This window comes from Cibotium barometz, chromosome 29 (assembly GCF_041138505.1).
Source record: "Cibotium barometz isolate CiBa-2024 chromosome 29, ASM4113850v1, whole genome shotgun sequence".
Classification (NCBI taxonomy): domain Eukaryota; kingdom Viridiplantae; phylum Streptophyta; class Polypodiopsida; order Cyatheales; family Cibotiaceae; genus Cibotium; species Cibotium barometz.
Window position 1 is genome coordinate 40,408,323 of NC_141074.1, and position 72,089 is coordinate 40,480,411.

Sequence of the window (72,089 nt, forward strand, 5' to 3'; positions counted from 1 at the left end):
CAATCTCGATGGTTTAACACATTGTGGCTTGAGATCAAAGTCAATTTCAGAACTTTGAAGGTAGCTTTCATCTACGAGTTCTTGAGACAAGGTCACTAGTGATATGCACCATGTGAACTTTACTCAATTGAGCGCAAAACGGATGAAACCATATGAGATTTCATTCTCTAGATAAAAACCACTAGATTCATGGTGTGAACCATGGGAAAATTTGAATGACACTCAATTGAAATTATGTTTTATGATGGGGCTAATGAAAAATGGCTTGCATAGCTTGGTCCTTGTATCAAATCCTGAGACCTTCAAGACCAATGTTGCAAAAAGGCTATCCGATTGGATAACAACATGTTAAATGATGACCTAGAAGTGGAGAATCTATCAACCAAAACAAAGGGTTATAAAAAAAATTCCTTTTCGGGCTCACCGCTCTTAATAGCTTTACACCGCTTTAATGGAGAGAGAAACATGGGATGGAAAAGGAGCTAAACATCAACAAAATGTGAAACCTCTTCCACTTAAGCCAATGAATTTATATTACAATCATTTCAAACAAGGCCATGAAACCACACTTTGTCCTAAAGATTGTGTAATCAAACCAAATCAATCACAAAAACAAGTTGTACACCAAAACCTTGGTAGAACCGTGCTGCACATTCAACTTAATGAAATACAAATGCTTCAATGCAAGATGCAAAACCCTTAGACCTTACAAATCCAAGAACTCACATTACAAAGTCTAGTGCCCTTAGCCTAGAATGAGATGAAAAAAGGGGTACAAATTATTAAGAATGTGATAAGGTCGTCACTCCACTTCTTTTATTGTCATGGACCACATAAGATAGTAGATTTTCCAGTCTAGAACATCCCATCTAGAACATGTTCTCAGCTGCTAACATTTTGAAACCCCTATGTGAGCAATGTGCATAAGATAGTAGATTGCTCGGTCTGGAACATCCCATCTTCAGCCTGCTCTGCCAACACTTTGAACCCCCTATGTGAGCAATGTGCATTATACCACTTATTCAAAGAGACTGTCTCGTCGAGACTAAACATAGAAAAACAAAACATAATAGAATCAACATCACTCAACATTGTTAATGTGCATAACAAGTGGTTAACCACCATATACCATTGAATGTGCTAACACGGTTTCAAGCTAAGGTATGAACCAAAACAAAATCTACCAACCAATGTTGAAACTTCAAAATGGGTCAAGGAAAATGTTGTAACACATCAGACCAGTGAGGATCCAAAGTTGAAGGATGAATCCCAAAGATCAAAACGAAAACAAAATGGAGAAAAACAAGCCTCAAACCAACCAAAATATCAACTATAAAAAAGGGATGTGGACCCTCAAAAACCTAATAAAACCAAGAATAAGCATAAGGTGGAGGTTGAAATAAGCTCAAATGAGGATAGGAAAATCAAAACAGTCTCACCAAAAGGGACTCAAGTCAACTCAGAATGTAGGAACGTCCCACTATCCAAGAAACATCAAAACTTGCATGCAAAACTACTGATGTTAATAGCACAAAACAATTTTTTCTAGTAGACAAAGAGACTAGGATGCAAGTGCCACATGGAAAAAAACCCCAAAACAAAACTTTGTTGTATGTCACCTAGATGGAAAAATAAGGGATTAGAAGCACATGCACCCTCCTAACCAAATGAAGAAGAATTAACTCCAACTGATAATTCCAAGTATGAAACATGGGAGATGAGACTAGTTGAATGGTGGATCAAGTCACCCATTCTGACTCTTTCAAGTATGAAACATGGGAGAGCATGGTAAGAATATTTGAATGGTGGATTGAGTCACCCATTGTTGTGACTCTTTCCCATGGACTTCCCAAATTTTCACGTCAAAGAAATGTGACCAATCGAATGATTATCAATTTCCCTTTCAAAATGAGCCAGATTTGCCAAATGAAACTTAACCTTTCAGACAAGGTGACTAGAGAGAAATCAATGTGATGTATGAAGGAAAAATGATTCATTAACTTATGACAACGATAAGCTAAAAGTAAATGAAACCAAAAGTGTCCATGCAAAGGAGTCACAAATGTGAATGCAACCAATGGGAAGGGGTAAATAACTAACTGCATCTTTGTGCACAATTAGTGTTGTGGACCCTAGTAATGGCTCTCAAACCCTTGATCAACCCTTGGATGCATAAATATAGACCTAAAAGTTCTCTACAAGAATATGAATTGAGGGTTGAAGATCAAATTAATGAATCTGGAAGTGAATGGGCAGCATTCATCACTGAAACATCTATGTTACCTCTTGAGGATCCAATCAACATTCATTTAGATTTGCTAGAGGGTAAAAATATTTAACAAAAACAAGTAGTGATTAGCCTCAATGCTACTCACAGTATTGTTTCAAGAAGAATTTAAGAATCTTTAGGCCTAGGGTTATTTCTCACACATTACTCAAGATGATAGCGAGTCACCCCTGAGGAGTCAAATATGAATTTCAAATCACCTTGAGAAGTTAGAGGAGATTATCCTTGGTGGTGATTTGGTACTCCATTGATGAAAGCAAGTAAACTATCCTCTTAGAGATCCCTAAAACATTCTTCACATTGCTCTTATGATTAGATGAACCCTTGCCTAAGTGAGACTGTAGAGTCTGAGCACCTCTTGCCAAAGTCCAAACGACTAAAAGCTCAAAAACCTGAAGCTTTAAAACCTAAGACTCTAGAACCTAAACCATCCCAATGGATTTCTAGAATAGAAATTGGCTTTGAAATGAGCTTGGGAGTCCAAGCCATTCAATCTCAAATCTATCCTTACAGGTAACACAATCTCATGACATATGAACTATGGTGTTATATAGGTGAGTCAAGCTTCCAAGCTCATAAATGGATTACATGGACTGACACTCAGGCATGCCATGTCTAGGATTTTTGAATAATAGTTTACATGGAGTCTAACCCCCTAAAATGTAAGATTTGTGTGTTAGATTATGTGCTAGAAGTGAATTTTATCCTAGGAAGGGATTGGGCTACCTTGGTACAAGCTATACCAGACTTCATTAGCTGAATGTGTGCCATGAAGATTTCTAACAAAGGTGTGGTGGTGCCATTCTGTGACAAGGATAAAATAACACTCAACACTCTTTATGACCTTGTCCAAAAGAGACAATTGGCTTCTACATCAGGAGCCACTCCTTCTAAACACCCACCCTCTCCATCAAAGATCCTTTGTGATGAACTCTCTAAATCATCCATATCTCCAAAAAAGGATCCAATGCCAAATATATATATGAAGAGCCCTCAAAATGTAGATCTCCATGAAGGTAACCATTCTGTTTCTTCAAAACTCAGAGGGCCACATCTTTTAAGGAAATGTCACCTAGAATGTAGCCACTGTCTAAATAACCTCTTCTACATGCGTCACCAAAACAAAGCAACAAGATCTAAAGCACCAGACCTTGTCTAAAATAATAGAAACTCGTAAAAATAATTCCCAATCACCAACAGCAGTGGCATCAATGGTGGTTAACCATGTCTAACAAAGAACCCAAGGATAAAAATTCTACTACAAGAAAAAATCCTCGATCAACATCACCAACAAAAGAAAAGCCTCACACCAACGGAACTTCACATCAATAGCCCCTCTATTTCCACCTCAATGACCCTTGACCATAGAAACCAAGCTATCATGGTGACCTTGTCAATGACAACCCCTCTTGATAAAGTCCCTATATTAAGTCTACAATCACAAAAGTGATCGGATCCATAATTGGATTTGGTAAAATCCATGACATAGCCTCAACATTGATATCCCCTCCTTTATTGAAGACCCTAGCCTCGTCATTAATGTTGCCACAACCCATAACTAAAGCCTCGCCAACTCATATAAAAATAAAATCTTTAATTCTAGTAAGAAAGTTTGTTCTTTGCTAACAAGAAGACCCTCAAGATATTTTCAAAGCATCAAAATGTGGGTGGAAAAGCAACTGTTGCATTAAGCACAAGGATTACCATGCTAGTGCAACCCAAGTTTGGATCCCTCCAAAAGGGAAAAACATGCTCCCAATGAAGAAGGGGTATGATCCCAAGAAGAACTCTACACCAAAATGGAGAACCCAACAACCAAGGTACCATGCTCGATACCCAAGAAGAAAATAAGGCAATCTCAACCATGGCATCCAAAGAAAACACACAAGAGAATGTAGGTAAAGGAAATATGGATTCCAATAGTATTATTGCAAACCCAAGGCTACCATGTCAATGAAACCCAAGTTTAGATCCCAAAAGGGAAAACTATGCTCCCAAAGAATAAGGGGTATGATCCCAAGAAGAAGTCTCCACCAAAATAGAGAACCCAACAACCAAGGTACCATGCTCTAATACCCAATAATTCTCAACGATGGGTACCCACAAACCTACTTCAAGTTCCAAGGATACTATGAGGGCAATACCATCATATGGGTGCCCAAAGTTAAGATTAATCAATTTTTATCATCACCTTCAACTCAAGGAGCATGTAAAATAATTCTATGGTGTGGAGACCAAAGCAAAAACAACCTAACCACATGGAAAACTCTACATGCCTACTTTAGGATGACTTGCCCATCACTTTGTCTAATAAATAGATGCAATTGGATATGTCCCCACCATGGGCGATCTACATAAACCTACTCTCTATACCAGTAGGATAAAGTTGTAAGATCTCAATGGGGTAGACACAAGAACCTACTATTGGGCAGATAAACCAACACACTAATAGCAGATTCAACAATAAAAATTATGGAAAAGTTAAACAATGAACATTTTGTTTATACATACTACAGCATAGCAAGCAAATGCAACATTGCACAGAACAATGCAAAAAACAAAAAGTAGACTCAAAGCTCTTCTTCTTCTTGATTATCCATCCATACACTCAAGCATGATTACAACAAGCACTTGTAAGAAGCTATATAGCTATCAACTTTGAGAATTAGAATGCCACTTGTGACTATTGGAATCCTATTCCTAAGCTACCCCTATGCTAAGGTTATAAAGTTATTGTGGTGGGGGTTATTTCCTAAGCTAACACCTGGCACACCATGTGGGTAGTTCGCCCCACAAAATTTAAACCCACTTAATGACTAGGATTAGTTAGATAAGTAAAAATAAATTTGGATTTTGTAACTTCTTAATTATATAGAGTATCTTAAAACCTAATCCCGATCTATCTGATGGTTATCTAAAATCTATGCATATAACATGAGCTAAGGGATGAACTTTCCTATAAGAATGTAATATAGAATGTAAATAATTTGAAAACTTTGTTTTCTATTCTGTGTATCCTAAGTTAACATTTTTTGCACTCTGTTCAGCATTTTCTGGATGGTTATTCTAACCATATAGTCAAGTAATGACACCTCTTCTTAGTAATAAACTTGGAGCTAAAGGAGATCCTTGGTTGACTATGGAAGGTCTTGACTTTGGAGCACATTTTGGATGTTGTTGATGACCTTTCAAAGCACTTGAAGACAGTTGCTGAGTAAGTGGTAGAACTTCCTTATTGAAGTGGGCCACTACGTGTTGCACAACATAGATATCTTCATGTTTAAGCTCATGGGGATAAATCGATCAAGTAATTGATTATTGGAGAAGCGCTCATGTAGAGGACAGCAAGAGTTCAAATTCTTCAGATGACTAATAAAATCTCTCACTAACTCATCTTCTTCTCTCTTAGCTTTGTGCAACTATGAAGCCACACTCCACAAAGCTCCCTCATACACAAACTAATAACCTTCAAAGCTGAGTAAAGATTAGACCTTCTTCTCAGGGTCTGATACTAATCACCAACCTTGCCATCTAGTGTAAAGCTAAAGGCATTGGCCTTTGCAAGCTCATTCCTCTCACCTAAGGCCTCACCAACTTGATTAAAGACCTTGAGATGTCTTTTAGAATCACCCTCTCCATTGAACTTGTGCATAAGATTCGTGATTTGTTCAGCCTTTCCAAAGCTACTCCACCTGTTATCTCTCATGATTGGTCCTATACTTTCAACCACTACTCTCCCAATGCTTGTGCAAAGGCTATAGGATCACTTGTGGTGGGAGGTCATACAGGAATTCCCATAGGTACCGATGACATATGAGCCAAGGGTGCCATTGGTCTAGTCATTTATGAGGATGTCCCCCTTACTCTAGTTTGCATTGGCAAAGTAGAGGAAAATGCAAGGAATCAAGGATGTTGGGTGAAGGTTCCTCCTCCTTATATGGCCCTAGTAAATGATATTAATATGTTAACTAGTCATGGAGACATTGTTGTAGGGACTGCTGTAATCATAATTCCCATAGTTATTATGACCGAGGCCATGAAATTAATGGGCAATGTTATGTGGCTGGTCATAGGTGGTGCCATTATGAGTGATGTAGTATCCAATACCATAGAGTCTAGGATTGTGCTAAAATAATAGTATCTTGAGTGGGTACCTCTCTACAATCTTGGGATGCTAAGCCCATGCTAGGAGACTCTTGGAGTCCTATGTAACCTTGAGGAACAATAGCAACAGTCAAGGCATCACCACATATGTGGGATCAATAGGACTTATTGATGGTGTCTCCATCTCACTCAAGGTAGGGCCTCATGCATTTCTTGTCCCAACATGTGCCACATTCCCTATCTAAGCCTCTCTTTATCTACAAAAGCCTGAATACATTCCACCACCATTTGAAGTCTCTCTTCCTCATCCATGGAAGTAGAAACGGCTTGCTTGATTTCCTCCCAGCTATAATAGCATAAATGAGCCCATAGCCAGGTTTGTCAAGGTTTCCTGGGTGGCATTGAATTCCTAGCTCTCTCTTTGCAGTAATCTGTCTGAGAATCTGATACCTAGATCCACCTTAGATATGGTGCTCTCTAGGCTATCAGTCACCTGGGCAATCGATGAGACTTGGGTGCCTTGCCCAATTTATGCTACTTGGGCGGATAATCATTGTTGGGCTTGGCATAAGATCTCTTCCTCTTTCGCCCTAGAAACTTGGATTAGGGCTTCTACTTCTTTTATCTCCTCTTCAGTCTATTGAGATGTCTACAGCTCACGAGGTGCCTACATGACCATTCAACATTTACATCATTGGCAAGTTTGGTAGCTGGCACCGACACATCTTCACCAAAGATTCTACAGCTAGACTACACCGACTAGCCCACACCTACCCACTTCACTTAGCGTGTTCACATTATGGACCGCTTGTATATACTCTATTATGTGTGTTAGTCACTTTATCTTCTTTGTAGACCTCTTTTGTTATGTGAAGAAGAAGAAGAATTTTCAGCCTCTCACCTTGTGTGTTCTCTTCTAGGGTTTGTGTGTGTGTGTGCTTGCAAGATCTCAATCTCTCTTATCCCATGTATCTTTTCATGGTATCAGATCCTGGTTCATGCTAAGTTCTGAGCAGCAAGCAAGGGAAGCACAAGAAGTGGTACGAGGGTAAGAGCTTCATCTACTCTTCCCCCTTTGCTACACCCTTGTGGGGAGCGCTACGGGAGGCACCGACAAACAAACTCTGATTGAGAATCCTTCTTCACGAGTGCAGAGCTACAAGGCCATTGTACAAAAATTTCTGGGCTAAAAACGTGTTTCGAGCGCATCTAGACCTCCGTTTTTCAATTCACAGGTACGAGCACTTCGGGTAAGTTTCAATTCTCTATAGAACATTGTTTTTTGGAATTGCAAGAAGGGCGATTGGTTGTGCAGACACTCTGTGCACTGTAACAAAGAGGTATCAAAGTTACCATTGGGTGTATGTATGCAAATTGGGGCCACTAGTTGTGCTAGTTTGAGCTCCATCTACTCTTCCCCCTTTGTGTTGGCTACTACACCGACAAACGAACTCCGATTGAGAATCCTTCTTCACAACTATAGAGCTACAAGGTCACTGTACAAAAATTTCTGGGTTGAAAACATGTTTCGAGTGCGTCTAGACCTCCGGATTTCACTTCGCAGGTATTCACGGGCACTTCGGGTAAGTTTCAATTCTCTATAGAACACTGTTTTTTGGAACTGCAAGAAGGGCGATTGGTTGTGCAGACACTTTGTGTACTGCAACAAAGAGGTCTCAAAGTTGCCATTGGGTGTATGTATGCACATTGGGATCACTAGGTGTGATAGTTTGAGTGTAGTATAGTACCGCCTCTAAAGAGAATATAGCAGTTTGTGCAGGTCAAACAAGAGTGCTATTTTTGGAGAATTTGTGTTGCAGACAAGATGTCGAATGATGGAATAAACCAGATTGTTGCAGAGAAGCTTGACAAGAACAACTTCCATGCTTGGAGGTTTAGATTAACAAATTTCATTATGGAAAAAGGCTACTGGGACTACATGAAGGTGAACATGAGGAGGCACCAGAGATACCAGAGATTAATCCAACTATTGCAAATGTAAAGAATTCAAGGACTAGAATCAAGGAGCAAGGAAAGTCATGTATTAGCTTTCTATTAGCATATAGAACACTATGATTGGGCATATATAGGATGCCAAGTCACCTAAGGAGGCATGGGACACCTTGGTGAAGATGTATGAAACTAACACCAAGACACAAAAGATTCAGTTGAAGAATGAGCTTCATACTATGGAGAAGAAAAATATGTCTGTGAATGATTATGCCTTGAAGATCAAGGGCATTGTGGAATCCCTTGCATCACAATTGGTGTTTCTGTTGATGATGATGATAAGGTGGAAGTGTGTCTACGTGGTCTAGAGCCACAATACACGGTGTTTCAAATGTCTACTCAGACTCAGGAGTACATTCCCAACTTCACAGATTTAGTGTCAATGCCAATCATTGAAGAGAAGAATTTAGGTGAAGATCAACAATCCTCACAAAACAAAAACAATTTATAGCAGGAGGCCTTCTACACAAGTGCAGACAGAGGACGAGATAGAGGTCGTGGACAAGGTGGTGGCCGAATAGGTAATTAGAGTTATGTTCATCAAAGCAGCACAGTCCCAGGATTTGTAACAACAACATGGCCAGTTTAGAGGTAGGAGGAGTCAAAGAGGTCGTGGTAATTGGCCAAGGCAGCATAATGATACACAGGATATTTTTATTATGGTAAGCCTAGACATGTGCAGGCAGATTGCTATAAGAAACAGAGTGACATGCGAAATAGAAAAGTGCAGCAAAATAACTATACATCCTCTAGTAGAAATAATGAAGATAATGAGAGGTTGTTTGTTATATAACATGTCGTTAATACTGTGTCTGGAAATGATGTAGCAGAATGTAAGGATGATGTATAGTATGTTGATTCAGGTGCTTCAAACCACATGATAAGTCATGGTGAGTGGTTCAAGTAAATGAAGAGTCTTGAAAAACCAAGTTTTGTTGAAACAGGGGATGACACTGCTCATCCGAATGCCCATGTTGGAGATGTGCCATTGTCTATGTAGGATGGTAAGGTGAAGTACCTTGCAGATGTACTTCATGTTCCGAACATTACAAAGAATCTAGTTTTAGTTGGCCAGATGATTGAACAAGGTTTGAAGCTTTGGTTTAACCTTGATGGCTATTATGTAGAAGACTTTAAAGATAAGTGTAGGTTGGTTAGTTGTAAAAGGCAACAGAGTGGGCAGAATGTTTACATTAAAGGTAAATATGCCTGAAGTGAGTGTTGCAATGTTTGCAAATAGTTCAGGAGTTGTTGTAGATACAGACATTTGGCATAAGAGAATTGGGCATGTAAATGTGCAAAGAATGAAGTCTATGCAAACTAAAGAAATTGTGATAGGGCTACCTAAGTTTAAGGTTGAAGGTATGCAGAAAGTATGTGAAGCATGTCAATTTGGAAAGTAAACAAAGCATGTATTTCCACATGACAGAAATGTGAGCAGGAATGTACTAGATGTTGTACATTCAGATGTATGGGGTCCTGCAAAGACTATGTCTATGGGTAGCTATAGGTACTACGTAACATTCATTGATGACCACACAAGGAAAGTGTGGGCGTATTTCATGAAGGAGAAGAGTGAAGTGTTCACTCATTTTCAGAATTTGAGAGTGATGGCTAAAAAATAGACAAGAAAGCATGTGAAGTGCTTAAGGTCAGATGGAGGGGGAGAATACTTCTCCAATGAGTTCTCCGAATTTTTGCAAAAGAATGGCATACAGGAACAACTTACATGTAGATACACTCCGCAGAAAAATGGAGTTGCTGAGTGAAAAAATAGGCACATTGCAGAGATAACACGAGCATGGATGGTAGAGAAGAATATGCCGTGCATAGCTATAAGGCTGAGGTTGTTTCTACAGCAGTTTATATCATGAACATGACTCCTACTGCAGCCATACATGATGTAACACCAGAGGAGAAGTTTACTCGCAAGAAACTTGATTTGTCCCACTTGAAAGTTTTTGGATATATTGCATATGTGCATGTGCTAGATGAGTTGTGTACTAAGCTGGATCCAAAGGCTGAAAAATATATGTTTATTGGGTATTACCTTGAGAAAAATGGATATAGATGTTATAATCCTGCTACACATGAATTGAGGGTAAGTAGGAATGTTGTATTTGACAAGATGAGTAGCTGGTATGCTACTAAAAAAGATGTTGTTGGGGCTGATGTAAGTCGGAACATGGTTGCACAAAATGCAAGTCAGCAACAATCACAGTCATGAGTGGACCAAGAGAGTCCTCATCCAATGGTTCTATTGATAGACCATGGAGTGGCAGGCTGCGTCATAATACCAGTACTGAAAAGGTTGTTGGTACATCACATAAAGGCAAAGAGAAAGTGGTTGAGCCCCTTGGTATGCCTGATATTTTTGTAGGGCATTCTCTTGTTGATGGCGAGTCTAGTGGCTCGGATATGAGCCTTGATGAGGAGCTTGGGATTCCAGCAACAATGAGGACATCTTGTGTGAAGAAGGCTATGTAAGCCATGAATGCAAATCTACGAAGATCTGGGAGTGTCAAAAATCCTATGTAGAGATTGATTTATGATGGTTATATGGCACATCATTATGCTTATATGACAAAAGTTGTGAAATGGTAGAACTCACATGTTTTGATGAGGCTATTGGAAATGTGTGTTGGGAGAAAGCTATGGATTAGGAGATGGATGCATTGTATGGAAATGAGACTTGGGATTTGGTGCCATTGCCTAAAGGCAAGAAAGCTATTGGTTGTAAGTGGGTGTATAAGGTGAAACATAACAGCGATGGTAGCATAAGCAGGTACAAGGCTAGATTGGTAGCCAAAGGATATGTGCAGACACATGGGATTGATTATGAGGAGGCATTTTCCCGAGTTGCAAAGATGGCAATTATGAGAGTTGTGATTGCGGTGGCTGCAACTAAAGGCTGGTTTTTACATCAGATGGATGTAAAAAATATGTTCTTCCATGGTGACTTGCAAGAAGAAGTGTATATGGATTAGCCACCTGGTTTTGAGGATACAGGTCACCCGGAGTATGTATGTAAGCTTCGTAAGGCTTTGTATGGGCTGAAGCAAGCTCCACGAGCATGGCATGACAAGATTGTTAAGTATCTTGTCACTATTGGTTTTCATATGGTAGATGCAGATCACTCTTTGCATGTGTGCAAGAGTGATAAGGGTATTTCAATCATCACCATCTATGCAAATGATCTTATTGTTACGGGTGACAACCTAGATGAGATTGAGCATGTGAAAAGTCTTCTCAAAAGGAAGTTTGAGATGAAGGATTTGGGAGATCTACACTACTTTTTGGGAATTGAGGTCATTCGCACACCTGAGGGTATTTGGCTTTCACAGAGACAGTATGTATTGGACATGTTGTCCAAGTATGGGATGGATGATTGTGAGTCAATCTTGGTGCCATTAGATCAAAATGGCAAGCTTAGTGCAGATGCAGGTTATGTATTGGAGGATCCCACTATGTACAAGAAGATTGTGGGGAGTTTGATCTATGTCGTGATCAGCAAGCTAGATTTGAGTTACACTGTTGGCTTAGAGAGCCAGTTTATGCAGGTTCTTCGCAAACCACATGTTGACAGTGTGTGACGCACACTTCGGTATTTGTTGAGGGCCACTGTATATTATGCATTGTTTTATGCAAGTGTACCATTGGAGCTATATGGGTACACATGCAAATTGAGCAAGTAGCATCTCAGACAAGAGATCTACCAATGGATTTATGTTTTCATTTGGGGAGTGTTGTTGTGACATGGAGCAGCAAGAAGCATCCCACAGTTACCTTGTCAAGTATAGAGGCAAAGTACAGAGGAGTTGCGGTGGCAGTGTGTGAGGTAGCTTAGTTACGCAAGCTACTTGTTACTAATTTGGGGTTACATGTGGAGAGAAAGGTTGTCATATATTGTGACAATCTTAGCGGTATATAGTTGGCCAAGAAACTAGCTTTTCATACGCAGACGAAACACATTGAGGTACATTACCACCTTATCATGGAGAGAGTTTGGCAAGCAACATCGATGTGGCCTACATCAACACACAGGATCAGATCGTTGACATCTTCACACGAAGGCCTTGGGAGCTGAGAAGCTCTACAGATTTTGAGATATGCTTGGAGTTCATAAGCTAGAGTTAAGCTTGAGGGGGAGTGTTAAGATGTCAAGCTCAACATGACATCTTAACACTCACGAGGCGCCTCGTGAGCTGACACTCATGAGGCGCCTGCATGACCGTTTTACATTTACATCACTGGCAGGTTTGGTAGCTGGCACCGACATATCTTCGCTCTACAGCTGGACTACACCGACTAGTCCACATCTACCCACTCCACTTAGTGTGTTCACATTATGTACCGCTTGTATATACTCTATTATGTGTGTTAGTCACTTTATCTTCTTTGTAGACATCTTTTGTTGTGTGAAGAAGAAGAAGAATCTTCAGCATCTCATGTTGTGTGTTCTCTTCTAGGGTTTGTGTGAGTGTGTGTGTTCTTGCAAGAGCTCAAGCTCTCTTCTCCCCCTGTACCTTTTCACAGTCCTACCATCTGACAGTAAGTTTTGAACGAGGTTTTAGTCTACAGGCATTAGGTTTCCTGTCAGGATTGGTCCCATGTGGACATAGATTTCCACATGCATAGGACACGTGTGTGTGGTAACACTAAGTGTAGCCTTAGAGCTAACCTCCACTCCCTCATCCCTAAATTGATATGCCACTTGGTTAGGTGTAGAGGTTGCAGTCGAAGTCGAACCCCTGAAGTAATTAGTGATACAACCTATTAAGCTAGTGGGACTAGTCTAGCGTTTAATGTTTATGTGAGGATTTCTCCCCCATGGTCTAGTACCCCTTCCATTGATTCCAGGATCGGAGGAAGTGTCGCTACTGGTTGAGTCTCACGCCCTGTATCATATTGAATCTCGTTCTTGAAGAGGGTCTCGAGATAAAGGTGGATTGATAAGAGCCTACTTGGGTTGACAAGGTTTCCTCAAAATCCATCTCTAAAACGCACCCACATCACAATTGCATATCATTGTAGGCAGTTTTAGGGCTAGGGGGATGTTTCATACAGTTTTGGTTTTTTTTTTGTGTTAGAAAAACTTATCCAAAATAGGTAAGCAATTCTAAACACTTTGGGAAGGGTTGTGCATGCACTTTTTGGGGGCCGATTAGAGGGTTTCCTATAGTTAAGGTGGGTCTATGGGAAATTGTAAATTTTTTGGGTCTTATATCAAGTGCGCCAAATTGATCCAAATGGCCTAAAACATATAATAGGCAAACTTGTGCGTTCACTTTTCACAAAAAATACTCAACATGCTCCATTCTATTTCTTTTATATCCCTCTCCTTATGGTCTTCTTACTTGGTTTTGAAAATAACCAACATGGAAAGATTCAAGTTTTCAATCTGCTCGATCAATCTTTGAATTTCTTGATGAAGACCATCGTGCCCTCTATTTGGCTCTTCAACCACTGGAGCCTCCACATGAGGCTCCCTTTTCACATGCATGTCCTCAAAGGCTCCACCACATGTCCACATGATACATGGTCAATTCTAGCATGTATTCTTGCTTCCCTTTCCTTTCTTGCCAATTCTTATTTCCTCACCTTCTTCCTCCATTGCTATGCGGCCATCCTCACTGCCTCTACATAAGTATCTAGATCTTTAAGCTCCACTTTTTCTTTAATACTCCCATGCAACAATCCTATGAATTTATCTTTCTTTAAGAAGTCTAGTGGCACCTGATTCTCTTATAAAACCCATAGAATCCTTCTTCGAACTGCTTCAAATCTACTCACAAAAGCTTTTATTTAGATGTCTTTTACAAAAGCTTTTCATACAAAAGTCTTTCATGAAGAAATCCTTTCTTACAAAAAAATAATAATTTATAGAAATGGCATTCAAAACATTGTGTGTGTGTGTGTTTTTAGTCTTCTACATTAGCAGTCAGAGAAACTCCAAGAACCATATCCAACTTGACTAATAAAAACATTAAACATAATTATATAACAATAGATTTGTGTACATTAATCATATTGCAAGTACAAAGGAGCAAGTGACTCCATTAAGTGAAAAAAGAACTTGTTGTTGTAGAGCATAAACCACGAAAGTATTTTGAGAGAATAGATCCTGTTACCTACATCCATCCAAACAGACAAATAAAGAGTTAGCTCATGTGTGTCTTGCAGGTGTCATAGGACCTACCACGTGTTATAGATGTCACCCAAAATATCTTATGATTTACGTGGTAAAGGGATCTTGGACCCTTGATATGTAATAGGTTTGTCACCTTAGTATCATTCATAAGTAAAGGAATCAATCCCTGCCTTAATCTATAAGTATGAAGGACAGTTGGCCTTATAGTAATCCCAATAGCCAAGTGGATTTTCAATCTATCTCCTATCATGGAGTGTGATTTTTAGGGGAGCTTTTCTTAGTTGTCCTCTCTCTCTCTCTACTTGAACTATCTCTCTCTAACTATTGCCACCACCATCTCCGCCCGCCATCACCCAGCCTAGCCCACCCTCCCTCTCTCTCTCTCTCCTTCTCTCACACTCCCCCTCTCTCTCTCTCTCTCTATCCTTCTCTCACACCCCCTCTCTCTCCTCTCCCTCTCTCCCTTTCTCTCTCCCACCCTCCCTCTTCTCCCACCCTCTTCCCTCCCTTTCACTCTCCCACCCTCCCTCTCTCTCCTCTCCCTCTCTCCTCTCCCTCTCTCCCTTTCTCTCTCCCACCCTCCCTCTCTCTCCTTCTCCCACCCTCCCTCTCTCTCATCTCTCCCACCCTCCCTTCTCTCCTTCTCCCACCCTCTTCCCTCTCTCTCTCCTTGTCCCACCACCACCCCAGCCCACACTACCCTCTCTCTCCTTCTCCCACCCTCTTCCCTCACTTTCACTCTCCTACCCTCCCTCTCTCTCATCTCTCCCACCCTCCGTTCTCTCCTTCTCTCCTTCTTCCACCCTCTCTCTCTCCTTGTCCCACCACCACCCAGCCCACACTACCCTCTCTCTCCTTCTCCCACCCTCTTCCCTCACTTTCACTCTCCCACCCTCCCTCTCTCTTCTCTCCCTTTCTCTCTCCCACCCTCCCCCTCTCTCTCCTTCTTCCACCCTCCTTCTCTCTCATCTCTCCCACCCTCCCTCTCTCTTCTCTCTCTCTCTCTTGTCTCTCCCTCCCTCTCTCTCCTTCTCCCACCCTCCCTTTTGCTCTCCCATCCTCCCTTCTCTGCTTCTCCCACCCTCTTCCCTCTCTCTCTCCTTGTCCCACCACCACCCAACCCACACTACCCTCTCTCTCCTTCTCCCACCCTCTTCCCTCCCTTTCACTCTCCCACCCTCCCTCTCTCTCCTTCTCTTTCCCTCCCTCCCTCTCTCTCCTTGTCCCACCCTCCCTATATATAATCTTTTCATCCAGATGTTATTACATGTGGATGTTATTATATGTGCATGTGATTGCATGGTACTCCATGCCCTTTGCATGTGATTTCATAGCATTTAAAGCCTTTGCATGTGATGGCATATCTTTGCATGTGAGTACAACTAACAAGGTGAATAATTTCAAGATTTTTACATACAAGTTATCTACTATGCCTTGCATAAGAAGCAATGAAGAATGTAAATTTATTAAGGTCAATAATTTTTCAACTATGATTGAGATCATGGCCTAATTATTTGAGAGGAAGAGGGAGTGAGAGATCATGGCCTAATTATTTGAGAGGAAGAGGGAGTGAGAGAGAGAGAGAGAGTGTGTGTGTGTGTGTGAGAGAGAGAGATAAGAACATGACACTGCTATTCAAAACATACAACAAACCTAAAATTTGATATAATTAATCATAATAACAAACCCACAATTAATACAAAAGACATGGCAATCTATAGTTGAAACCACTTTATTCCAAACAATGTTATTACATGGAGGACTACTACAATCTAGTATTGTTTAAAATTGAAAACATACTATAACTACCTACGGATCCTACACCTATACACTTTTTTGGGCTACTTTATTCTTTAACTCCTCCCATAAGGACTCCTCCGTCTCTTGAGCAATATATCCGAAACTTCGCCAAGTACCGATGGCGCTTCAATCTTCATTTTCCACACGAACAAATCTCCAGAATCAATAGGCTCATCTGGTAACATCTGTGTCCAAAGATTGCAGGACTCTGCTGTGATTCTAAGATGTTATGTTGCATCTTCGCCCGTTTTGTTGCATAAATCTTTGCAAACCCTTTCCAGGGTTTCCTTTAGAGTATAGCTAGGGCCACTAGAAGAAGCCATTAGAGATGAGCAAAGGTAGTTGATGGTTGTGAGGGTTGTAAGGAAGATAACAATAGAGAGGGAGAGAAATACAATGAGAGGGCGAGGGAGGCAACAAGATTTGGAAGTGAGGATTAGAGTGAGAGGCAGGGGTCAAATTTATAGATACACAAAGCAAAAAGATACTTTGCATGGTTACCTACTAAATTTAGAAAAGTAGATTCTTAGCTTTTCCCTAAATTTAGAAAAGTACATGCATGGATTTTTCCTAAATTTAGAAAAGTAGATACATGTCTATCCACTTTTTTTTTTAGTAGATGAATGGAATGAGCATATTCAAGGCATTGACATATAACCATATCAATTGTCCTGCTAAAACATTAAAAAAAGCAAAAAGTAAATAGTCGTATTGCAACATAAAGGATCTTTTCAAAACTACAGTACAATGTCATTCAATAGTACTAGGTCCTTTTCACATTGTTCTCCTATTGTTGAAAATTCTCATTGGGTCCTTCTTTTTTAGAGTGGGTTGATGTATAAACATATTATGATTCACGTATAACCCAAAGATATGCAAATATACAAAGTAAAGGTGCTTACATGCACAATATGGTCGTCTAGCACCTACCCTAATTTGAAAATTAGGACATGTGCAATATGGATTCTTCCCATAGTCACCCGGTATTTTTCATTGTGCACTAGTGATTCCTCAGTCTCAATTGCAAAAACTTCCATCTCTCCAACTTTAATGGTCAAAGATCGTAGAAGCTATACTTGAAATTTTCGAATCTATAAGCATGGTTGCCCTATCTAATATGCCACTTTTGTACCTTGTTGACTGTTGGCCTACATCATTTTCTTCTTGACATTGTCCCTTTTGCAACACAAATCCACCAGCCTCCAATTCTCAAATCTCATCCACAGTCAGGTTTGCACCTCGTCCCACTGGCCAAACACCAGGGGTCTAGCAGATGACTGACAGATGGTGTTACATACTCTCCAAGTATGATCCACGTTGCTGTTAACCACATGAACTGACACATACTCTCCAAGTATGATCCATGTTGCTATTAACCACGCCTTTGCCCCCCAGACCATTCTCTCATACCATATAAAGAAGAAGCTGGAACACCTTGCTCGCAATTCTTGATGTTCTTTTTGCACTTGCCATCTTGGCCACCTAACCATCCTGGCAATCTACCTTGCTGTGTAGAGATGATCAACATATAGCCCACATTGAATCGTGTATGTCACTCTCCACAATTTCCTGCAACTCTGCTTCAGTTGTCTTTCCCTATGCATTTTTTTGACCACCTGGTTGAAGCAATAGTGGGTGGAAAGCTTAATCTCCTACCTTGTTTCTTGTAGTGGCTGGTTTTCTGTGACATACTCTAGACGATGTGATGAGTTATCTTTCTGGTTTTCGACGCCAGCGAATAGTAATGTTATCACCAAAAAAGTTTGGTTGCACGTGCATTGGTGTGCCACTCACTACTTCCCCCACCAATCTGCTAGTGCTTGACGGACTTAGAGCTTTTGATGTTTTGGCCTTCTCCATCAACTTTGTGATTGTAGGGCCTGCTCCATGATATTTGCCTTGCATGAATGCATGCTTCTTTGTGGATTGCAAGAGGGCATTAGCGAGGTATGAAATAGCCGCATCATATAAAGAGGTGGTTCCCCTGAAACCCTCTCCTGCTAACCAACTTGCATGCTTTGTTTCTACTAGATTAGTGGTCGGCATGTGTGGCACACAAGCGTCATCGACATCCTACAATAGGAAATTAAGTTAATTACATCATCCAACCACATTATATAACCAGATAGTTAAGTCGACAATTTAGATTCAAAATACAAGCTATTCTTTTCGAGAACTAAGAAAACAATACTTACCCCTACAAGATGTTTCCTCCAATGGGGATATCTATTATGCCACCAACTAAGCTAACAATCCATGGCTGGTAAGTTTGCATTAGCAAGACTTTACCATTCATCTACCACGATCTAATGTGTCTGTATTTTAAAAGTGCCTCTTCCTCACTCCATGCACAATGCCACTGAGACGACATAGTCGCTTGTGCTCTTCTTGAAATTTCCTAACTACATATTGTACTGTATGGATGTTCAAGCTTTGTTCCCACCAATGAAAAAGACACAAACGCTCATGACCTTCCAATATATTCTCTGGTCCATTATTATATACAATCCTAACTACCCTCCACTTGGCTCCAGCCTCATCAGCCACATGAAGCCAAAAAAATCTAGCTTGGAGAAGCCTTTTTGGACCACAACATTGTTAATCATCTCCCAAAAAAGAACTTGTGCCACTGTGTCCTCCTCTTTCATTTCACAAGTTGCAATTGTCTCATGAGCTCTTGCGGGCTGCATGCCATCATATGACAATTGAAAAAGCACTAAAAACAAGATCAATTTTTTTCAAGAACTTAACAAGACCAAACTCTACCTTGGATCATATACATGTGCAACCATTGTTGTCTATCCTTGCACACGCCTGACGTGATCAAAACAAACCCAAGCCTTCCTCAAATCCCCGTCTACTGTTTAGCACATACAGTTCACCAGATCTAAACTCGTCGATGTAGGCCCTGTGGTTGACATTTTAAACACATAACACCAGTCTAACTCATCTAAATCTTGCCCAGGAAAATGACTTTTTAAACACATAACACCAGTCTAACTCATCTAAATCTTGCTCCTTGCACTAAACTGTTGATCCTAGAAGCCCGCACCATCCTCCTGAATCTATAAGAAAATTGGACCAATTAACAAACTATGTAAACGTTCATTCACAAGAATTACCAAAATTAATATGGAAAGAACATTACCTTTGCATGTGTTCCAACAATAGTGACAACTCCATGTTGCTAATATTTGATTCATTCTTCGTATGTTTCCTGACAACTGCATCCAATACGAGTTGTTTGGTGATATCCATTTGTACCTTCCTTGAACCACTTGTAGCAACCTCTGAAACTACCTCTTGCACAAGTTCTCTTATCTTTTGCAATGCCTGCCTTGATGTGCCCCTTTGCACCTCATGAAAATGTTCCCCTTGATGTATCATCAATCTTGATATATGTGGATCACCAGGCATACACCGTAGTGCTACACATTCTTCTATATACAGGTTTGTTCTTGTAGTAGAAACAAGCTAATGATCCATATCCATCCGTTGTTAAGCCCAAAGAGGGAAGTTTCTGTGTGAGCTATCCTATTATGTGAAAAATTACAAAGTTTTAATAAATACTCTTATAAATCAAAGTTTACTGAAATTAAGCCAAGACAATAAGCTTACCAATCCATGATGTTGTATTCAGTGTGCCGTTCATAGTTCTACTTCCACACAAGACATACGTGCGCTCAAATAAGCCTCCACAAGAACTCTTTTGTACAATCCCAAGAAACTTCACATGACTCTTCACATGACTCTTTGCTGGTTTCGCCCAACAATGGCCATCATGTGCTTGCTCCATTCCTTGCATTAGAGAGGCTGAAGGATCATGTACATTTGGCAACTCAAAAGCCACATTGCCATTATAGATTTGAGGAATCTCTTCTACGTTCTCAATATTTGTGCTTGCTAATAACAATCTACGAAGAACACCAGCATGAGATTCCTCAGACAATAAGTATTTGGCCACACTCTTTTGAAGTGTTGTACTTGTGGGAGAATCTCCTATTGTAAGGTCAATAATAACTTCTTTTGGGGTGCTTGCTGTAGTGTTGCTTGACTCTCCTATTATTGGAATAACAAGGTATTATGTTGTTATATCTTTATCAAAGATATAACATGGTTCCTCTCTAGTGGATCTAGCTGACTGGATAGGTATAAAATGTTCTACACCATCATCTTGTGGTTTGATTACAAAAACTTTCAACCCATAGTGAGAACATAATATTCCATCAAAATCATTAGCTTTAGTAATATAATAACGACCCTGTACAGTTCTAACATAGGATCACTCTCCAAACCTCCCACAAATTTGTGAAAAGAAGTGCTCTCCATGGCAAGAAAAGCTCTCAGAAAACCAACTCAAAAACACATAAGCTCTCAAAAAAATATCTCACAAATATACAACAAACTAATGACAACAAATTCACAGTCTAAACACAAATTCTATACATATTAGAATTTTAAAAAATATATACTCATTTTATAAAAATTATCATTATAGATAATGTCATTAGTACACAAAATCTAAAATTCGTTTTCAATAATTATACTATACAATAAAACAACCAACTTATTCTTAGATCATGATTATTCCACAACTAACAAACATATAATGATTGCATAACTTTTATATTTCTTCCCCGTGATCCCAATTTAAGTTTTAACCTTTTTATCATCTCTTTTATGATTCCATCCATTTCTATTTCAAATAAAGAGTACATCCTTGTATTGCCCAAAAATGCATGAGAGAATTTGAAAAGAATCAAAATGCAACATCTAAGCATGTATATCATCATCATGGTCATTGTCATCATCATCATAATAAAGGTCTCTCCTTTAAGTTTAGCCACAATTACAAAGTTATGCTTACAAAGTCAACTCGTTAAAAGATAGCAAGTGGCAACTCCTCATCCTTAAGAATGATAAAAGAAAATAATGTACTGCCTAATCCCTTAAGTACATGTTAAGCAAGCAAACACAAGGAACGTGGACTACATTGAAAAGCAATTACATTGTACATCATGCAACGTGTGCCATATGTAGTGGATTCTAACATTATACTTTTAAGTAATGATGTACATCACTAAGCACATATGAGTGAGTTGTCCTTAGTGATGTACACCCACTAAAGGCTTGACCACTAAGGACGACGGTCGCCCTTAGTGGTCAAGCTTGCCCACTAAGAGCTTAGTGGGCAGGGCGCCTAATGGACCCGTCACCCTTAGTGGGGCACCCACCCCCAAACTCAAAACGCGCTCTCTCCCCCCCTCCCAAATAATGTGCTCCACGCTCTCTCTCTCTCTCTCTCTCTCTCTCTCTCTCCCCAAAATTCAAAACACGCTCCTCCCCTCCCCAAAAAAAAAAAACAAAGCAATCTCTCCTTCCCAAAAAAAAAACGCTATCCCCCCATCTCCCCCCCCCCCCAAGCAAAACACACTCTCTTTTCAAAACAACTTTCTTCTCCTTCCCAAAATAAAACGTTTTTTTTCTTTTCCCTCTCCTTAAAAACAAAACTCTTTCCCTTTCTTTAAAAACACTCTCACCACACCCTTGTCCTCTCTCTCTCTCTCAGAGATTTTCTACCTCTCTAAATCTTAAAAAGATAGCTTTCTCTCTTTCTCTCTCTCACCAACTCTTTCTTCACTCTCTTTTTTCCTCTCTCTCTCTCTCTCTCTCTACCTTTTTCTCTCCTCTTTTTTTCATTGTTTCTTCTCTTCTTCTTTGTTTGTTCCTTCTTTCTCTTCTTTCAAAACCCTAATTTTTTAATTTAATCTTTTTTTCTCTATTTTTATCTATCACTCTATTTATATCTATTGCTTTTTTGCTCTATTTTTATCTTTTGCTTTCTTATATCTTTTAGGACTCTTTCTTTCTTGTTCATTCTCCTCCCATGTTACTCCTCATGGTGTCTCCCCAATTCCAAAGAGGGACATAAGTATCCTTGATGTTCAGTGATACTACTAAGGTCATTTTCTCCATCTCCTCATCCCATAATCCTGTTAGAGAAGTGACTCAAAATGATGTTATTGCATGGGATGACATCTGGCACGATTGAAAAATGAGAAGTTCCAGAATATAAACAAAGGCACAGAGTGGGAATTCATGAGCATGCAACAGGATGTTGTATGTGTGGGATGGCAATCATCGAGTTGTGGCATGGATGGAGGAGATTAATAATGTGAGTCTACTTAAACTGCCTACTTTTTTGAATGCAGTGTTTTGTTTTATAAAATAGTTTTGAGACTAATTAGATTTGCACTATCTAACTATAGCATTCAAGAATGTCACATCAAGACATCCTTGTGTGTTGACGCTATCCTTATTGAATTCAATGAGGATAGTGAGGGGGAGGTTCTCACAGTGATCGCTCACTTAAACAAGTAAGAGAATATATGTTTTAAGACTCTTTGAATTAGGAATATTTGGCATACTATGTTTCAATATTTCATCATAACCTTAAATTTTGTTGCCATAGGATGAATGAAGTGGGCTATGTTTCTTCTTCCCTTGTGGACAAAGTGTGCCTCATTAGGGCACTTGGGCTGGTAAACAAAGAAACAATTATGAAGCACACTAGAGAGATGAATAAGGCATGGATGGACAAGCACACTTCGACACAGAAAAAAAGGGCCGCCCATCTTGGTATAACTGCGAGCTTTTGAAAATTTCCCAAATAGTATTCTAGGTAAACCTTCAATCTTTAGACACTTGCAATATATGATAAACATTTGCATATCATCCACTAATGTTGCAATTCGTAAATAATAAGATGAATATCTCGCAGCCACCCGAGATATTGACCCCCTAGTAGATAGTTTGTCTGCACAAGAGTTTGAAGAGAGATGGAGAACGTCATTTTATAAAGATGAAAGAATTTGGAGGCATGCTACAAGGCGGCTGGCGGTGATTGCAAACCCTACACAAGGGGAAGGTTTCTTTGAGTAAGAAATCCTACACTATTTCCTTTGTCTATTTCATGGATAACAATATTTTATGGTTTTAAACGGTTTAATTATGGTGTTGTGTTACAGACGACTAGTGCAAGTTAATTGGGACGAGAAACTGGATTGTTTGACAGAGGATAGGCTATATAGCTTGGCAGCTAGCTCGTTTTGCCAATGACCACAAACCACAAATTATGGATATTTTGATTGATGGCGATTTGCAGAGGCTGAAGGATTCACAAATCCCTAAAAGTATGTAATAATTACTTTTCTTATCTTCTTGATATTTACAAAGTACTCTATTTTGTTTGAATAAAAATTTCAATGGAAATGCAGCAAATGCAAGTTTATTCAGGGATTGGCTTCGAAGAGAAGTCATATGGCATGAGATTGGAGCGCAGGGTGTAACCATCCTTGCAAAAATACCAAACAAGTACAAGGTAATTTTTCTAGATACATTCCTTGATGACCTCACCGATCTTAAGAGAACATATTTTGGAAAGCTGTTCAAGGAAATGGTGGGATCCCTAAAGAAACAAGGTGTGGTAGCTTCGAACCCTAATGTCATGAAGGCTACCAAACATGCTGTGTTCTCAGGTGTGTAACATTCCATAAAGCATACTTACTACTTGGTTGTACTCTTATATTTGTAAACTTAATGGATGTAATAATGTGTAGATGGACTTGTAAGTGCTATGCGGAGAGATCTATTATAGATGTGTCTGCAATCTTAAAAGAATGGCGTAATCCAAAACATGAAAGCACTATGTATACACATCAACAACTTCGAGACCTTTGGGATGCAAAGATATCCAAGAGATGCCCATTGTTCCTCCTTGACTTTCCAAGTGGCAAATTTCCCGAGTGAGAAGGAGTTTTATACTCAGGATTGTAAAGCAAAGCAATCAACCATGGTATGAACTATACAATTATTAAAAGACTAAGGTCATGTAAAAGGGTAGGAGAAGGGTGTGTGTGTGTGTGTGAATGGACTTATGGTCCACTAGCTCACCTATTTAAAGGCAAAGCTAGAAGACATTTGGATGATGCAAAGGCCAAGTTGTACGCATAAGCAACTTAATAAACAAGTTCATTTCTTGTACTTTTGGGTCTCTCTCCTCTACATCTTCTTGATCTAGCATAAGCACCACGTTTTCTCAACATGGTATCAAAGCTAGGCAACTTGCAAGGTGTAGACTAGGTCAAAAAGTTGTTTCTTGAGTGCATCTCATCTACCCCCAGCCAGTGGAGGCCTTCCAGTAGCTTGAGGAGACCGAATCTCGTCGAGCTTTCAACTAAGGAGGTGTGAAGGACCTCAGGGCACTCAGATCCGTACAGCCAATTTGGTGTTTTTGCCTATCTGAGCAGCGACATTACATCTGGTTTAAGTCGACGCCCATTTTTCTGCAGCACTGAAGTCGTACAGTCCATTCGCTCTGTCTGTAGGCGATTAGGGGCTATGTGGGCTTAGGGTTTTTGAAGCCCATAGTCTTGAGGCTTCTCTACTTGAGATTCGGCCCATAGTCTTGAGGCTTCTCTACTTGAGTTTCAGCCCACAAGGAGTAGTAACACGCTGGCTAGAACCAAAAGACCAGGCGTGGGTCTGCGTTCTCCATGGTCGCTTTTATAAAAGCTTTAAAATTTAGTGTTTTCAACACTAATAGTGTTATTAAACACTAATGATGCAATTAATCCAGCAAAGGGGATCCATTACAGAGTGCTTCTAAGCATTAAGAGTGTTCTCAAACACCAAGGGTGCACCTAATCACCAATGAAAGTGTTATTTGACACTAAAAAAGGTGCTCTTAAGCACTAATAGTGTTTCTTAAACACTAATGGTGATCATAATCACCAAACAAAGTGTTCTTTGACACTAATGAAGCACATCTTCATCAGAATTTGAGGATGGGCACACACCATAAGTGCCACACCATAAACTTCACCAGCATAATCATCTTTTGCAACATCCTTGACTTGATTAAGGGTTGGTGCACTCTTATAAGCCATTCCTTTTCTACTTAAGCCAAAATCTCAAAAAAAAAATTAGTTTTCTTCTTCATAAATCAGCCCATTAATAATCCTATAATCCCTCTTCAATACCCAATATCAAAGGAAAACACCCAAATTAAGAAGTTCTCAAGAGAGAACTTCCACACTTGGCAAGTTCTTGTCAAGTACAAGATGATGGCCAAAGGTTTTTGGCCATTCATTTCGGGCACTAAGGTTATTGATCGCACTAAGGCTGAAGACATTGAAGATGATGAGAGGGCACAAGCCATCATCATGCTCCATCTTGATGAGGCTCTTATTCATCATGTGGACCAGCTTCTGACTGCAAAGGAAAAATGGGATGAGCTTGACAAGCTCTATGGAGCTCGTGGTAAGAATTCCAAGTTCTCACGTAAAATTGAATTTTTCAGCTTGGAGCTCAAAGAGAGAGAGGGCATTGGAGCCTTTATCTCTCATTTGAAGGGCCTTATGGCTCAACTTGCATCAGTGAATGCGAGAATGGATGAAGATGATGCAGTGTGTACCCCACCTTAGTCACCACCCTGAAGAACATACCTAATCCCACCCTTAAGGAGTCATTCAATCTTGTCTTGATGAAGAAAAGAGGCCAAAGGGAGGAACTGAATCTTCAAGTGCAACAACTTCATCGAATATCGAACAAGCTTTGTCACATCAAGTGATCAAAGTAAGGTGTGTCCATTGCAAAAAGGTGGGTCATTTGGCAAATAATTGTTGGATCAAATATCCCAACAAGATGAAATGTAACAAGTGTAAACAAACGGGGCATATCACTTCTAAATGTCCTAACAAAGAGTTAGAGGCTAACTTTGCATCAGCCTCTAACTCCACTGAGAAATTGTTTTAAATCTTAATGTAACAACACCTATATTCCTAACCTTGTACGCCTAATGTTATTAAAAGACTAAGGTATGTAAAAGGGTAGGAGAAGGGTGTGTGTGTGTGTGTGAATGGACTTATGGTCCACTCGCTCACCTATTTAAAGGCAAAGCTAGAAGGCATTTGGATGGTGCAAATGCCAAGTTGTATGCATAAGCAACTTAATAAACAAGTTCATTTCTTGTATTTTAGGGTCTCTCTCCTCCACATCTGAGAGGAGCATGCTTGAAATTTGTGAGACCATCTTATATTGTCATTCTAATTAATGCCACGTAGATGGAGAGGAGCATGCATTGCTAGAAATTTGTGAGACCATCTTAGACGACAATGGCTCTATTATTGTCATCGGTACTATGTATCAAGTGGCAACCATTATAGCTCACGCCGAGTGTTCTGGCTTCTGCTTGGACACCTTGGTGAATGTGCGATGTACAACGCAGATTGGAAGGGCCTTTGGACAAGATGTAAGCAACACTAACCATAGAGGTTTCCATTGAGTATCACTTTTTACTACAGAAAATCATCTCATACTCTTGTACAGACACATACCTTCGTCGTTGCTACCTTCATGAGCATAGTTGGACAAAACCATACACAACCTTTCTCACCTGATTATATCATTGATCCTTGCAACATGATGCACTGGGGCAGACACCCAGATGGGACAACATGACGAGGTATGGAGTTAACTCTTCATGTGCTCCTAAATAAGGGCCTTACATTTTTTTGTGAAATTAAGAGAAATGTTTTCTTTGCAGGTGGATCTCAATGCGGATATGACTTTTGGGATAACTTGTTGACCGTCATGTAAAGCAAGGGTAAGTGTTAGTAGAGATTTATGCTGGATGTGGAGATTGTGCTACGGTAGCAAAAACATTAGGCATGAAAATTGTTTGTATTGACCCCGATGAGGATGTAGTGGAGGGTGTCTTAATGAAGATTTCATTGTAGTGCAGTAAACATACTTATTTGTGAATATTCAAGTGACTGGGTCATGATCTTATTTGTAACAATTATTTATGATTGTGTCATGATCTTATGAGTGTGTCAAGAGAAAGAGAGCAAGAGCAACACACGTTGGGGTTTTGCAATGATGTTTATATACGTACAAACCAGTAAAGAATCGATATTTTTTGTATTGTGTGGATGAATAAGGTAGTGAAACGTTTGTAGACTCGAGGATCTGTATGCAAAACATGAGTTAAGTAAGCTTTGTTAGGAAATGAGAAAGAAATATAGAGAGAGAAAGCAAAGAGAGAGAGAGAGAGAGAGAGAGAGAGAGAGAGAGAGAGAGGAGAAGGGAAGGGAAGAGAGAGAGGGAGGATAAAGAGAGTGAGCAAAGAAAGGGACTGCCAAGAGTGAGAGAGAAGGGTAGAGAGGAAAGATAGAGAGAGATCTTGTCTTCTGAGGAGGTTCCTGAGCAAGCAAGAACAAAATGAGAAGCTCAAGAAAATGAGAGAGAGAGAGAGAGAGAGAGAGAGAGAGAGAGAGAGAGAGAGAGAGCAAACAGAAAGGTAGATAGATAGAGGGGGGGGGAGCGAGAGTGAGCAAAGAGAAGGACTGGAAGAGTGAGTGAGAGAGAGAGAGAGAGAGAGAGAGCAAAGGAGGGAAGGGTAGAGAGAGAGGGGGGGAGGCGGGAGTGAACAAAGAGACGGACTGAAGAGTTAGCAAAGAGAAGGAGAGAGAGAGAGAGAGAGAGAGAGAGAGAGAGAGAGAGAGAGAGAGAGTCAAAACAAGGTTAGAGAGAGGAGAGAGAATAGAGAGAGAGAGAGAGAGAGAGAGAGAGAGAGAGAGAGAGAGAGAGAGTAAAGAGAAGGATAGAGAGAGTGAGCAACAAGATGGATAGAGAGAGAGATAAGGATATAGAGAGAGCGAAAGAGGGAAGGAGGATAGGAGGTAAGAGAAGGATAGAGAGGGAGAGAGAGAGAGAGATACAAAAGAGAGAAGGATAGAGAGAGTTAAGAGAAGGAGAGAGAGAGAGAGAGAGAGAGAGAGAGTAAAGAGAAGGATAGAGAGAGCGAGTAAATAGATGGATAGAGAGAGGGGGGAGGATAGAGAGAGAGAGAGAGAGAGAGAGAGAGAGAGAGTAAAGAGAAGGATAGTTAGAGTGAGCAAAGAGATGGATAGAGAGAGAGAGAGAGAGAGAGAGAGAGAGGAGGATATAGAGAGCAAGAGAGGGAAGTGGCATAAAAGGTAAGAGAAAGATAGAGAGGGAGAGGAGGATATAGAGAGCAAGAGAGGGAAGGAGGATAGGAGTTAAGAGAAGGATAGAGAGGGAGGGTGGGAGAGTGAAAGGGAGGGATGGAGGGAGAGAAATGGACGATGGTAATAGAAGAGAGAGAGAGTGTTAGCAAAGAGAGACAAAAGGATAGAAAGAGGGAGAGAGGGAGGGTGGGAGGGTGGGAGAGGGAAAGGGAAAGGGAGGGAAGAGAGAGGGGGAGGGAAGAGGGTGGGAGAAGGAGAGAGAGGGAGGGTGGGAGAGTGAAAGGGAGGGAGAGAGTGGAGAGAGAGAGGGAGGGTGGGAGAGTGAAAGGGAAAGAGAGAGGGAGGGTGGGAGAAGGAAAGAGGAGGATCTCCTAGAGAGAGTGAGGAAGGGAAGAGAGTGAGTGGGGGAGGGAAGAGTGTGGGAGAAGGAGAGAGAGGGTGGTGTGGGTTGGGCGGTGGTGGGCGGAGATGGTGGTGGCAATAGTTAGAGAGAGATTGTTTAAGTAGAGAGAGAGGGCAGCCAAGAAAAGCTCCCTCCACCAAGCTCTCTCGGTGACCATCCCCCCTATCATGTAGGTAGAACCTAACATGTATTTATTTGATAATTTAGTGTATCTTAACAGATGTTCCTAGAGTTACCTTAACTCATAAACCCACGATTTAAACATTTGATTGTCATATTAGTATCCAACTAAAAAAATCAAGAAAAAGAGATAATGAGTCATGCAAGCTTATCACAGGCAGTGTTGTTTATGACACCTCAAAGCATTCATTTTGTCTTCCTATAATATATCATCGCCCTTATAGGCAATCAACCCCGAAAAGCCAAATAAAATTAACATCACAATCCCATTAAGAGAGTACCCTTGCAGTAGGACATTCATAGAAAATATTGCAAGACATCATGAATCCTTTATAGTTAGGTTCCCGGTTTAGCCCATCGGCAAGAGGGCCAGTGAAGCTTTAGTCTCATAATAGCCACAAATCATTCGGCCATAAGTATATCCAATGTTTGATTTTTGACGAGCACCCTTGTCCTTAAAAATTGACAGGTTTGGTGGAACATAGCAAGTTGTTTTGTAATCTAGTGTTATTTTTGACGGGAATTTTAAAATTTTGCAAGTATTTTACGGCCAAAATGCTCTTAAAAACGAGCATGCAATTATAATGACGATACATAGGATTTGCAATCTGCTGTGTAGCAACCGGGTCGAAAAACATGCAGCGTAAGTTGGTTTCCAACCACACAAAATTTCGAAGGTCCTGCCAGCTGAACACGTGGCTACCACGTGGAGAAATGTCATGTAATCATCTTCCACGTGAACAACCTGATGGTTCAACAACGTCCACGTAAACAGCTAAGCGTTTTGCGTGCGACTTTATGCATCGCAGCGCCGACGCCCTCGCCATCGCCATCCCCATCCCCATCCCCATCCCCATCGCAGTGACATTAGCCTGTGAAGCATTATCCCTTACGTGAACTATTGCTTGTTGGGCTGACGCGTATCAAGCTACAAAGGTACGTTGTATGCTCCTGCATCAGTATTCGTAACTAATCGTTTCTTGGTTTCTGGATCCCATGCACATGAAAAGCTAAGGTCGAACATCGCCCTGATAACTTCGACAGACACAGAGACTTAGCTATGAACAAAACTGGCAAAAGGCCAGCAACAACAGTAGGCGGGAAGTCACAGTAACATCTACTAGGTTGGGTTTTGCTGTAAATTGCTAGAGCTGCCAGAGGCTGCACAATATGAAAGATGATACAAGAGAACCAGCCAGGGATCTTCAAAGCGTTCAGTCTGAATCAAACACTTCTGTGGATACATTCATGTGTATGGATAATCAACATGAATTTTTCCATACAACTTTTGAGCAAGGTTCTGGTATAGAAGCCCTTCAACCCTTGAGGTTGTCTGATGAAGAGTTTCAATCCTTGCATATGGATCAGTGTGGTAAAAGTATGGCGGAAGGCAGTATAGAAAAAAATGATGCAAGGGAGAGTGCAAGCTTTCCTATGCGTGATGCTCCTACAGAACCAAGAAATATTCTTTGTGACCATACCGAATTTGCAAGTGATCTGAGAGAGAAACATCCAAGAATGTTAAACATGGAAGAGGAAGCAGGTGCAACATCAGGTACAAAATTACATATAAACATAGTGCGCGCGCGTGTAACTACGCATACATGTATGTATGTATGTATGTGCATGTACGTACATACATATACGTATGCACAGCCATGTATGAGTGTCTGAACATATGTATGTATGTATCTATGCGCATGCATGCATGCATACATACATACATACATACTTATGTGTGTAGCACACATTTACGCATATGTGCGCACACATACAAACTCATGTGCATGAACATGCACACTCACACACATACATACACATGAACGCATACATACACGCACTCACATACACACATACATACACACGCAATGCATACATACATACACACGCATACACGCACATACACACATAGGCACACACACACACACACACACACACATACATGTGTACATAAATACGTATATACATAGAAAAGTGTCAAATTTATGTCCCCTCCAAGGTGACCATATTACCCCATTGAAACCTAGCCATTTACAAGAATAGGAAAATGTTTCAGAAGGCTGAAGATCTATTTCTCAAATTGATGGATGGAATCAGTCTCGGCTCAAAATATAATTATGAGTGGCCCATTTTTCATTGCAGGTGGAACCTCTACTGATGATTTCAAAACTAAAGAAGATGAAATCAACACTTTTATTATGCCTGCGGAGGCTCTCTTCTATGCACTTCCATATATGAGCCTTCAGGACATTTTAAATATGGAGCGAGTTTGCAAAGCTCTGAGGGATTGGGTCAGGACTGATGTTTTGTTGTGGCAAAGTCTACATGTGGAACCTCCTCTGAGCAAAAGCTTCACAGATGAGACTCTTTTTCAACTATTTTTGAGGTCAAAAGGGCAGCTTGAATTGCTTAATTTGGTGGAATGCTTAAGGATTACGGAAGTTTCTGTGGAACATGTTGTCTTAGCAAGTCCAAGGCTCTCAAAGGTTGGTAATCCATAATTCTTTCAGGTGCCTTTCCTATAACAAATGTTTTCTGTCCATCATGATTGTGATAAGGTGTGACAATCTTGGCCCTGCTAAAGATTTCAATTCTTCACTTAAATAGCGGAAAAAATTACTGAGAGAAATCGAGAGTATGTCCATCGCACACACGTATCATCAACAGAGATGCTAATGGGATCTGATAGGTGCTCTTGAACTAGAGCTGCCCATTTACTTCATGTGAAGGCCATTGGGTTACGTAAAATGTAGAAAACTGCATTGTGTCAGTTTAAGAGGTGTGAGATCTGTGTCTGCCTGGTGAGCTGTGTATGCTTGTGTGTCTTACTGTAGGTGATGGTATAGTACAATGAATATTTGGTGAGAGAGAGCGAGGGGGGCCTTGTTGCAGCTACTGGTGTGAGAAGGGAATAAAAAAGGAGTGCCTTGATTTGAACCTGCTGAAAGTGTGCTTGAAAGCAGTGTGTCTCTCAAGGCGGGTTGATGATGCTAACCATCTCGACAATCATGATGTTGCAGCTGTCTCAGTGTAAATTTTGGGCTTGAGAAAGTAACTGTGCTCTCACAATCTCCACTAGCTTTGCATCAAATGTAAAGGATTCTATAAACAAAGCAAGTGTGGAAGACCATTTTACTGTGAGGTCTCTGTCGTGGCATAATTTTGTAAGGCATCTAAATGGTATTGCAGCCCCTCTGGAGAGTGTGACGAGAGTTCTATTTGCATATGAAAGGATAGAGTTCATGGTCCCCCTAGCCCTCATGGAGCTAGGAGAGTCAGGGCACCAGAACCTGGATGGATCCCTCATCTCCTCGAGTCAAGGTAGACCCTTGAGTATGAGAGTATGTATACAGCAGGGCAGAGTGGGTCTTCATGGAAGGCAGGATCAGGGCTCACCTCCTACAGCTTGAACAGGACCGTGTTTCTGCCACCCTTATGCTCTCCCAGGTATGGCCTTTGAGTGCCCGCCATTGGAACCCCCTGATGTGCCTTCTTCCACCCCTGTTTGGCTGCATTTGAAGCACCAATAGGTCACCTTGCTTGCTTGCTTGCTATGTCTGCTGTGTGTACTCAGATATATAAACACTACCCTATCTGCCCCGTCCATCCACAAAGTGGCTGGCCTGTAGCACCTCCTTGGAGGCGCCCCTCTGATGTGTTTTGCTGATGTTGATGGCCGCCTACTTTGCGCTATCCTGCAGCCTGAATAGGACCATGTTTCTGCTGAATCTGGCCTCCCTCATGCTCTGCCTTTGAGTGCGCCCCCCCTCCCCCCACCCCCCCTCTCCCGCCGGACGCGCCTTCTTCCTGGTGGCTGCATTTGAAGCATCAATAGGCTGCCTTGCGTGCTTCCTATGTCTGCCCTCTACTTGGTGTGTTTGGCCCTCTTTTGTGCCCTTTGGCTGAGCGACATCGTAAGCATCCCATGACCGCGATAGATTGTGGATATTGTATCCAAAAATGGAGTTACAATGGATCGTGCAAAGATAGAGACCATTCGGAATTGGCCCGAATTGCAAAACGTACATCAAGTACGTAGTTTTCTGGGATTATGTTCGTACTACAGGCGTTTCATAAGGCATTTCACCATGATTGCCACTCCTCTACATGATCTCACGAAGAAGAAAACTGCTTTCAAATGGACTTCATGCTTTCTTGCAGCTCAAGCATGCGATCATATGTGGTCCAGTATTGATTGTTCCTGACTTGCACAAGTCATTCGTGGTTGAATGTGATGCTTGTGGTGATTGCATAGGAGCTGTCCTAAATCAAGAAGGGCATGCAGTTGCATACGAGAGCCGTCGTTTGCATGATGCTGAGCTTCATATGGATATCTATGAGAAAGAGCTCTTGGCTGTAATTCACGCCTTAAAGATTTGGAAACATTACCTTCTGGGGGCTGAATTTGTAGTCAAGACAGATCATCAAAGCTTGAGATATTTTCTATCTCAAACAAAGCTTTCAGAGAAGGAGATGAGAATGGCAAATTTTCTTTCCATGTTTCATTTTCAGATTGTGCATACTCCAGGAAAGAAAAATGTGGTGGCCAATGCACTATCTAGGAGGCCTTATATTGCTGCAGTCTCAGTGGCCTCTCATGGAGATCTATCTGCTATGAGAGATTTGTATCATTTGGATGCTGATTTTTGCCATATATGGACTGATTTGATGGCTGGTCATTCACATGCCTCTTATGTTATCAACGAGGGTTATCTCATGAAGGATAATTGCTTATGTGTGGTGAAGGATTTGCGTCCAAAGGTTATGGACGAATGTCACGCTCCACCTTATGCTGGTCATAGAGGTATTATGCCTACTACTCGCATGATTCAGAGGTATTTCTTTTGGCCGAGCATGCGTAAAGACATTGAGGCTTATGTGCGTGCACGTATTACTTGCCAAAAGGTGAAATTTGACAGGCAAAAGCCTCCAGGTTTGCTTCAGCCATTGCCTATTCCCTCGCAACCTTGGGAAAGTATCACGATGGATTTTATTATGGATTTGCCTCGATCCCAGCATGGGAATGATGCTATTTGGACTATTGTGGACAGGTTTAGCAAGCAAGCTCATTTCTTGCACGTCAAGAAAACCATTAAAGCTGATCATATGGTAAAGCTTTTTCTTGCTAATATTTTCAAGCATCATGGTATGCCTAAATCCATTGTTGGGGATAGAGATCCCAGGACTACAAGCCTATTTTGGAGGGCTTTGTTTGATAATATGGGTACTAAGCTTGAGTTTTCATCAGCTTATCATCCCCAAACGGATGGCCAAAGTGAAGCTGCAAATTCAGCCGTGTTGGATTTGTTGAAGTGTTATGTGGCAGATCAAAAGACTGCATGGGAGAAGTATCTTCCACTTGTTGAGTTTGCCTACAACAATACAATCCATGCTTCCACAGGAAAGGCTCCGTTTGAGATTATTTATGGCAGAGTGGTATTGCCACCCATCCTTCGTACTAAGGATGAGATTTTTGCAGCTGATGAATATGTTCGTGACTTGGATGTTGCCTTTGGTCAGGTACGGATAGCCATTGCAAGATCTCAAGATAAGCATAAAATGGCTGCTGACAAGCATAGAAGGGACATGGAAGTCAAAGAAGGTGATTGGGTATTGCTGAAATTTGAGAAGGCAGGTCATCGTGGTATTCTGGCTACTACATAGGCTTTGGAAAGATATTTCTTTTGGCTAGCTTTACGCTGGGATATTGAAGCTTATGTTTGTGAGTTCTTAGTATGTTAGAAAGTCAAGTTTGACAGGCACAAGGCACCTTGTTTGCTTCAGCCCATACTCATTTCACAGGAACCGTGGGAAAGCATTGCCCTGGATTTCATTATGGATTTGCCGAGATCAGCACATGGTAATGATGCTATATGGACTATCATTAATCGCTTTAGCAAACAGGCACACTTTATTTCTGTGAGGAAAACAATCAAGCCAGAGCACACGGCAAAGTTGTTCTTGGCTCAGATTTTCAAACATCATGGCATGCCCAAATATATTGTGGGGGATAGAGATCCTCGGACCACCAGTTTTTTTGGCGGGTATTGTTTGATAACATGGACACAAAGCTGAGTTTTTCATTAACTTATTATACCCAAACGGATGGTGAGAGTGATATAAACGGATGGTGAGAGTGATATTGCAAATTCAGCCGTACTTCAAGTGTCATGTATTTGGCATGCTTATGCATTTATTCAGTTTTCATGATTGATAAGATTTCCGTGCTACAGTCGTCCTTCCGTTACACACCCACCTTGCAGCTCCATGGCCATGAAGTCTTGCACGCCCCTGGTAGCCCACCTGTCTACCTCGTGGATACCTCGATAACACGTAAGTGTCCCCTGCTTTATTAATAATCTTTTAGCCATTATTATTATTATTATTATTATTATTTTGGAAAAACGATCCTTCTATTAGTTAATGAGAAAACGCCATAAGGCTACAAAGCTCACCTCACAAGGAGGGATAGTAAACACAGTGAGCACCGGAGCTCCACCCCCGTGGCTGGCCGCTCTCTGGGGGGGGCTACCTAGTAGTACATGCGGGAGGTGAGAAGAGCCAAACTGGAGGCCTGTAGTGCCAAGTGACATCCTCGCCCCTCGCGATGAGGAAAGGGCCAGGCTGCCAAGTGCGGAGGAACGCTTTGCGGCGACCTCTCATGCGATCCGAGTCGCCCTGAAGTTTCCCCCAGTGTCCTGAATGATGTCCACCCAGAGGGCCTGTATGACCTCTGCCGGTGGAGTCGCTTGGTGGTCTATGGCCTCCCTGCATCGGGCTCTCCATATGTGCCAAGCCGTCATGCTGCTGATCATCTCCCATCTGTGCCCGTCCCCCTCCTGGGAGACTGCCGAAGAGAAGTCTGGCGTCGGAACCACTGCCATCGCCCTGTCAGAGACCTGGATGGTCACACTGCCAGGGACGTCCTCGTATCCAAGGGCCGGGCCGCTGTCCATGGCCCAAGCCACCGCACCCCACGTCGCCATCATCTCACTTGGCGAGCCTGCAAAAACCATCCTGAGAGCGCGCTGCCAGACCTGTTGTGCCTGTGGGCAATCTTTCAGCCATTATTAGCTATATTCTATTAATTGTAGGCTCTTAGCCAATCTAGATCTCATCTTGCTAGCACCCTTAGCTGACGTTCTAGGTCCCCTCGCCTAGCTAAGTCCTAACTCTAAACTGGGTTAGTCCACGTCCATAGCCCTAACCCTAGGCCTGTCAGGACATAACATACTTCCCTCTGTCTGTTCAATTCACATCCTTGTGAATGCATAAGGAGACAAGGTTATGTAAGCGAATCCCCGGATCCGGACATCCATCCATAGCATCAACTCTAGTTTACTGCCTCTTACTTAGGCCAGTGCAAGACTCCCCTTGTATGCCCTCCTACAAAGATGCAGTTGCTTACTATCAATCCATCTCTCATCCAAGTGCTAAATCCCAATAGGATATCCAGTCTTAAAGTGCAACAAGCTCTACTATAACAACCCTAGCACAAACCCATAGTACAACTCAACTATCATACGAGATGGCATCTTGCATTGTTGTTGGCAAACACCAGTCCACATAATGCACAAACACCTCCTAGTGCCATGTACTTCAATACAATATCAACCATGATCTCCCCTGTCCAATCCTCATCTAAGATTAAAAGGGGAAATGTGTTTTCCCGCATAACTAGTCGATACTCACGTGTACTTTAGGGCAAGCATAAAACTCCCCATCAATTTTTACGTATGTCCCATATCCTCAAGCAACCTAAAGACAACACACATCTTCCGGCTACTTTTCACCCCGCCAAATTGGAATGAACTAAAGGATACCAAAATTTCACACAATCCCATTAATAGAGATCTTGAAGGACTGATTATAATATATTCCACCACTAACATGTCCATGGGTTACACTCCATTGAACAGGTGGAAAATCCACATGACTCCAAGTCTCGGAATCAAAACAATCCCGTGGAACTACATCCAGCTTGAAGTATCTCTTACCATTGTGGGATCCAACCATGTATACAAAGTCAATATATCAAACGGTCCAACTGTCAATTGGTCTAGACATTCAGTCTAAGACCGAGAAGTTCTAAACTTTTCATCTCTCTCATGTACAATTTCGAGTCTGCCTCATGCATCAATATGCATCAGTATCATTTGGTCATCACAAGAGAGTGTGTGATGAATCATAAAACTTATCACCCTACGAGTGACGTATCAATGCTCGAACAACCAAGGAAGTCCCTTATCTTGTTGTCACTCACAAACTAGCATTGCTGCTATTCATGAGTGAGTCACAATAGTGCAATGGATGGTGCATGGAGAATGAAGTTAGTTCAAGTAGAGCAATGCAATACTGCCGCCGCAGGCAGTCGAAGGCCTTTGGAAAATGAGGGGCAGCCGCATCATGCAGAAAGACTTCTGGAAGGGGCCCTACGCTAGCAAGAGCAAGAACGACAAAATCAAGATCCTCTAAGAGATCAAGAGGGAGAGGAAGAACACTAGGAGCTCCGAAATAGAAGGCAGGGAGACCAAGAAGGAGAAGAACAAGTAGCCTTGGGAAGGATGTCTTTGAAATACCCAAAGTTCAAGAGCAAAAGTGAGGAGTTTCCAGATGCTCATGTCTTTGCCTTTGAGACCACCTTCTTGGCTACTAGAGTGCCATTGCCACAAAAAGTAGAGTATTTTGCAGCAGCTTTGGGTAGTAAGGTCACTAGCTGGTACGCATAGTACGGTTTGGTTCACTTCCAGACGTTTGAGGGACTGAAGAGAGCTTTCTGAACAGATTCCGGAGAGACAAGACCACCACTAAGGTATTAGAAAAGCTGCAAAGGCTGTCTCAGAAGAAGATGCCAACGGAAGATTATGGAGTAGAAGTCAGAGCAATATTAATGCGTTTGGACCAGCCCAACAAACCTGCAGCTTCCACCCTGAGTCAGTGGTTTGTGAGAGGGTTGAGGGAGAAGCTCCAAACAACAGTAGCCTCCTATGATTTGGAGACTCACATTTGAACAAGTGGTAGCAGGAGCAACCAGGGTTGAAGGAATCTTGAGGCAGACAAGAAAAGACCCCAAGAAGAAAAAGAAAAGAACTGACAAAAGAAAAGAGAAGGAAGAAGAAACTTCTAAGTCGGCTTTTGGTGAAGACACCTTGGAATTAGACTCCAGTCAAGACTCAGATGCCGAAGAGCGGAAGCCTTGGAATAGGAAAACTAGGAAGTAGGCAGTGGATGTTCAGGAAGAACCAAAGGCCGCCCTAGCCAAGCTTGCGGAAGGACACGCAGGATCCGGATTGAGACCAGACGGTTGGTGCACCAAGTGCAATAACCAGGGTCACATGAAAGAAGAATGTTAGATGAAAACCACCCAGCAACCATTTGCCATTTGTAATAAGAACAGGAACCCGAGGGTAGTAGAAAGACAACAGCGTGGGCAACAAGAGATTCTAGCTGTCAATTAAATTGCCACTGGGCCTCAAAATAACGGACCTTATGGAAGAGGAGGAGGTGGAAGATGCGGAAAAAAAGGAGCTGGGCTGATATGCTATTATTGCAACTCCCCTGGGCATAGGCAAACTGGCTGTCTTGTGCAACAACGTCATCAGCATGAAGTGCAAGAAGTAAGAGAAGCCACCAATAGGAAAGAGAAAAAGAAGCCAATAAGGAAGAAGAAAAGATGAATAGAAGCCAAATTATGCTAAGTCAAGAAGTAAGGAGGAGAACCTTGTAGAAGAAGAAGAATATGACCTATGGGAGGATCTCAACAAAATGAAGCTGAATATAATAGTAGATCAAATGTTGCAAAAGAATTGATAGAGGAAGGTCAGGAAAGATAAAAAGAAGCCAGTGTGTCATTAACAGTAAGCTGTGCCGGCAGAGGCACATCAAGGAATTAGTGGAGGCCACTTTTCCAGAGAAATCACAGGAAGAAAAGTGTTCCAAGGACTATGGTAGCCAACGGCATTAAAAGATGCCCACACATTTGCAAAAGAATGTGATATGTGCCAAACACTGGGGCAATCGAATGACTCGAACATAATGCCTCACAACCCTATACTACCACTCGAGCCATTTCAAAAATGGGGTCTGGACTTTGTAGGCCCGTTTAAGATAGCAACTCAAAGGACAGGAAACAAGCACATATTGGTGGGTGGAAGCAAAAGCTCTAAAAGACTGCATGCATCATCATTAGCCAAATTTCTGTACGACACAATCATGACAAGATTCGGATGTCCGATTAAGATAGTCAGTAACTAGGGAAGCCATTTCTTGAATGAAGTGATTAAGAGGCTAATAGAGCAGCACATGGTAATAACAAAAAATCAATAGTCTATTACCTATAGGTCAATGGACAAGTAGAATCCACGAACAGTAGCCTGAAAGGAATTCCGATCAAGACAGTGAATGAGAATAGGACATATTGGGACACCAAACTTCGCTCTGCATTATGGGCATTCAAGACAGCCTATAAGAATGTGACAGGACTCACACCATTTAGCATGGTGTATGGGCTGGAAGCAGTGGTACCTATGGAATTCGTAACCCAAAGTCTCAGAATTACTGTGGCAGAAAGGTTAACCCTGAAAGAATCAGAAATTCACATGATTGAGCAACTCTTGAAATTAGATGAGAAAAGATTGTATAGTGCATGGACACCTGAAATTCTTTAGAAGAGAAGAAAGCTCCAAGTGGACATGAATAGCAAATTTAGAATCTTTGAGGTAGGAGATGCAGCTTTGTTATTCTCCTCAAGAATGGGACCTCATCCAGGAAAACTCAAAATGAGATGGACACCCCCATACAAGATCATCAAGAAAATGGGGATAGGAACTTTCGAATTAGCAAGCGTGGATGGAGAGAAGTTAAAGAGGTTGGTAAACGGATACAGGCTAAAGCTGTATCATGGAAGGGTAATAGAATGGGAAAATACACAAGCAGGACAACACATTAGGAACCGGAAAGGGTCCAGGGAATAGAATCCGCATCCAGTCATGATCTGGAAGCGGAATCGGGATAGGATTCTAGAAAGAGCAAAAAAGAAGAAGCACAAAATCTAAATTTAGAAACTATTTTATGTACGTGTAATTTCAGCATGCATAGAAAGGGAAGAGCCAACTGGCAATCGCATGGAGGTGGCGGGAAAACCAATGGGGGTGCCCCGTAAAAGAATGCATGGATGGAAAGGGAAAGGTGTCGCATTGGTCTTGTTCCACCACTACCCGATCATAATCAACCTCGTAATCCATGTAATAGGTACTAGGAGGCCATATCTAAAAAGAATTTTGAAGAATCATGAAAGCAACAAGAAATTATGGCCGTACCAGGGAAAGCGTGTGCCACGACAATGGTCGGGATGCACTGTAGTTTCTTGTTCAAACTCACACCTTGCTTGGTTTGCATTTCTCTACTTTGCAACACTAAGCTTCGTTGTGTTCCCTGCTCTCTCGTGCACTGTAGTTTCTTGTTCAAACTCACACCTTGCTTGGTTTGCATTTCTCTACTTTGCAACACTAAGCTTCGTTGTGTTCCCTGCTCTCTCTTCACTAAGCTTCGTTGTGTTACCTGCTCTCTCTTACCCTCCTCTAGCTACGTGTTGTCTGGCAAGATATTGAATTCGAGTACCTGTCGTCCACCTTCTACAAAGAAGCAAACAAGCATGCAAAATGGCTGGAGAAGATGGGTCTAAAGGAATTTGCAAAGATGCCCTGGGAAGAGTTGTAGCACAATTTCAAGGCAGGAGAATAGCTGGAGCATCTTCAATGCTCCAACGTCATCACGTTGCCCTCAGGGAAGGAGGAGTTCACACCCATGTATGTATCAAAAGTATTCCGCTTACCGGCAGAGGGAAAGATTGAAATCAAGCCAGTAGAAGACGAAGATCTCATTGTGGAGCTCGGCCCGCTGGAAGGCCAGCCAAAAGAATACAAAACAATAGGGAACGCTGATGAGGACAGACAAAAGCAGATGAGGTTTGTAGTAAAGATGATCAACCTCACACACAAACCCTATTGCATATCTAGAAAGACTTTCAGGATGGTGAAAGCTGCAGAGGCTAGCACATAGGTGGCATGGGCAGAAGTTCACTACCACAACCTCAAAGAGCAGATTGGCAAGCTCACAAGGCCGAACATCAAAACCAAGATTGAGCCGTATCTTGAGGCCTTGTTCAAAGGAAGAGTTCAAGTAGAAGCAGAAAGAGAAAAGGTGGAAGGCACAAAGGACCACACCCCTTGGAAACTTGAAATCACTAAGTCGTCTGGAAAGACCTTGGAACCAGCCATCACTGGACAAGGCAAGAAAAGAATGTTTGAGGTTGGGGAAAGGAAGGTTGGCACCAAAAAGGGGAAGCTTCTGAAAGAAGGTTCTAGGGGGGGATTGGAGGTACCAGCAGTGAACACATGGAAGAGGATCTGGCTGCACTAGGTCGATCCGTGCTGTTGACACAGAGACTGGAGCAAGAGCAGCAGAAAACCTTTGGACAAGAAATGCTCACCCATCATCAACTTCCTTTGATGGGCCTCACTATGTCGGAATCCACCGCCGCCACAGTATAACTTGAGATTCAGCTCCCTTAGTCGGGACCCACCATATTCAACCTAGCCCCAATGGTACCAGGCCCGTCTAGTTTTCCGGATACCATAGAAATGGACTGGGTGCAAGCAGCACTAAATTACCTGCAAAAATGTATGATAGATGGCCTCAAAGAAATTTCCAAACTACAAACAATCATTATGGAAAAGGATGTGGCATGTGCTTAGAGCACAAGGGCACTGCAGGAAGGAGCCAGTAGAAACCATTACAAGAAGAAGTACGCAAGAGGAGAGCAGAAGCCAACCAGGTTGGAGAACCTGCAAAGGTAGTTAACGGAGCTCCAAGAGGCCAACAGAGGGCTAGGACAGGAGGTGGAAGCATTAAAAAGAAACATGGCTGTCTAGACAAGGACCAGACAGCCCAACGCATGTAGGAGGAGCTAAACAGAGCCGTAGAGCGACAAGTGAGCACTGAGGCATAGGTCGCGCTGATCAGGGAGGAGAATCTGAAAATAATAACAGATGTTCAGACTCCAAAATAGGGCAGACAAAGACAAAATAGACTTGTCGGAGGCGCGGCTAACGGTACTGGATGCTGAAGAGTGTCCAGAAGTATATGAGCTGGAGGCAGAGAGAATGGAATAGTGGGAGAGACATGCACTGGAAGACCTTAGGGAGGTGTGGGGGGCATATTTGGAGAAACTGAAGTCAGTGATGGAATCACCCACACCTACTTGCAAAAACAGATAATTCTTCCACATAAGGGCGGAGACAGGAATCCGAATGGAGGATCAAGGCAATTGGATCTGGCTACAGAATCGAAATGGAATTGCAAAAAGACCTTGGACGTCCCAATCTCGAGTGGAGTTGAAAAAGAAGCAGGAGGCAGCAATGGAAGCAGGGAGTCCAAAGAGCTACAAAAAGAAAACGATGAGCTGCGGTTTGAAGTGGAGGCATGGAAAAGGAAGTTTGCAGTCTTGAAAGGAGAAGGAAAGAAAGTGTCAGTAGAAGTGGAAGGCAAGGGAAAGGAAATAGTGTTGTGACCGGCTCAAAAATAGACCATATCCTCGCAACTGAGCTAAGAAAACATGCGTGAGCGGCCACAAAGAAATTTGAAGAGAAAATGAATGATGAAGCAGCACTGCGAGTTCTGGTGGAAGAACTGGAGGCACTCATTGAAGAATACAAACAACAATAGGAAAACGATGGCCAAACCATCAAAGCTCTGATGAAAGAGGTAGAGGCAACCACCCCCACAAGAGTGACAAGGGCAGGCTTGGAAAAATGAGTATCAATGAGCTCAATGTAGCATTGACAGCCAATGCAGAAATCAAGAAAAAAACAGACTAGATTGATGCCTTGAGAAGAGCTCATGCAGAGGAATTACAGTCCAAGTATAAGATGATTCTGGATTTTTAAGGTTGGGTCAACCGGGAGAAGAATGCTAAAGAGGAGTGGCATCAAAGCTGCAGGAAGAATTGGGACAGAAAAGCCTAAATCCTTGGAAGGAAACAACACTACAATGCATGCAGCAACAACTGGTGAGCAATCCTTGGATTTTTAAGGTTGGGTCAACCGGGAGAAGAATGCTAAAGAGGAGTGGCATCAAAGCTGCAGGAAGAATTGGGACAGAAAAGCCTAAATCCTTGGAAGGAAACAACACTACAATGCATGCAGCAACAACTGGTGAGCAATCCTTGGATTTTTAAGGTTGGGTCAACCGGGAGAAGAATGCTAAAGAGGAGTGGCATCAAAGCTGCAGGAAGAATTGGGACAAAAAAGCCTAAATCCTTGGAAGGAAACAACACTACAATGCATGCAGCAACAACTGGTGAGCACTGCACAGTAAGCAGGAGCCATGAAGCCTTCCAAATGGAACGAAATAGCTGATGTCATGACAAAGCTGGAAGCACCTGTGAAGGCTGGATCAAGCCACAAGGACACGAACCCATCCCTTGGTGCAGATTGCAAAGCTGATCCATAGCCATGTGGGGGAGTGGAGGAAAATTATGACTAGCGGATCCGGGTGAGGAGGCAACAGCTCAAGCAAGGAGCAACATAGTAAGTGCCCCTCACCAACGGAGTATGCTGGCAGAAATATCAAAGGGAGTGCTAGGATTGGACCAGCCAGGAACATAGTGGTTGAGTACTTCAGGTACGGTGCGGTATGGTACGTGTACGGTACGAGTACGTAAAGTATGCATCAAGATAAGTACTTTAAGTACGTTCACGTTTTTAATTTTATATATATATATAAGGAATATCTAGCATCCATACAAAATAAGCATGAAAGACAATGGTAATATTGAAATGAAAACTAATCTATCAACTATTGAACAATGACCACTTACTAAAATAATTTAAAAACGGGCCAAATAAGTGTTGTACATTGAGCCTCATATTTGGTTGTACGAAGACCTTATCGGTACGAGGTACGGTACGTATGGAGTGGTACGGAAAGTACTAAAGGTACACATGGATGAGTACGGGTACGGAATGCAACTATGGTCAGGAATACCACCATACAGTTGGAAGTGGAGCCAAGGCAGCAAAAGAGAACTAGAACATACAATTTTTGAAGATGATGCTATCTTTCCGGAGCACACAAAACCCCACGCCTTTGTAGCCAACATGGCAGTAGCTGCTATGGTAAGAGCGAGGACCAAGTACCCGAACGCAAGGCCAATTGAGGTGCAGTTTAGGAGGGCAGATGAGAAGGCTGGACTAGGACATGCCTCAGTTAGTACTCGGAGGAGAGCATACAAGTCAAGATACAGCCAAGAAACTAGGGTGGGACTGACTGACTCATCTGGACAACGTAGTCTGGAGACTAAGACAGTCTAGAACCGGGCGTTTTTCAGAATGCAAGCAGGAAGAGGTGGGATTCGTTGCTGATGTAGCGTCCACCGTGATGGCCAGGTGTTGGCGGCGGAACAACCCATCCAGCCGCCGCTAAGTTTCCTCCCTTCAGTAGCGGACTCATCGTGAGTCAGTGTTTCTTGTGTAACAATTTCTTGAAAACAGGTAGTACCCGCTTGGATGTAAGGAGCCGAAGGGGGATTCTCCCCGATAAGTGATATTTGTGTGACAATGTTGGAAGGAGAACGTCTTCTGGGTTGGCCATCTCTCTTGTCGCTGCTTTGTGTTGCATGGTTCTCTCTCTCTTGTTGCTACTTTATGTTGCATGAATGTCTATCTTTGTGTGAACTACTATCAGGAGGCATGAATGAATGGGAATCTAACCCGTGTGCAATCTTTAGTTAACTTCCTTGCGTATGAGTAGACTGGCGCTCAACGCTCTGCGCTGGCTTATCGCATTGGGCATAGTAGAGATAGTCATTGCTCTTCAAGAGCCGACTAGGTGGTCCGGAACCACTGAAGTGTTGGGTCTTGACCGGACGGTGACAAAGGGAACTGGGAAAGCTTCCCCTATGGTTCAACTTGAGAAAGGAAGGCTTTCAGCCAAAAGACCAGAAATTACAGCAAATATATTGCTGAATTTCAGTCATTGGGAGTGTCTAGGAGAGTGAATACCACTTGGAAGCCCTCTTGGAAGCTTGGAAAATACACTAGAAAGCTTGGATATGGTGTTGGGAAGGAGAGAGCGTAGAAAAATACAGCCAAAGAGGCTCATGAAGGAGGGTGCCAACTTCTAGAGAGAGAAGGAAAAGAGAGATGATGAGAAGTCCACCTTGGGTGTCAGGTAGAGAGGACAAGTGATTTGTGGTGCAACCTGGGATGGACACATGGCTGGTTGCTCTCTTTGAACAAAGGGGATATGGTCTGGGCAGTGGGCATTGAGCAATGTTTGCCCGGGACATCAGTGTGTGAACACAAGGCTGGTCATAATTTATAAGTGAGTTTTGGTCGCCCAAAACTTCATGAAGTGTCTACACACACTTATAAATTAACGCTAGTTCATGAGGTTAGGTTTTGACCAATACTTACCACCTGCAACATGCCACATAACCATGTCAGTAGATAGTTTCACACCCATGGTTCATGGGCAGGCGTCCCCTTACCCTGAACCACACATTGGTCAAGCAAGCATGAAAACAACATGCAAATTCAGTTTGCAGGCAAGCACAGAAAGACACTATGCAATGCAGCATTGGTATGGACAATCCCCATTCATGAGACTAAACCAAAATAGACATGTTCCAAGAAAGGACACGAGGTACCAGATCCAATGGAACACCAATCCTCCAGGCATTTCTAGGCATGTACACACAGGAAAAAGTCCCAAAGGAAAGCCAAGTCGCACAAGTCCCAAAGGAAAGCCAAGTCCACAGTATTACATGAGTGGCGTCAATCCCCAGCATATGCAACTGCCATGGATGCCAATCCAATGTATATACATAATGAGAAAGCACAGGTGGACCAGTTGGCTGGCCAAATGGTGACATTTTCCCCCTCTGTCACCTCTTTATGCATGCCACGGCTGTCCCTTTGTTGCACACAAAGACCACCCATCACCTGATTGTTCTTTGCTAAGGTAACAAGCCTATGGGTACCTTGTCTCATGATTACAACACGGACAAAAATGTAGCCCCAAAGGATATCATGATTACCTTCATGCCTGAGACAACAACCAAGGGTAAAAAGCTAGGGTTTCATGGACAAACTATTTGCTGTCGAGCTTGTATGAGGGTTGCTTTTTCACCTTCTCTCAAATCCTTGCGCATCCGTGCGAGTGTTTTCTCCCTTTCTTGCTTTCTTGCATATCCATGGAGAGAAACCATGGCTTTTTTGCGAAAACAGCCTACATGAGGGTACTATCTTGTACATCCAACATGCCTTGGGTTCTAGCACTTGTGAGGTCTAGGCTCAGATACCCATGTGAGGTCCCTATATGACAACACCCAAGGATCATTTGACCTAGAATTGAAACCCTAACGAGGTTTCATAGACCTGACATCATACGCATTGCATGACCGCGATAGATTGTGGCCAACGACTCACCACCCAACCGTGGGTTTAGTGCCTCAAACCACCCAACTGTAGGTCCGATGCCTCGAACCACCCCCGAGCCTAAGGTCTGACTACCGTGAGCCTACTTGATATTGATGTCCCCAACCTACTAGCGTCCCATACCACTAGGCCGAACCACCCACCTTGCAGCTCCATGGCCATGAGGACTTGCATGCCCCTAGTAGCCCACTCGTCTACCGCATGGATACCTCAATAACTTATAAGTAACAACAAGTGTTACCTAAAAAATTAGTCATATGAGACAGTTTCAAAGCATCCCTCGAATGGCTAAAGAATGTATTGTGATGAAAACTGCACACCTCAGGTGCATGTCCTCTATCTGGTAGAAGGGAGGTTGTGTGTTGCCTCTGCATCTATGACTTCATACAGGCTCTCTTACATCCATTGCCTGTGGTGGAGCGCTCTTGTATCTCTGGGGGGGGGAAGAGAGAGAGAGAGAGAGAGAGAGAGAGATTTGTCAACATCTTCAGGGGTTGAAACGGCCTATGAGACCAATGACGATACGATATGCTGGGGCATTTTCCTACAACTTAAACAAAGCATAATGAAAATGGAACTCATAGGTGTGCTGAGAAGACATTGAGGAACAATGAAGGCAAGATATGTCAAAGCTTAGTAGGGTTGTAGAGCCATCTCAAGACCTCCTCTAGTGATGGACATCAGGGGGATCTAAACTCATGGATCACCATAAGATTGAAAATGGTCCTGTCCTCTGGAGGAGTGTGTATGGGTGTAGCATTGCATGGAGGGTTGTCCTTCTACTGAGCTTTGGGTCTCTGGTGTGTTCTTTGTGTCATCAGTGGGGTATCTAGCAGCAGCCAGGCATGATGGAAACTTCCTGTGGTTGGAATCTCTCCATGCTCTTCCTAATCTGGTGCACTTGTGTCTCCTTGTCATTTGTATGTTAGGCTCGGCACTGTGAACACACATTTTGGTACAAGTGAACAAATCTGACTATGAACTTTTGATCGGAAGCTTTTTTTGCCAGGTTGCAGCAGAATAACTGCAGAGGGCATTATGAGGATGGTCAAGGCGCACACAGATCAGAGGGTGGGGGGAATGCCTGGCTTGAAGCAATTGAAACTACAGAACATAAATGGACTGACAAGAGATCATGTGGAGAGTTTGCTAGCCATCATGGGTGTTTCAGAGGTAGTCCATTCTGGCGTACTGAAGCCTCAATATTATCACAGTGGTTACCATACTGTGTCTTGTGATGACCAGAGACCTATTGATGTGGAAGTGTGCCCAAAATGCAGCAATGTAAGGCTGGTCTATGATTGTACCGAGGAAAGATGTCGTCTAACGCAGGGGTGTCGGGCCTGCATTTTTTGCATTCTTCGATGTGTGGAGTGTGGTATATGCATTGAAGACAATGAATATGAAGAGACTTTTTGCCTTGATCCTGTATGCTGTAACTGCTGGCTCAAGCTGCTGAAGTGTGCAGAATGCAACAGGCCCGGATGTGGCCGACATGCTAGTCAGTTCATTCAGAAAACAGAGATGACATTTGTTTGTAGTGACTGTTTTGGTTCTTCGCCTGGTGCAAGGGGCCTTGAATTTGATCTATAGGTCTTGAAAGCTGAGACTTGATTTTTCTATATTTATGATTGGAATACAGCTGAGACTTGATATTTATGATTGGAATACAGCTATCTTCTGTGTATTGTACTTCCTTTGTAAATGTTTATCAAATTTGTTACCCAAAGGAAGAAAGAAAAGGAATAGTAGAGGAGATTTGAAGATGATGCCAAAGGGATGCAGACAAGACGACTCTTTTTATGTACAAGGTGGTACACTTTACTCTCTCTCTCTCTCTCACACACACACACACACGAGCACGTGCGCACACAAAAAAACACACACACACACAGACACACGAGCGCGCGCGCGCACAGCACATATGTACGGATGCACGTGGACACGCATGTGCACATGTGCACTTACCGGCACATAGACGTTTACGTATATGTACACCCTCACCTGTGCATACACACACGCACCCCTCTCTCTCTCTCTCTCTCTCTCTCTCTCTCTCTCTACACACACAAAAACAAACACAAGCATGCACACATACACACAGCACATACGTACATATGCATGCGGGTAAGCACGTGCACACATGCACTTACAGGCACATAGACGCTCTCACGTATATGTGCACCCTCACTTGTGCATGCACACACGCACCCCCATGCACCCCCCCCCCCCCTCTCAAAAACACACACACACACACACACGTGCTCTTTTGGAGAACTAGCCTCAAATGAAAGCTTATTCGAACATTTGCATATGTATTATGTAGATGTGAATGTTTTGCATTCTCAAGTCTGTGTGTACAGTTTATGTATGGATGTGATGTATTTAGCATGTGATATGTAATGACATCAATTTGTATGAGTGTCTGCATTTGATTTGTGGTGTGTTCAAAGCCTAATCATTTATGGAATCCCAGGGAAAAAGTGCTGACATGCAAAGATTCATTGCTGTCATATCTTGAGTACAATAATGTATCTTGACCAATTGATCTATCTTTCTTCCCCCTTTTCACTAAGGTAGGTTGTTTAAGTGGCAAGTTTAATGGCTTTCTCCCAATCCTTTCAATAGTGGACCAAACCAAAATTGGTTTATTAGAGATTTAGGTAAAACTTAGGGAAGGAGGTGCCGAAAATTTTGGTAGGGATCAACATGGTCTGTTTGTCACTTGTATTAGAGTTCTAATCTTTTCACCAAAAGCATAAGTACATGGGTTACATTTTTTTCAAATGTCTTGGAGCCACCTTGCTTTGGAACGAGAACTCTGCATGTATGATCCTTCATTGGTCAATTGGGAAAAAGAAAAATTGAGGGGATTGTAATACTTCTCAACATGTTAATTTAGAATCATTAATAAAGATGCCTTTGTTTGGTCAATTTGGAAGTGTATATGTGCTCCTTCTCCAAGATCCGATCACAATTTTTAGTTGCAAGTCTTCCTATAAATATAGTAATAAAAGGAGAAGGTTGAGATGTTGCAAGTTTTTGGGGGAGATGTTGCAAGTTTTGGGGGAAAAGTATGGAAGCAAGCATACGCTATTATCCCCTTGGATGATTCTAAGCCTATGCAAGTTGAAGACTATTGCTCACTTTTTGGTCAAGAGTAGGATGACTATGAAGGCCAACATTCATGTGATTTTGTAGGTGAACTTCATCCCCCTTTTGATAAATTTCTATCATGCTTGAGCTTATTTTTGGTTCCTAAGAAGTTTGCTTTAGATTTATTGTCTTCCCTTGGTTTACCTTTAGGGCTCTTGTGCATGGAGGTATGATGGTTGCATGAGTTCTACTCTCTTATGAATGTACCTCTCTTTCACAATAATGTCAAATTTTTTAAATGTAATTTAACTTTTTTTATTTGATTGTGGTTCTTGATTTTCTTGTGTTGTGCTCGTGTATGTTTGTGATTGTGTGCGTGGAGTCCATTTAACCACTAGCTTATATGTTTTTTCATGTGTGTATGTATGGTGGTTTAGGTAAGTGATTCCACATGGTTGGTACATTTTTGTTAAAGTCTAATGGACATCAATCTTTAACAACAAGAGATGTCCAATTCTTGGGCACCCTAGTCATAAGTATGCCACCATTCTTTTTCATCACAGAAAAACAAAAAGGGCATTTGTTTGCCCTTTTGGTCTCTTGATGTTAAGAAAAAAGGTTGTGCATTAAAAAAGGGATGGTAGAAAAGGGGAACCATAAAATTTTCCCTTTAAATAGACTAAAGGGAAGTTTTTGGCTACTTCTATTGCACCCTTTCCATGAAGTGTATGGTGATTGAGAACCACCACTGTGAAAAGTTTCTCTAAACTTTGTCATGTGAAATATTTGTTGCTCACTGTGAAAGAGTAGGCTAGAGGCTCTAAATTGATTCAACATATATGATGCTTATAGCACTCCACATGTCAATCTCATGCCTAAAGTGAAACAATTTTGAATATTTTTTTATTTTTTCTAATTTGAGAATTGATCCTCCTTGCTAATGCTCATTATTCAAAAGTATCTAATCCTCATAAAGGGAAAAATAAGAAAGAAAGCAATGCAAGGGTTGCTAGGGAATTCACCAAAGGTTGTAATGATTGCAACCTCCATGCGTTGGAAGATTATCTCTCAAGTATGCCCTCCTTTGTTGTCACACCGATGGTTGTGTGCAACAAGGGAGTGAAGATATTACCTTACTACCTTGTCTACTCTCTCTTGAGCTTGAGTTTGAGATGGCGAGATTGAAGAAGAGAGGAAAAGGAGAGGAAGACCACGAACATGCTCTTAAGAGTAGACTAACCACTCACTCACGGGTGTGATTTTTTGGTGAGCTTCATCAGGTGAGATTTTTTTGCAAACAGAATAAAATAGCAAGCTTTTTTACAAATATATGATTAAGAACATCTAGAATGCTTTGGAAGCCTATATCTTTGTTTGGATTTGATGAGCTAACAAAAAAGGTATTTGCTTATGCAAGTAAGCCACTGCAAGTAAGCCACACTTAGCATACATATCTACTAAATAGTTTTTAACAAAATGATCTATTCCAAAGTCAAAATGTACAAGTGTAGGATGGTAGGATGTGAGAAGAACAATGAAGCTCTAGATGATGGTGGTAGAAAAATTCATGGGGATATTCACAAACATGGGCTTGATTTGGATGTTTTGTTTTGGAACCCCACTCTTGACATGTACTCCAAATGCACTAGCTTACAAGAGGCTCTTAAGATTTCCACAATGTAATAAAGATTGTCTCAAAGGTTGAAAGGTAATACTATGTGTTGATGGCATTTTTGCAAAAGCTTCTTCCTAGTACCCAAAAGATCATTTCATTGATTGTTATTGACACTGAAGGTAGCAATATGTGCATAGAGCCTACCTCATAAGCTACAAACTTCTTTTGCAATTTCAGCCTCCGCATCCACACTTGTTCTACAATCTCAACCTATGCATCCACATTACTCATTCTACTTATGGTTGAAGCTACAATTGAGTGAGAGTTATATTCTGATAACCTGCATCAAGTTGTCCCATTTAGGGATGGGAAGGTTATTGTTAGTATGGCATTTCTATAACAGCTTCTTCCTAGTACTACCCATAAGATTATTTCATTGATTATTGCTAACATTGAAGGTAGCAATATGTGCATAGAGCCTTCTTCATATTGAGATGTTGACGCAACAAAGCATTTTGTACTAGAGTCTTCATTGACAACGAGGTATATAATGGTACACGAGTGAATACAAGGCTACAATAGTCCACTTGAAGATAAAGCAGTGCCATCTCATGTGGTTTATGATGTTTCGTTAGAGGAGCCAAAGATAGAACTCCCCGGTGTCAACGTTGACACACCAAGTGATCTTGAAGCGCCTTTCAAAAAGCCAGAGAAAGAATTCCGCGGTGTCAATGTTAACACGCAATCAGCCCAAGGACCTCATTCAACTTTTATTGATCTTGATGAGCCAGAGATAGAAATCCCTCATGTCAATGTTGACACATAATCAGCCCAAGGACCTCATTCAACTCTCATTGATCTTGAAGAAAAAGATAAGGCTATGACCATTCTCCCTTGGATCACGAGAGGAGTACCAAAGCCAATGTATTAAAGTTAAGAATCGCAGTCATACAAAAGGTGATACGGGTTGCATAGATTCCAAGGGGATACAATGGGAATGTGACATTTGAATTCCCTCCTACATTTGGCAAAGTCAAGGGCATGGATAACATGGAGGACAAATATAATGGCCATCTTTGGATAAAGCCTATGACCACTAATATGTCTATCCAATGCACTATTAGGTTGAGCTACTATATTTGCTCTTTAAAGTTCCCTAGAAACACTTGCTCATTATATCTCAATTACAAGAAATTCAATAGGACTTGCTTCAAAGGCTATCTCCAAAGAAAGGTTGCTCTTGGTCTACTAGTAGAGGAGAAAACCAATAAAGTCACATGCCATTTTTAACAAAGGGTTGCATATTGCATTGATATTTGTGACTACGTGGTGTATTATGTAATGCCCTCTGATACCACTACGACCAAGCTCGTGGTCCATTATGGTGATCATAAGCAACATGCAGTACAGCCAACAAGAACCTCCAAGGCAATGATTGAGAAAACAAAGAAATTGGTGGCATATGTCATCAGGGTGGTAGAGAGGAATGCTGGACTTAGGAAGGTTCAAATTTTTGTTGTTGGAAAGGAGCTAATGTCCATAGTCCTTAAAAATGATAATACGAATGGATCACAAACTATAGGAACCAACTTTTTAGAAGAATTGGTTCCACCTGTGAAAAATCAAAAGTATGATATGACAATGAATGAATGTTAATAGTATTATATGTTATATATATATATATATATATATATATATATATATATATATATATATATATATATATATAGTTTAATTTTATTCTCTATGTATAGGTTTAGAAGGATTGTTGCCCAAGAAAAGAAGTCCCCAATGCTAGTGGGAGAATTGGTAGCATTTTATTATTGGAAAGAGGATCAACCTATCCATTTTTTCATGCAAGTCGCTTTCTAGGTCTAGGGTTACCTGACGAAAGATGTTTGTATTCACAATGTCTACCAAGGGTCTTGCATCAGGTGTGTTAGTCAATCGAATAAGGCATGGAGGGAAAGGAGATTTGTGCAATTCCTAGGTGTTGTTTGACCATACACACCAAGTAGTCAATTGGAATACGATGCATGTCATGTGTATGATCCCAGGTAACATGTGTAGTTTGACCATACACACCGAGTAGTCAATTGGAATATGATGGCATGTCATGTGTATGATCCCAAGTAGCATGTATTTTCAAGGATTTTATTAAACTAGTAGTAGGGTTTTGTTGAACTTTGTGCTTACGTACTAGTTTGGCTAACAAAAGTGTGTAGGAGTTACTCATAATTGCAACATGTGAAATGAAGGAACAAGACACAAAAAGTCAAGTATTATTTTGGAAAATGTTGAATGCAACAATGCACCAATGTGGCCATCCTCCTGCTGATTTCCATGGGTTCATGGCAGATGAGGTTTGGGCCAATTGGATGGCTATTAGAAAAGTTTTCATTAGTGGTCCACAAAGGGTGATGGTAGATAGGGAATGTGCATGTTTGTTCCATTGGGAGAAAAGGCTTCACCAACACACCCGCAAATTTGTGAAGCTTGAAATGACAGGGAAACATTTGTCACTATGTGAGAAGTGGCGCTTGAGAGTAGAACAAAGGACGAGGCTTCCAATCAATCCAAGATCATTAGACAGTGGTGGCGATAGAGTAATATGGCAAACAACAACAACATCCCAGTGATGGATATTTGGTTGAGTTGGGGGAGGTGAGGGTCGCACATTGGGGAAACCTTATGAATATGGTGAGCATAAATCAAATAAACATTTCTCACATCCTTGTAAATATGTAATGTGGTTTTGAATGTCAAATTCTTTTAATAGGTAGAGTAGAGCCCCTTGGAGGAAGCATGTAGTCCAAGAACAAATTTGGTTGAGAGCATGCATGGAAGATGGATTGCAGGTGAGGGAAAAAAAGCAAGATCACTCCCTACGATGCTTGCATCTCAGATATGGCGAATGCCTTGCTCTGTACAAGCTTTTTCAAGATTTTTGGTCCTTGCATATTTTAATAGGAAGGTTGCTTTCACATTCGGATACTCAGGATCCCGTGGTGGTGGAGTAGCTCCACGAAAAGAAGTTACATAAGTTTGCAACCATGTCTTTGCCTCCCCTTGTAAGCAAAACACCAAGATCCTTAACAAAACATCATGTTTTGTCTTGTCGTTAATCAAGGTTGTGAATTCCAACTTCTGTGAGAAATGGGAAGCATCTTCATTGGATAATCACATAAACTTAGTAAAATCTTGAGCTATGGTTTCTTCTTACTGGACTTGAAAAGACATCTTCACACTTTTCTACCACACTTCCACTTCCTCACCGTGCTTCAGAAGGCATTAAACCCTCGTTGTTGGGGGCACCAAAAGAGTGTTAGGTTGAGCAAAAAAACCAGGGGTCTCTATAGCAAACCCAACCTTACACTATTAAGTATCGATAGTACCAGAAAACCCAGCCACAAGGTATAGACAATCAAGTCTTTTTCTCTTCCATCTTCCCAAAACATAATAGAACTTTGACATGGATAGGAAAATGGGCTATATTAAATTGAAGTAATAGTTTTCAAGTGGAAAAAAACTATAAGAGATACTCTGAGTATATGAGCTAATAGCAAATGTTTTATTTATATACAAAACATCAAGAAGGATGAGTGGTTCAATCTACTTCATCATCATTATACAATTTGGCACCTACAGGTCCAAAAGAATGGTAACATTTTCCATCCATAAAGGAAGCATGATCAATACAAATCACTCGAACTTTGTCCAAATGAGCCAACCACATCCATCTGAAAGCCTTCACTTCTTATACGTTGCACCTAGAGCTCCAGTACAAGAGAAAGGTACATGATGTAGTTCTTTGTGCTTTTCACAACCACACCCACACCTTGATAGTTGAGTAAGGACTAAAATCATACAATTGATACAAGTGTACTTTAGTCTTCTTGGCTTACTTCCGTGTTTTTCTTCCTTAAAACACAATTCTTCCACTCACACTGAGCAGCACAACACACACCTCTCAATACCAAGGCCACAATTACCATCTTGGACTTACTGGCTATCAGCACACCAAGCTCACCAAGGTTACAAAATGATACAATCACTTCACAACACAATCCTTTTGCTCACAACCAATACCAAGGAATTCCAAGACAAGAAGACAACCACTTGCTCTTTTGTATCCTCAACCTACCCAACAATCACACACAAAAACAAAATTGCACAATACTCAAACCATAACATAGAACTCCAAACTCGGATTAGAGAACAAGAGTCAGCCATGTATACTCAGTGGAAGACAGCAAGTACGACACCTCCTCTTCGAAAAAAAACTGGTAGTATTTGAGAACTGAGTACAGAGAAAACACTCGGTCACGCGACTGGCAATGTCTGCAGCCCACTTCGATTCTCCAACACACACACACACACGCTGGCTTCCTTTCCTAAAAGGTTACCAACCTTATTATTTTTTTGGAAATTAGCCTTTGTTCATATGCCATAAAGAAAAAAACACATCCTCCTTCTTAACAACAAAAACCCATTCACACCATATCTTCAAGCCAAATCTCAAGCCACATGCAAGGCCACCCATCTATACCTAAGCAATGCCCAATGATGAGTCCTTTACGAGAAGATCATTGACTTAACCACCATACTACATGCTTAACACCACAGTGTACCACCATGATCATGAGCTTCTAACCAGGATCATGAGCTTCTAAGTACAATGTCATATCACGAGAGTCATTACACAAGTGTTGTCATTATTTTCTTGAGACCATGATTACACATACAACGAGCATATGCTATATTTGTACATATGCTGAAAATGCATACACACTAAAAATGCAACACTCATCTAGACACATACCTTTTTGCTAGCTAGTCTAGATTTTCTTTACAAAGGCAAAAACAAAAACAAAAACACATGACCAATGAGTGTACCAAGGCAAAGGGCATGAGCCTTGACCACTCCTATATACGGTAGTGGTTGTAATTTTTCTTAACATTGTGATTATGCAGTCTCATGATTTTTAGAGTAGTGGTTGTGTAGACTTCACAAGTGGCTTTCAGATGGATGTGGTTGGCCCATTTGGACAAAGTTCGAGTGATTTGTATTGATCATGCTTAGTCCACTTAGTCCACTTCCCATTTTGTATCACTGAGTGATGGGGGGAAGTGGACTAAGTGATTAGACATGCATAGTGTGTGTGGCACTGAAAAACAGAAAGTAGTGAAGATTTTTAAGAGACATTTGAGGTGGATGTGAATATTGCCCTTTCTTTTTCTTGTTGGTGTTTTACCAATTTGAATAGTACAACACAAGTGACAAAAGAGACAAAGAAGGGACCATGAGTCCTACCTGATGTGGGTGGTGTTAGTGGAAGAAATGTGTGCAGACAACAGATGAAGTAAACGCAGGCAATTGAAGAGCTCCAAGAAGAAGAAGAAGAGTTTCAAAAAAAGATAGAAAACAGTGGCACAAATAGAAACAAATCGCCTATTGAAAGCCAAGGGGATCACGACAAGGTTGGTGGTTTAATGCTATTGCCACGTGGCTGGTGATTTAATGCTATTGCCATGTGGCACAAACTAATTTGTCTTGGGATTTGTGCTATGATCACATCAATGGTTGGTGTGATCACATCAATGGTTGGTATGATCACAAACTAATTTGTCTTGGGATTTGTGCTATGATCACAACAATGGTTGGTGTGATCACATCATTCATTACCCGTGATCATAGCCATGAGATTAATTGGACAAAATCACATCAAGTAAAAGTGCAAAAGGCATGTAATTCTTTTATTTTGAGGCATACAACACCCCTAGGGCTTAAAAAATATGAGTTTTAGCCTAAGTTTTATGGTGTGATTCTACAGGTGGGACTGTGATTCCGCCAAAATCACAATGTTAAGTTAGTGAGGGTTTGATTAAACTGGGTCACAATGCACTTAGGGACAAATTTTGCAGCCCTCTGTGGAACACATCAATTCTTGCTCCATCCGTTACATCAACTAGTCCATAGAGTTTGCAGCGGGTTCTTGTGTGAACGTGTATTTCTTGGACATGTGGTCTTGTGGGTTTGCTATGGCAGTTTCGCCTTTGGGGCAAGGAATTGGATAATTCACCTATTTTACCCTAGTTTGCTAGGCATCTCTTGTGACATCGAGTTAGGAAGGTTCTTGTGGCTTTTGCTTAGGATTCTATGGCTTTTCACTTGAATTTTCACCTAGTCTCGACCTTGAGGTTTGACTTGGCGAGTTGAGGTCTTAGACTTGGTTTTGTTCTGGACACCCATACCTATTGTTACTTGGCGTGGTTGAGTGGCGTGCTTGGCTGTGCTGAGACCTGTTTTCTGCCTCCTATCTTTCTTACCACTTTTCCTGATAGGTTTGCTCGTGGTGGTGGTTGGGAGATTAGTGGTTTGTTGAGACGAAGTTTTTGCTGCATAGAGGGCACATGATTTTGTGACTTGGGTACCCATATTTTCCTATGCCCTTCATAGTATCCCTATGCCTTTAACAGTCTCTTGGGAGCCCAATAGTGGTGAACAGGAGGTTGATGAGTCCTAGAATTTTCCCATGGAGTGGGATTCATGCCTCTGTCTGTCACACTTGTGCTGTTTCTCTCTGGGGTACCGGTGGTGCTTCAGTGCAAGAAGGCATAGTAAGATCTTGAGTGGCTATGGCGGTTGCTCAAAATTGAGATTGTGGTCGGGCTCTATGGCATTCCATAGTAGCAATGTATATCTACAGCCCATAGATGATATGTGGGTAGTCCTTTAACTTCGCAATTCATAGCAAAGATCCAACTTTGTCCAAGCAACATTTTCTCTTCTAAGGCACATGCCAGCATGACAAAAACCTTACATGGCTAAGGATTATTTATGGTGGAAACATTAACTTTTAGACTACCAAAAGCTCCAATGGTTCCCGCATGTACACTTTTAACGTGCTGATGTGGGCTTTAACTCTGGCTTTTTCAATTTCACCCAAGTCTCATACGAGAGCAAATTATGACTTGCCCCTGAGTCAATTATTGCGAGGAGATTGTAGCAGTCCCTCCCATAGAGAGTCCTACTTTCAGCCATGCAGGCTCTATCTCAAGTCCTCCTTCCTCGATCAAGATGAGAGTAGCCATGTTTATTTGAAGTGTCAGCCCACTTTGCTTTGCCTTGGCCTGGGCTGCCCTAACCTTAGCCTCTTCTTGTGCTTCTTTCTTGAGTCTTTCTTGTCTCACCTTCTCTTGTTTCTTTTTGCGTGTTTGGTCTAACATGTGTTAGGTTAAGGGCCCATAGTGTTTCTTAAGTTTTTTATGTTTATGTAGCCTTTTGCATTTCAATGCCATCAATGGTCTTGATGTATGTTCCAACATGTATTGGTGGGTTAAGGTCCCATAGTACTTCTTAAGTTTTCTACCATTAATGTAGCCTTGTATTGCAATGTCATCAATGGTCCGGATGCAAGCTACACCCTAGGGGGTGAGCTTTGAAACTTTGAATGTTCCTAGCCCTCCATATTTTAGTTTTTTCGCTTAGAAGATCCAACCCCTTACATAAGTACTAGGTCTCCTTCCTATAGCTCTTTAGATTTTAGATTATGGTCAAACCATCTTTTGCATTTGAGATTTTCTACTATCATGCCATGCAGAGTGATTACTCTAGTCTCGTCAAGCTTTTCTAATTCGACCAACTTTTTGAGATAGAGAATTCTCCCTCATGCATTCTTTCACGAGGACTATCCTCAATCTGGGTACTAAATATTACATGGGCATCACTACCTCGAGTCTGTACACGAGCCGAAAAGAAGTTTGTCCTATGGCTACCTTATAGGAGGTCCTCTAAGCCCACATTGCGCTACTAACTTATGCTCCTAATCATTTTGCCAGGCTAGCTTTCACAGTCTTAGTTAGGATACCACAAAGGACTTTGTTAGTACATTTTGCCTACCTATTGTAGTAAGGTGATGATTTATGGTGTACCACCATAAATCCTATCACAATAACATGTGTTTAATAACCTTATTGATGAAATGGGAGCCCTTATTCTTGACAAACCTAGGTCTAGGGGACACCCAAATCTAGATATGATATGCTTGCATAAAAATTTAGTAGTTGTCCAAGCATCTGCCTTTTGGGTAGCTTTCACTTCTACCCATTTTGTGAAATAGTCAATGGTGGACACAATTATATATCGGGCTTGCGTTTGTCGCATAGCTAGACTGATGGGTCCAACGAGGTCTCTTTCCCATTTCTCAAAAGGTTGTTGGACAATGATCGGAACCAAAGGCATTATGTCTTGTCCGTGGTGTGGGGAATGCGAAAGCGCTTACATTTATTATAGTGTTTGATGAATTCCATGGCATCACCAAACATAGTTGGCCACCATAATCCAACTTGCAAGATCTTCCTTGTTACCGTTACCTCACCCACAAAATGTGCTCCGGTGATTCCACTATGATCTTCTTCCAAAATGGTTAGGTATTCATCATCCCTAACACACCCTATCTTGTAACACATGATCTTTGTCTAGCTTATACAATTGACAGCTATTAACTGATAAAGTGCAACTAACTTAATAAGTCGTCACGTCCTATCCTTGTTTGTCCTATGGAAATCCATAGGCAAGATACTTGGAGATTGTTTCTTCACTCCATTCCGGTACCAGTTCTAATTTGAATAAAGTAGCATTCGGTAATTCATCAACAACACCAGTGGCAACTCCTCCATTAGGTATTTGGGACATGTGGTTTTCCATTACATGTTATGATCCTTTCCTTACTATATGACAGTAAAATAAAATTTCATTAACAACAACCAATGAGTAATTCACCTAGTCATGCAAGGTTTATTGACAAGATACAACAAAGCTTAATGATCCATAAAGAAGATGAACGTATTAACCAACAAGTGATGTCTATACTTTTTCACCGCATGTACCATGGCTAGTCCTTCTCTCTTAGTTTTGGTATAATTTATCTTGGCTTCATTGAGTTGTCGACTTGCAAAGCAAATTGGGTAATCATATTTATGCTCCCCTGGCTCTACTAGAACACACCCAATTATGAAATTTGATGCATCGATATGCACATGAAACACAAGGTCCCAATTTGGTGGTCTCAAGATAGGCATGTTGCCTAATGCCCTCTTTAATTCATCGTAATATTTCTACTATGCTAACACTCTTTAGTCCATTCAAATACAATCAAAAGCTTATACAATGGCATGGCAATATCAACATAGAACACAATAAACCTTTGGTAATACCCTACATGTCCCATAAACCATTGTACTCCCTTGTAGGTGAGTGGTAGCAATTCTAGGATGAGTTTTACTTTACTATCATCCATGGAAGTCCCATTTTTAGAAACACTAATATGCCCCAATATTACTCCATGTTTTACCCAAAATTGGCATTTTAAAGGATTTAAGGATATGTGATACAATCAACACCTCTCAAATACCTTTTTCAGGTAAGCTAGATGGTCCATAATGCAAATGTACACAAAGATCATCAATAATCCTTGAATGTTGTGCTCAATAATCTATGGAAGGTTGCGAGAGCATTGGTTAATCCAAATGGCATGACCTTATATAGAAAAGTTTCCCCATGTGATGGTGAAAGCAATTTTATGTTAGTCCTCAGGTGCAACGGATACTTGGTTGTATCCTGAGAATCCATCCAAAAAGCTGTAAGTTTGTGTGCCGAACCACCCTTTCTAGAACGTGCTCTGTGTATGGCAATGGGTAATGATCTCTGTGGGTTGTCAGATTCACCTTCTTCAAGTCAACACATGTGAAGCTTTCTGTTTTTCTTGGGTACAATCACAATTGGTGAAACCCAATCTGTGTGCTCAATTTTGTAAATAAAATCTACACCAATGAGTTTAATTTGCACCAATTCGTTTATCACTTTCAATTGCTAACTATTTCGGATTCATTTGATAGGGATGTTGCTTGATTGGTCTTAAACGTGAATCCATTTTAAATCCTTCAACATTGATGAGAGAAAAGTAGTTTACCTACGGGCACAATGTTCAAAGGGTGATCAAACAGGAACCTCATATGATGTACCTGCATAAAGGTGAAAGAGATAAATATTGCAGAGCTTGGACCCAATCTATTCCCTTCATTGCCACAGACCTCACCCTGTAGGAGGAAGAAGCATTTATAATTCTTTTAAGAGAGTTCAAGGATTTATTTTCTTGGAGCTATAAAGATATGAAGGGGTGCCGCCAAAAGTGGTACAACATACTGTGGATGACTCCGTCGGTCCTTTGCTAGGGAACTCGAAGACAACTACCACAAACACTATGGTTGGGAGAGAAGGGAGTGTGGATCCTCTCTCTCCAGGAAGTATACCTGCCAAGGATGAGTCGACCTCACTGGCTAGACATGCAAGACCTAGGCTCTACACTGTCTACCGTGCTCTCCGACCACCACCTAGCACCGCAGTACCCCTATAGGCCTCTCACTCACATCACACACACCACTCACACCACACACACCACACACACCTCACTCACCTCGCTCACACAAAGAGATAGACAAAACACCACACAGAGCACAACACTACCATCACAATACCAAAAAAGAAGTGATACAAGGGAGACTCTGCTCCGATAGAAGGACTGTGTTAGAACTCCAGGTGATACATGAGAGAATGTCCGCTTCTGTGTGAGAGTGTGTTCCAGACCCTCTATATCCTACCGAGAGTGCTCCCCTTAACTCCTCCTTGGGTGTCCTCCTCCTCGAGTGGTGCTCAAGAGGATCTCGAAGAGGATCTCTTCCTGCCTTGGGAAAGGGAGAGGGAAAAGGAAGATGGTGCTCAGGATCTCGAAGAGGATCTCTCTCTGCCTTGGGAAAGGGAGAGGGGTGTTGCCTCCATGAGTGCCATAAGAGTTGGCCATGCACGTATGAGATGTCGAAGGGGACCATCGGTCAGAGGGGTCGAAGAGCACTGGCAGTGACGGCGACTGGATTCATCGGAGGGCACCAGCGGTCAGAGTGGTCGGAGCACACCGGCGATCGGAGCAATCGGAGGGTACCGACGGTCGGAGTGGTCGGAGCACACCGGCAGTTGGAGTAGTTGGAGGGCACCGGCGGTCGGAGCAGTTGGAGGGCACCGACGGCGGTCGGAGTGGTCGGTGGAGTGTGGAGGAACTGGCTTCCCGCCCACTACTACTCAGTTCACCCGCCCACTACTACTCAATTCACCCGCCCACTACTACTCAATTCACCGTCCCAGTAGTGAATGCTAAGAAAACATAGGTGAGCCTCTGGGAAAACCATCCGTGGCAAAAGCAGGCTTCCAAGCATACCTCATACAATGATCCTTCCAGGCAAACCTTCTGAAGAGATACAAAATAAATAAAAATGAATCAACTAGGCTCCTGGGCAACTTCATCCAACAAGCTGTAGAAAACAAAATGATTGAACAAGGAGCTTCTGGGCACTTCATCCAGCAAGCTATTTCTGAGAGCTCCTGGGCACTTCATCCAGCAAGCTATTTCTAACTCTATTACCACTGTCATCCCCTAGGCAAAGCATCCGGCAGAAGGTTACCTCAACAAAAGCACAAAAACCAATCTAAATAATAATAATCACTGGCCACACATCGGACAAGAGTTGTCCTGCTACATATATTGCCCATGCAATACCCTGCAAAGAATTGCCCCCTTGAGGACTCCGGACATGCCACTCTATAGCTTGGTTGACAACCCAAATAAATTGTTTGAAGTCTTCTTACTCTTCAGCAGACAGACGATCAAGGTCACTGGATCCCCTTTGCTCCACCCACCTCGTCTACATAACATCAAACTCTTCCAAAAATGCCATTGGCACACACGAGTGGTGACCCTGAACTCTGCATTGGCCACATACATGGTACAGGAACTCCTTGGTTTCATGGTCATGTTGGCCACAATACCTGTAGGTCACACACTGACTAGGCCGATGCTTTGTACTGCCATAGAACTTGCATGCTCTCCGACTCATCACCCAAGTCTACCCGGCTTTACAATTTTGATCGCAACACGTACAGAATGCAAATCAACACCATCTGACTACTCGGCCGTAAACTTGGACACCACCTTTGCATCCGGATCCATTTTGGAACGAGATCGATCAACTTCCAGAGTCAAACATTCGACTCGGCTCAGCTTTGGATTCTGACATCGACAAGTAGATGCTCTAACTCCGATTGGGAGACGATAGGACTGACTGATGGTTTGACCAATCCACTCTGACTTCGGACTGCAAGTTTTGATTCAAAAACGGCATAAAAATTAGTTGCCTGCATGAGTGCAAGTTAAGATATCAAGCTCAACACAAGCTGACGCTCATGATGTGTCTAGGTGATCGTTCCACCTTTACACCATTGTTGTATTTGGTAGCTAACACGATGGATCTTTGCCAATGATTCTACAGTTGGACTACACCTACCTAGTCCAATCCGAGTTATGGGGCATACTTATCTTGCCAGCTCACCTACTTAGCGTGTTCACATTATGGACTACTTGTACATAGTAGTCTAGTGCTTATCTTGCCAGCTCACCTACTTAGCCTGTTCACATTATGGACTACTTGTACATAGTAGTCTAGTACTTATGTTGGTTTTCACTTATCTTTCGTAGACCTCTTTAGAGAGAGTAATAAGGAGAAGAAGAATTCATCCTTTCCATCTCTAAATGTGTCTTATCCATTTTTGTGTGAGTGTGTGTGTGCTTGCAAGAGCTCAAGTTCTTCCTCCTCCCCCAATCTTTTCATGGTATCAAAGCTTGGTTCAGGGGCTAAGGAGGTAAGCGGCAAGCAAAAGAATCTATGAAGGAAAAGGAAGTGGTATGAGTAAGAGAATTATCATCTCTTTCCCTGCTTGTTTTGGTACGATACCTCCTGGTGGGTAGCTCTAGTGGGAGTTACACGTCTCTGATTGAGGAGTCGTCTTTGTAGGTGTACGGAGGTACGTATTTTGGTATGACACCCCTTGGGTAGCTCCGATTGAGGAGTTGTCTTCGTAGGTGTGCGGAGGTGCCTATTTTGTTCACAATACTTTGTACTACATTTTTACGGCCAGATTTAAGTTTCAAGTGTATTTCGGCCTCCATTTAGCCACTGTAAGGTGTTTTCGGCCACTTCTAGGAAGTTTTGGTTTGGAACTATCTTTGTTCGAACTTTGGTTATTGTAGTGAAGCATTACATTTTGGGTGTGTAGACAGTGATTTCACAAGTATTGCTGATTTGTGGCATATGTAGGTGTACTCTGGTCATGTGTTGTAATATATAGATTGTACAGAAGTACCACTACAAGAGTTACAACAAATACTATTGTATTATAGAGGTTATATATTTGTAGATTTCTAGTTATGTTGCATGAATATATGTCTAGCAACATTAACCAAATTGTCAATGAGAAGCTTGACAAGAACAACTTTCATGTGGAAGTTTAGAATGACCAATTTCCTAATGGAAAAATAATTTTGGGACTATGTTAAAGGAGACAATGAGGAGCGTCTGAAATTGGCTCAAGAGAATGCTATTCATCTAGAGATAAAGGCATTCAAAGACTAGAACTAGGGTGAAAGGAAAGTCATGTATTGGATTTTAATCCAATGGGGACATACACTATGATAGGGCATATACAAGTTGGCAACACTCCATTTGTATAACAAAACCTAGTGAAGATGTTCTAGATAATAAACACAAAGGTAAGGAAGTCTCATCTAAAACAGGAGATGCATATAGTGGAGAAGGAGAACATGTCCATCAACGGGTATGCATTAAAGATCTTGTTAATCCCTTGGATCTATTTATGTATCAATGGAATAGGATGACTTGGTCAGCATATATTTAAATAGGCTTGGCAAAGAATACAAACCATTCAAGACCTCTATTGCTATAAGAGAGCATGTTACCAACTTTTGGGATTTGTTGGTGTCTATGTTAATCATAGAAGAGAAATATTTAGGTGGAGAATCTTCCTCCAAAAATATTTCTACTCAAATTTAAGTAGAGGTAGAGGTAGATGTAGAGGTCATGGTTGAGGCCAAGGTGATGGTTATTTTGGAAATCAGAATTATGGACAGTAGCAGTCTAATGATTCACAGGCAAACACACAGGTACAAGAGGTAAGTATCAAGGAAGGGGGAGAGCCATAGAGGGTGAAGCAATCAACAAAAAAAAGCAATCACATGATCAGGTTTAAAGGATTTCTTTTATTGTGGAAAACTAGGTCACTTTGCAACAGAATGTCACAAAGCAGAGGACATAAAAATTGACAAGACAAAACAATTATGCATCTGTAAGCAAGTAGGCTGAAGATAGATGTGAGCATTTTTTTGTCATGTAGCACATGTTGAATTCAGTGACTACAACAAATGTATCCATAAGTGGTGATGATGTATGGTATGTGGATTCGCAAGCCTCTAACCACATGACTTGTCATGGAGAGTGGTTTAGAGATGTCAAAAATCTAGAAAAACCAAGGCATGTAGAGACACGAGATGACACAGCTCATCCTATTGCTCACATTGGGAATTTGTTATTGGCTATGCCTGATGGAAAGATAAGGTACTTGGTTGATGTACTTCATGTGCCTAATATAATAATGAATGTGGTTTCTATTGGGCAAATGATTGAGCAAGGTTTGTAGGTATGCTTTAACATTGAGGGCGTCTATGTGAGGACTTCAACAAGATGTCATGTGGTTGCAAAGGGAAAAAGAGTGCATAGAATATTTCGTTTGATGTAAGCATGCCTATGATGAAAGCTACTATGTTTTCACAAGATGCACGCGTTGTGATCGATATAAATATCTAGCACAAACGTATTGGTCATGTAAATGAGCAACAAATTGAAGTCTATGCAGAATTTAGAAATTGTTACAAGTTTGCCAAAGTTTAAAGTGGATGGGAATGCATAAAGTATGTGAGTTTGGAAAGAAAACAAATAATTTATTTTTGCATGACAGGAATGTAAGTAAGAGAGCACTTGATGTGGTGCACTCAGATATATGGGGGGCAACAAAGACAGCATGAGTGGGAGGATGTTGTTACTATGTATCTTTCTCATTGATGACCACAGAAGGAAGGTGTGGGTCTATTTCATGAAAGATAAAAGTGAAGTGTTTACTCACTTTTAGAATTTTAGAATGTTGGTTGAAAAGCAAACAGGTTTGCAGAGGCTAAGTACCTAAGGTCAGACGGAGGGGGAGACTACTTCTCCGATGAGTTCAATGAATACTTGAGAAAACATGGAATTCAAAACCAATTCACATGCAAGTAGACTCCGCCAAAATGTTTTTGTTGAGAGGAAGAATAGGCACATTGTAGAGGTTGCTCATGCATTGATGGTGGGCTGAGATGAGCATGCCTCACCATTATTGGTCTGAAGCAGTTGACGAGTGTAGTTTACATTATGAACAAGACCCACACATAGCAGTGATGCATAGTGTGACTCCAAAAAACAAGTATACTAGCACAAAACCAAATTGTTCACACTTGTGAAAGTATTCATCAGCAAAAGGGATACAAATGTTATAACCCTATTACACGTGAGATAAGGGTGAGTAAGGATGCGAGTAAGGATGCTGTCTTTGATGAGATGAGCACTTGGTATGCTGCTATAAAAGACTCAATTAGGGCCAATGCACATGAGCAGGTGGATGCGCAGAATACAGATCAGCAATCACAATCATTGAATGGACCAAGAGAGTGTAGTGGGTCTGAAGATAGACCATGGAGTGGTAGGTTGTGTCAAATCAGTCCTATAGGTTCAGCCAAGTGCATCACATAAAGGTAAAGAGAAGGTTGATAAGTCTCTTAGTATGCCTAACATTTCAACATGGTATTCATATGTTGATGGAGAGTTTAGTAGCTCAAAGCCTTCATGAGGAGTTTGGGATTCCAGCTAGTGGTGCAAGGAAGGCTAAGGCAACCACAAGGGCACCAAGGATAGGTCCAGGACCACACAAGTCGGGAATGGGTTAAAACCCCTATTCAAAGATTGACATATGATGGTTAAGTAGTTCACCATCATGCATACATGGCAAAGGTTGTGCAAGAGTTTTGAACCCACATGTTTTGAGGATGTTGTTAGGCATGTACATTGGGAAGAAAGCCATGGATGAAGAAATGGCTACATTGGATGCAAATAAGCCATAGGAATTAGTGCCCTTACCTAAGAGTAAAAAGGCTATTAGATGTAAGTAGGTCTACAAAGTGAGGCACAACTCAAATGGAAGCATTAGCAGGTACAAAACGAGATTTGTTTTGCCAAAGATTATGCTCAAACCTATGATATTAATTATGAGGAGACATTCAATCCCATTGCCAAGATGGCAACGGTGAGAGTTGTTATTGCAATGGTTGTATTAAAAGGTTGGGTTTTACATTAGATGGATGTAAAGAATGTGTTCTTATATGGTGAGTTGCAATAAGAAGTATCTTTGGACCAGCCACCTAGTTATGAGGACTTGAGTCACCCAGATTATGTGTGCACGCTACGTAAAGCCTTGTATGGCCTTGAAGCTAGGCACCGAGAGCATGGCATGATTAGATTGAAGCTAGGCACCGAGAGCATGGCATGATTAGATTGCATAGTATCTTGGCTTTCATATGGCAAATGACGTTGATCATTCACTCTATGTGCAAAAGAGTGATAAGAGGATTGTGGTCATCACCATCTATTTGGATGGCAAATGATGTTAATCATTCACTCTATGTGCACAAAAGAGTGATAAGAGGATTGTGGTCATCACCATCTATTTGGATGACTTGATTGTTGGGGGTGAAAATGAAGAGGAAGTTGAGAATGTAAAGGGTCTCCTCAAGAAGAAGTTTGACATGAAGTATTTGGGTGAGCTAAGATACTTTCTTGTCATTGAGATTATCACGATTCATGATGACATATGACTATCTCCTCACAGAGACAATATGCATTGGATGTGTTGTCCAAATATGTTATGATTGGTAAGCCCATTTCTATATCGTTGGATTAGAACGGCAAACTAACGCAGGTGAGATTTTGGAGAATGCCACTATGTACAAGAAGACAGTGGGCAGCTTAATCTACATGAGGATCACCAGGCCAGACATGAACTACACAATTGGGTTGGAGAGCCAATTTATGTAGGTTCCTCAAAATCTTCATTTGAATAGTGGATTATGGCCTCTTCTATAAGGTTTATAGTTACAGATGTATGGATACACTAATGCAGATTGGGCTAGTAGAATCTTAGACAGAAGATCTACTAGCAGGTTTACTTTTTTCTTTGGAAGTGGTGCTATTACATAGAGCAGCAAGAAGCATCCTGATAGTTGCCTTGTCAAGTAGTACAGAGGCAGAGTACAAGGGTGCTGGTGATGGCAACATGTGAGGTAGCTTGGTTACATAAGCTACTTGGAGATTTAGGGCAACATGTGGACAATTAGGTTATTATGTGATGCAAAAATCTTAATAGCATATAGTTGGCCAGGAACCCAGTGTTTCATGCGCATACCAAACACATAGAGGTCCATTATCACTTCATCATAAAGAAGGTCTTGGCAGGAGATGTTAATCTCGTGTACGTCACCACCACAGAGAAGTAGGTAGGTGACATTTTCACCAAGGCCTTGGGAGCAAAGAAGCATCGTAGATTTTGCATTATGCTTAAAAGTATTGGAGATGGAGTTGAGCTTGAGGGGGTGTTGAGATGTCAAGCTCAACACAAGTTAACACTCATGACATGCTTGGGTGACTGTTCTACCTTTACACCACTGGCATGTTTAGTAGCTAGCACGATGGATCTTTGCCAGAGTGATTCTATAGCTAGACTAGACCTACCTAGTCCAACTGAGTTATGGCATACTTATCTTACCAGCTCACCTACTTAGTGTGTTCACATTATGGAGTAGTGCTTGTACATAGTACTCTAGTACTTATGTTGGTTTTAACTTATCTTTTGTAGAACTCTTTAGAGAGCAACAAGGAGAAGAAGATTTCAGCCTTCCATCTTTGTATGTGTCTACTCTAGTACTTATGTTGATTTTAACTTATCTTTTGTAGACCTCTTTAGAGAGAAACAAGGAGAAGAAGATTTCAGCCTTCCATCTTTATATGTGTCTTATCCATTGTTCTGTGAGTGTGTATGCTTGCAAGAGCTCAAGCTCTCTCTCATCCCTTAATGTTTTCATGGAATTGGTCGATCCCAAAAAGTAGAATTGAATGATTGCAACAAGGTAGAATCAGTCGATCTGAAAATGTAGAATCAATTGATCCAAGAAGTGGAATTAGTCAATCCCAAAAGTTTAATAGACAAATCATAGAAAGTAGGATCCGTCAATCTCAAAATTTGAATTTGACGAATCATAGAAAGTGGAATCACCAAGTAGGATCACCGAGAAGGAAAGTGGAATTACCAAAAAGTGGAATTACCAAAAAGTGGAATCGATAGAAAGTGGAATCGCAAAGAAAGTGGATCATTGGAGTAGGATCCCTGAACAAGGAATTGAAGCAATTCCAAAACAAGAATCGTCAATCAAAAAGTGGAATCGATCGATCAAAGAAATCCACAATTTAAGAGTTGAATTGGCCGATTATAAAACTTGAAAACGATCATAGAATCGATCGACTGCACCCGAAAACGATCTGAGATGAATATGATCCAAGAAATGGGTGATTCTATCTATCAAGTATTGCCTGCAGGTGAAGTAGTGGAAAGTGGAGCTAGATCATTTTGACAAAACGATCTGACTATGAGCAAAACGATCCAACTATGAAAAAAGGAGCTGATTGTTGTTGTAGCTTCCCTTATACAAATCGATTGTATTTGAGTTGTCACTTTAAGTAGAAGGGTCGATTCAAGATGTAGAAGCCTTCTTCATTATACAAAGAGAAAGAAAGCTTCAATGGAAGTCTTGTAGCACCACCACTGATAAAGAGCTTCAACTTGAGATCAAGACCAAATGAAACAAGATATGGAAAGCTTGAAGGCAAGCTATGGCAAGCTTGTAAACACTCATTCACTCAATGTTCACAGATCAAAGAGAACACAAGGGGGGGAGAGTGTGTAGAAGGTTTGTTCACTAGGAAAACAAGATCTCAAGGTATAATGAAGTACAAAATGAACACCAACTCTAAACTACGAATGGGGTTACTTATATAATAGCTAACCTTAAGATACCCTCATTCACACATGGATGGCCATGGGGGAAAACCCAGTGGGGCAAATGTGCCCATGGCATAAGTGTATGACTTCACATTATAGGGCAAATGATTGACGATACCATAGTAGAGAGATGGGATGCCCCTCTCACTCTAGTTATAGTCTAGCAACCCTTTGAGAAGTGGGGAATTGACTTTGCCTCATTAGTCCTACTCGCACATAAAACCCAAGCCTACTACATCATAGTAGTAATAGACTTTTTCACCAAGTGGGTAGAAGCTAGGGCTACTAGAAAAGTTGATGCATGTACCTCTAATGTATTTGTATAGGAGCACATTATTTCTCAATGTGGATACCCGTTGAGATAGTTAATGACCAAGAGTCGCATTTTTTAAATGACGTGATTGATTACCTCATGAAAGGCTTCAAAGTTGTCTCCTTACTATCTGTACGAATGGCCAAAGAGAGCACAAATAAGATCCTATGTGGCATTTTAACAAAGATTGTTCAAGCCAGTAGCAAATTGGAAACATAAGCTTATAGCTGTGCTATGGGTTTGTGTTACAAAGTAGCAACTAGCTATACCCCATTTTGGTTAATCTATGGGGGGGTTGATGCTATATTGCCCATGGAATACATAGTTCCCAGTTTAGAAATTGCAATAAGTGAGAGGTTAATAGAAAATGTTGTATGCGTGAGAGATTGATTGACCTAGAAAAAAGCATACAAACACTACCTTGAGAGGATCATCTCTTAATCATTATCATGAATCAACTTGTACATTCACATCAGCTTTAGAAGATTTGGAGATTACCACACATATGATAAAATCAAAGGTCACGTTCATCAAGTTTGCAAAAATAAAAAAGTAAATGGAATTTTGAGATTTTACATAAATGTTGATTAAATCATCAAATCAAAGTGGACAAAAATTTGTGGCTTTCCCCAAATTTGGAAAAAAAACAACAAATTGATGCTCTTAGAGCCACGAGAAATTGGGCCCAAATTAGAGCAAAGTTGGCCTAATTATGTCTACCCTTTGAGAATTTGGGGCTTTTCTCATATGTTGAGAACATCATCAAATTAAAGACCTTGCACTAACAAACTTTTAGGGATTTTTCACAAGAAATCCTTGTACATCAAAATGATCATGTTACATCAACAAAAATTTGGGGATTCTTCATTACAACTTCCAAATCGAGCATTAACATGTACTATGCCTTGGCCATTGAGGCTATAATGATGGCCTAAGAAGTGTCAACTTGGCAATGGCATTGAAAGTAGATCTTCATCAACATTGCACCAACATGTGGGGAGCTCAAACTTCCAAAATCATCTTCTAGTTATATATGAGTCAAGGGTTCTCTACCCGGGATGTCCCCTAAAATATGAATATTTTATAGTTAGATTCAAACTCCCCAAAAAATATGAATAATTTGGATGTCTTTTTTGTAAGCCTTGTTTCTATCAAATGCTTGACTCCTTTCTATCTTACTTTCCCTACTTAGAGCCAAAGGGGTTTGTCTATATATAGATTGACATATACATTGATGTAAGCATTATGTACTTCTATATCAGGCTTGACATGAGAGTTTCAGGTGTTGGCATCATTGTGTTCTCTTGTATCATCATATGATTGCAATTTAGAGCCCAAATTATATTAAAGGTCTCTTTCTTAGATGACACTTTTCACTCCGAAGGGGGTTTGTTGGATATTTCAAAGTTTAGTGTCCAGTGATATGTGAACACCCTCTTATTAAGAAAACATACGATAAGGCCTTGGTGCTTATATAAAC

The 72,089-nt window shown here is 41.4% G+C and overlaps 1 protein-coding gene across 3 annotated transcripts; it reads left to right on the top strand.

The window, feature by feature from the left end:
* The first annotated feature begins 29,762 nt into the window (after nt 1-29,762).
* LOC147622194 (F-box protein SKIP28-like) lies at nt 29,763-48,228 on the top strand. Of its 3 annotated transcripts, XM_086823294.1 has the most exons (4): nt 29,777-29,924; nt 30,033-30,543; nt 31,131-31,474; nt 47,483-48,228. In XM_086823294.1, exons 2-4 carry the CDS (start codon nt 30,159-30,161, stop codon nt 48,077-48,079), a joined length of 1,326 nt encoding a protein of 441 aa, XP_086679420.1. In that variant the 5' UTR covers nt 29,777-29,924; nt 30,033-30,158; the 3' UTR covers nt 48,080-48,228. The 3 variants fall into 3 exon arrangements, with proteins under 3 accessions (XP_086679418.1, XP_086679421.1, XP_086679420.1); XM_086823292.1 differs by having other exon boundaries at nt 29,763-30,543; XM_086823295.1 differs by having other exon boundaries at nt 29,763-30,543; nt 47,496-48,228.
* The last annotated feature ends 23,861 nt before the right edge of the window (nt 48,229-72,089 follow it).

What these genes read in the sequence shown, in the direction of transcription:
- LOC147622194 (XM_086823292.1), top strand. Translation starts at nt 30,159, where the DNA reads ATGAAAGATGATACAAGAGAACCAGCCAGGGATCTTCAAAGCGTTCAG. An exon ending in GGAAGCAGGTGCAACATCAG is followed by an intron (nt 30,544 to 31,130) that starts GTACAAAATTAC and finishes TTTTCATTGCAG; the next exon opens with GTGGAACCTCTACTGATGAT. An exon ending in CAAGTCCAAGGCTCTCAAAG is followed by an intron (nt 31,475 to 47,482) that starts GTTGGTAATCCA and finishes TTTGATCGGAAG; the next exon opens with CTTTTTTTGCCAGGTTGCAG.